General features: G+C 37.9%; 1 protein-coding gene across 1 annotated transcript; it reads right to left on the bottom strand.

The window, feature by feature from the left end:
• Window positions 1-24,192: 24,192 nt before the first annotated feature.
• Window positions 24,193-60,766, bottom strand: LOC110375158 (band 4.1-like protein 4). Its single transcript, XM_021333172.3, is given in 22 exon segments — window positions 24,193-25,931; window positions 26,340-26,521; window positions 27,284-27,463; window positions 27,465-27,573; window positions 27,767-28,003; window positions 28,075-28,218; window positions 28,296-28,478; window positions 28,562-28,647; window positions 28,752-28,827; window positions 28,906-29,055; window positions 29,525-29,722; window positions 29,872-29,950; window positions 30,097-30,197; window positions 30,399-30,553; window positions 31,765-31,917; window positions 31,997-32,084; window positions 32,712-32,832; window positions 41,130-41,227; window positions 43,525-43,646; window positions 44,433-44,537; window positions 49,353-49,486; window positions 60,409-60,766. Coding segments are annotated over 21 exon segments (2,670 nt in total). The 5' UTR covers window positions 49,440-49,486; window positions 60,409-60,766; the 3' UTR covers window positions 24,193-25,915.
• Between the last annotated feature and the right edge of the window lie 11,323 nt (window positions 60,767-72,089).

Raw genomic sequence — 72,089 nt, 5'->3', positions numbered from 1 at the left:
CGGTGAGACTGGCGGGAAATCAATGAGGTCCATTCTGAAACCACTGTTGACTTTCTCTAATTGAAATCAAACTGCAATGGACTAATGAATTGAAACAGAATTTAATTTACATATCCCCGTGTATTCTACCAATGTAATTAAATGTATTTTGTTTGTATTGTGGTGTGGTCTGGTCACGGTAGATTAGAAGAATTGAAATAATACGTCCATTTAGTTTGAAGGTCCGGTTTATTGTGTAAAAAGACAATATAAAGACAATTACAAGTTAGTATTGCTGAAGAAGCATTTTAAATAAGGCTGTTTACATACCTGGATGGTTACACACTACATCATCCCCGTTAGTTGAAAAAAAAAAAAATTATTACAAGATTTTTTTTTATGAGCATTTACTATGATCATTATTATATTTAAAATAATAGACTACTATGGTTCCTTATACAATTTTGTCCTATTCTTATGAACTATTACATTTTTTCCATTAATATTAATTTTAACATTAGGTGCAAGATCTTCAACTACAATATATGGGCCAGTGTACAAAGTATCCAATTTATTTCCTATCTCATTTTCCAACAATAGTGCATCACCTGATTTGTAAACAATGGGATTACTTGACTTATCATAATTTAGTTTTCTACGTTCTTTACTTACAATTAAATTATTTTTTGCATCTTTTTGAGCTTTCTGTAATCTGTACTTAAATTCTGACACATAATTTTCAAAATTATACAGTGGTTCTAGTGGTTCATTACATAAATTATTAGGTAATCTACATACTTGTCCAAACACTAACTCAAAAGGTGTATATTTAGTCTCTGAATGTACAGTAGTGTTATATGAAAAACACCAATACTGTAACCATGAACTCCAACTTGAAGGATGATTATCTGTTTGGATTCGTAAATAGGCTCCTAACACTTTATGTGCATTTTCTAATGATCCAATACTTTGATGGTGGTAAGAAGTCGCGATTGTTTGTTTTATATTTAAAATTTTGCATAATTCTGACATAACCTTAGAAACAAACTCTGTACCCCTATCACTTGCAATTTCTTTTGGAATTCCGTATCGTAAAATAAAGTTTTCGACGAATGCTTTAGCAACTTCTGTTGTTGTTTTAGTTTTTAAAGGATATGCTTCAACATATTTACTGAGCTCGCACTGTAATGTTAGAATATAATTGTAGCCTAAATCATCTTTATCTAATGGACCTACAATGTCTAAGAAAATTTTCTCAAAAGATGATGATGCTGTGGATGTAATTTGTAATGGCTCCCTATGAATTTTTGTGTATTTTTGCTTTTGACACTTGCTGCATTTTTCTACATAACATCTAACATCTTTTTCTAACGATGGCCAATAATAATATTTTTTAATCTTACTTATCATTCTCCGAACTCCTATATGACCACTACTAGGTAATAAATGAAAATCATTCATTATTACTTTTTTATCGTCATCATCATATATTCTTTGGACGTCCTTTATAACACATATTCGAGGAAACTCACTCGATTTATTTTTAGCAACATATTTGGCTATACTTTCAATGAGCTCTTTATTTTTACGCGTTTTCATAATTATTAATTCTTCAATATTTATTGTTTTGCAAAATAACGCCAACTCTTTCAATAAATCGTCTCGCGAGTTTACTGATAAAGAAGATGAGCTTGCAAATACATTATTTTTTCTTTTACAATATACGAAAGTCCTATTCCTTGAAAAATATAACGTATCGTCATTTTTTAGTAATGTAAGTAATCTGCGCAGGTTTCTTTCCGGTAAAATAATTAATTCTACGTCCGTATCACATTTCTTAAGTACTTCGGCAACTTTAGGCTGATCAGACCTAATGTCATCCGAAGTCCCAGTACTAGGTGTCAAATCAGTTGATTGTTGATTTTTTCTCAATTGCGCTCTAGTCATCACATTTATTATTTTGTTATTCATTTGTTTTAAATCGTCTGATGTCAAAATAACTCTAGATAGCGCGTCGGCAACTACATTTTCTTTTCCTCTGACATATTCAACTTTAAAGTCGTACTCCTCCAGTAAAAGACGAAATTTTGTTAAACGACTAGATGGATTTGACATGTTAAAAAGATAAAGCAAAGGCCTGTGGTCAGTTCTTATTACAAATTTTTTTCCATATAAATATGGCCTAAAATATTTTATTGACCAAACTATTGCCAGAAGTTCCTTTTCAATTGTTGCATAATTTAACTCTGCTTTATTTAAACTCCTACTAGCATACGCTACGGGTTTTCCGTTAGAATTACTTAGCACACTGCCAATAGCAAAACCGGAACTATCTGTTTGTAAAATAAATTCATTTTCTTTAAAAAAATTTGGATAATCTAAAACAGGTGGACTAGATAGTGATTTTTTAAGAGTTTCAAAGGCATTCTGACATTCTGTAGTCCATTCAAACTGAACCTTCTTTCTACATAATTTGTTTAGTGGCACAACAATAGCTGCAAAGTTTCGAATAAATTTCCTGTAATAGTTGCTAAATGCAACAAAACGCTTGACGTCATCCGCACATGTTGGTGTCGGATAACTTTCAATTACTCGGATCTTTTCAGGGTCAGGCAAAATACCTGAGGATGATATTACATGGCCTAAGTAAAGGACTTGTCGCTTTAGAAACTCACATTTAGAGGGATTTAGTTTTAGTTTAACTTTACGTAATCTTTCAAAAACAGACATAAGATTTTTATTATGTTCCACCAAATTGCGACCAAAAATAATTAAATCGTCTAAATAGACAATACATTTTTCGTAATTTAAACCCGACATAGCAACTGTCATTAATCTACTAAAGGCAGATGGACTAATTTTGAGCCCCATCGGTAACCTACACATTTGATAGTGCCCTTTATCTGTCGTGAACGCCGTATATTTTCTAGATTCTTTTGAAAGATTACACTGATAATAACTACGATTTAAATCACAATGGCTAAAGTACATAGCACCAGATAGAGACTCTAATATATCTGTTATGTTTGGGAGAGGAAATTTGTCGTCCTGTATTCTCTCATTTAGCTGTCTGTAGTCTACCACTACTCTCCATTGACATTTACCGCTCCTATCTAACTTTTTAGGAACTAGTAACAGGGGGCTAGACCATTCACTGCAAGTTTTTTCTATAATGCCTTCTCTTAACATATCATCGATCTGTCTATTAAGTTCTTCTTTCTGCATAAATGGAATTCTATACTGTTTCTTATACGCAGGCGTAGCATGTTCTTTTAAATGAATAGACTGCTCGTAAACGTCCGTAACACTTAATTTGTCACCTGGTAAATGAAATATGTCCGAATATTTGGCACAGATTTGCTCGATCGACAGCTGTTCTTCCTTGTTCAAGTATGAACCTACATTAAGTAATGAAAATAAGGTCTTTATCCTCTCTACATTAACATTCGGGCTTTCGTAATTACAAAAACTATAGTTTTCTAACCTATCAACTTCAAACTTATCCAAACATAGAGATACTTCCTTATCAGTGGTATTTAAAAGTCTTACAGGAATCCTACCATTTTTCGGCCTGGCTACCACACTAGCCAAAAATATACCCTGTCTAATCTCCTTCGGATAAATGACACATTCATAATTAATACTCGTAGGTATGAACTTAATGACTTCACACCTCGGTCCGATAACGAAATTATAATTATAAAAATGTAAAGGCAATGAGACTCTACTCTCTGCGACTTTGAGAGATAAAGTATTTGAGTCATAATCTATTATTCCACAATACCGTTTAATAAAATCTTGACCTAATATGCCTATCGACTTACATGGTAAATTCCTAAATACGTAGAACTTATGTTTAAAAATAATATTTCTGAACTCTAGAGTTAAATAAACAAATCCTATGGACTTTAAACTTCCACCAATACCATGGATATTTAAATCGCATTTATGCAACTCTAGCTGAGCTAAATCTAAAATATCATAATTAACACACGATAAAGAGGCCCCTGTATCTACTAAAAATTCTAATTCTATGTTATTTAAACTTAAGTTTACCCAATTAATGCTATCACAAGTAAAAACTTGATTAGGAACGAAAAAATGCTCCCAAATTTTGGTCCGCAGAAAGATCATTACGACTATTTTCTGAAGTCGGTAAATCATGTCGTTCATTTGTTGTAAAATGATTTAGATTTCTATTATTAGAATAGTTTGCGTAATTGCCACGATTCCCACGAACATACCTGGAACCGTAACTTGACGCTCCTCGTCGATATACCTGAGCACCGCGGCTGCCTCGCCACGTGTTCCTTGATGCAGCAAAATTTTGATGCGCACTATGTGGCTGTCTACCTCGAAAATATCTTAATGAGTTTCGACCACGAAATCCACGATGACCAAAATTATTAGTGCGAGTAGACCGACGGTTATACGACATGACGGTCTGACGCTCGGCAGTTAAGCTAGTTTCATCTTCGGCCACCCTAATAGCTTCCTTTAAGGAGGTCAAATTCCGTGCTGAAATAATTGTTCCTAACTTTTGACTTCTTAACCCTTCGGAAAAACACCTAATAGCGTTCTTTTCATTAAGAGGACGCAATACCTCATACGCTTTATCATCGCCATTTGCCTGAGAAATGGTCAATTCTACAAACAACTTCTCTATCTCTTGAGCAAACTCTGTAACTGACTTTTCACCTTGCCTAGCCTTTTGTAGTCTAGACTGTAAAGCAGTATCTGACTTGCGAGTAAGTAAATGTTTACGCATATCTTCTAATAGCAACTCAACAGAACTATAAGAAGTAGCTAAACGCATTCTTGCTCCATTAGTTAACCGACTCTTTAAAACAAAATTGATTAAAATCGACTTATCACCATCAATAAGCATTGAATCATACAATTCAATCGCAGAAATTAAGTCATTAGTCACCTCTTCATCACCAGTCATTTTAGGCAATAGGCTTACAGCCGTCTTTAAATTAAACTTTTCACCTTGCACCGACATTTTGGCAGATTTATCTTGACTCTGACTACCGCTCGAAATAGATTCCATCTCAAATTTCAAAATTTTGTCATAGCATTTGTTTATACAAGAACATAAAAATAATAATTCTTTAGACGCCTCTTTTAGTCCCCAGGCCGGCGAACAAATTTTTTTTTGATACATATACATTTAAGACTTTGTGAGTGCTTTCCTTACGATTAGTCCGACAAACTTTTCGAATGCGCAAATTTTGGTGCCGCTGCGTTTTTTAATGCTTGACTCCTGAAATTGTCGATATGACGTCACTATGGCTCTTCGTACATACACGTTTCATTTTTTGAGATACGTTTAATAAAGTTAACTAGAGAATGGTGGTCAACTTATCCGATAAAGATCGTGCTGCGTTTGGAGTGTCCACCATCCTGAAAATGTCGGTATGACGTCACTACGACTCTTCGTACATACACGTTTCATTTTTTGAGGTTTGTTTAATAAAGTTAACTAGAAAATTGTGGTCAACTTGTCCGATAAAGATCATGCTGCGTTTGGAGTGTCCACCATCAGAAACATGTCGATATGACGTCACCGTGTCTCCCCATACATACATGTTGGACAAATACAACAATGATAGATAATACTATTCTTATTGCAAATATCGACTTGACCGACAAATGTAGTGAGTCAAATAGTCAGTTCGACAAGAAAATGAGAAAAAAATATTACAATTGGAAGAAGTTTATTATTTTTGTCAATTTCTGACTTAAATATTCACGTGCATTATTTAAGTACATTAAATTGGCATACTACTTACCAATTTTAATTTCTATTTTAGAAAAAGTAGCCTGACTAAGACGTATTGTTGATAGTTTATATTATGTTAAAGAATAATATCCCACATCTATTAATGGACTATATATCAATCAAAAGGTCTTTTTAAGTGCAACATTTTGTCTCAACATACCACTTATCAATTCTTAGTTTTTTAGAAGATATAACCCAAATAAGGCGTATTATCGATAGGTTTTACTATGTTAGGGAATAATGTCCCACCTCTAGGTATGAACCATATGTCAATCGAAAGATCTTTTTAAGCGCTATATTCCGTCTTAACATACCACTTACCGATTCTTAGTATTTTGGAAGACATAACTGACCTAAGGCATATTATTGATACTTTACATTGTGTTAAGGAATAACATCTCACTTGAAGTTATGAGCCATATTTCAATCAAAAGATCTTTTTAAGCGCAAGGTTGTATTAGCATAACTCCGAAAATTGTTAGTACTTTAAAAGCTAGAGCTTTTCTAAGAATATATTATCGGTAGGTTCTGTCAAGCTAATCCATTACTTCTTTAGTAACAAATTATATATTATTTGAAAAACCTTTCTAAATGAAACATTTCGTGTTAACATACTTCCGACAAATTGTTAGTAGTTTAGAAGCTAGAGCTTATTTAAAAATATAATTATTGATAGATGTTTTCAATTAAATAAATCCCATCTCTAGTAATGAGTTATACATCATTCAAAAGACGTTTTTAAATGCAACATTTCATATTAAAAAAACTTCGGCGAATTGTTAGTATTTCAGAAGCTAGAGCTTATATAAGACTATTTTATCGATAGGTGTTTTCAAGTTAATAAATCCCTCCTGTAGTAATGATACATATATCATTCGAAACGACTTTCTAAATGCAACATTTACTATTAACATACTTCACACCAATTGTCAGTACTTTATACCAAATCTTAAAATATATCTATATTTGCCGGACGGTGGACACTCCATATGCAGCATGATCTTTGTCGGACAAGCTTACCACAATTTTCTAGTTAACTTTATTAAACAAATCTCAAAAAATGAAACAGGTATGTACGAAGAGTCGTAGTGACGTCATACCGACATTTTCAGGATGGTGGACACTCCAAACGCAGCATGATCTTTATCGGACAAGTTGACCACAATTTTCTAGTTAACTTTATTAAACAAACCTCAAAAAATGAAACGTGTATGTACGAAGAGTCGTAGTGACGTCATACCGACATTTTCAGGATGGTGGTCACTCCAAACGCAGCACGATCTTTATCGGACAAGTTGACCACCATTCTCTAGTTAACTTTATTAAACGTATCTCAAAAAATGAAACGTGTATGTACGAAGAGCCATAGTGACGTCATATCGACAATTTCAGGAGTCAAGCATTAAAAAACGCAGCGGCACCAAAATTTGCGCATTCGAAAAGTTTGTCGGACTCATCGTAAGGAAGGCACTCAGAAAGTCTTAAATGTATATGTATCAAAAAAAAATTTGTTCGCCGGCCTGGGGACTATTTAGGTAAAATACTCAAAATATTTTTAAACGACACATACAAGTTCTTAGCTTCTAAAATCTTATTCTCAAAATTACTACCTACTCTTCTTGAAGGACCTAACTTAGAAATATAATCCGTACAATGTTTTAATTGCTTATAAATATCTGATAATTTTAACTCTATACTCATAATCTAATTCAATAAGTAAGTGTTAAGTGGCTCAACACTACACAAAAACAAAAAATATTAAGTACTAGGTAAAATCACTAACTAAAATAAAAGAAATTAAGACGCGCGTACTAATTACGACTTACTTGTTGGTCACTCTTACACCTTGGTTTCTGGGTCCTCATGCTCCCTGATTTCCCTGCGACGTCGGTAGCTGACACGCGCGAGAACTCGTTCCAAAGCGTCACTCCTCAGCTGTTTCTGCATCCAGTTGGTGTGGCATCGTTTGTACAGGCAGAAGAATCCAATCAACACCGCCAGCAGCATACAGGCGCAGATTATGGACAGAAGGATATTGTTCGTCTGGAGATGTTCCGCCGTCGCTTTTGCGTGGTTACTTCCGGCTGCAGACTGTGCAATGACCACTTGTTCCTTGCTTTGAGTTGTGCCCATGATGTTGGTTCGTTCTTGGTTGGTGTTCCTCGTTGATATTCCAAAAATCGCAAGAATCTTGATGGATGCCAATGCAATATCCAAAATCAATCAATATCCCGACGTTTTGAAGATTGAGAAATATTATAGAGGTAGAAAGTCCATGTAGGTAGATACAGAGTAGCTAGTATGGCAGGGTCGCCATGTGGTGTGGTCTGGTCACGGTAGATTAGAAGAATTGAAATAATACGTCCATTTAGTTTGAAGGTCCGGTTTATTGTGTAAAAAGACAATATAAAGACAATTACAAGTTAGTATTGCTGAAGAAGCATTTTAAATAAGGCTGTTTACATACCTGGATGGTTACACACTACAGTATAGCACATTCTATTTAACATATAATTACATTGTTTTCGCCGTTTTGTGATAAACATCAGCATAGTTAGCGGCTCAGTTCGAAAGTTCTTTATTATTACTTTTATGAGTCTATCTGAGCGCAAATCGCCAATAACGAGTAAAGTTAATAGATATTGTAACATTACATTAATATACGATATCATCACCATCACAGTGATGCGATAAATTCCGCCCTCTATCAGACAAATTGACCAACTTTGAATATAAACTCTCTCGCTGAAACTTTACTCGGATATTTAATTGATGATGTTTAAGGAACTAATAAAATAACATTTTCACTTGACGACTTGTAATGTCATTTTTGAGCATTTTTATCAGGTAACTTTGTAAATAAAGGCATAATTAACGTAAATAAATGTAATAGCTATAAATAAAAATAGAATAAAGGCAACACTCAAATGCAAAGGACATACGGGCACAAACGATTCTGAATTCCAATATTTTCAGTAATTTTAATAATAGACTTACCTGGTATTTTGCAGTTATTTCATAAACCTTTTACATATCAATATTAATAAACTTGTTTTATGGCCAACTCTCAATTTCCAGTAAAAAATAAAAATGATTGGTTTTTCAGTAGAATAATATGTGAGAACTCGGAATTTAATTTTCAACAACCAAATTAAGTATTTCATAATAAAAACCGTCAGAAATGTTTGGTGAAAATACCGGAAAGTAATTTATGAGTTTCAGCATGTGGCTGGGGCTAGTAGACGTGGGTGTATTATGTGTTGTGTTGTAGATATGGATTTATCGCAGGCGTGCGGTATGTAAAGTGAAAGCGGGCACGGCCACAATGCGCGGGGTGTATCGCCGTAGCGGGCACGCGCTCGAGGCAGGGCGCGCGCCAGACTCAGACGGGGCAATTACCACAATTTGCAATTAATTACAGCGCGGGAGTGACCGCCACCGGCCCCCATTGCTCGCCTACCTTGTTTATCCGAACACTACAAAGCAGCTAAATGTTATTAAATTCTATCAAGAATTTCTCATTGTGTCACAAAAATGGAAGCCTCAAGTTTATTTTTAAGATTCGTAGAAACTGAGAGTTCGCAATATAAATTCTTGGGATTCGTACATGCTTCTATTTTGTGGTTGCTAAGTGTTCAAGCAAAGCGCTGGGTGTTGATTTGTAAGCTGTTGTTATTATATGAAGATTCTTGACATTTCATACAAATAAATACTCGCGTACTCAATCATCATACTCATCTGCCTAGCCTTTTCTTAACTAAGTTGGAAGATCCTATAAAAGATATCACGAGTGTAGTTGGCATTTGTAAAATTGACACTTATTTTAGTTTACATATCAGCCAGATTCATGAATAGTTAGTTAACTTGAACAAAAGAATGAATAGATATACAAATATAACATAGCTTTAATTGAAAAAAACACAAAATTGTATAATAGAAATTATCTGTAATTTGAACAAAAAGGCTCAAAGGTTACTTTGTAAAGTTGACAGCCCTAGGCTACTGAAATTCGTATTCGGTTCAAAATTTTCCCTTTTGTAAGGTAAATCTGGAGTTGTTTGTCGTAACAAAAAAATCTTACGTTAGTTACCTTCGTTCGGTCTCAAAACAATATTTGCGTGACCTTTTATTTCATCTGGCAGCGCGCCTAAGTTTATATAAGAGTCGATCTGGTTATTTTTCTAATATATTATGATCTAGGTACTACATATTTAAGAGTCAGGCATAGTTTATTGTATAAATTAAAGGTTAATGTCGTTTAAAAAAAAGTGTGTTTAACTTAATTGATACGTTTAAGTTAACATTTATGAAACCTTTATTCCTAGATATCTATGTGATTGCTGAACGTATTCTATCAGTTCTTATTCCTCGTAGGTGTCGGAGGATAATGTGACTCTTAAGGTCACATCGAGGGCGCCTAATGCTGGTGCCACTAGCACAACTCGAGGCAATGTATCTAGTGTCTCCGAAACCAGTTAACGTGACTCGCCAAGTTATTCGACCGGGAAAGTCATTAGCAATTCAAATACCTAACCACCGCATGGCTACCCCGCCAGAGGAGGGGATCCTCTTTCACATGACCGCTTTTGTAAATTATTTATTACTGTTTGGCCAGTTCCAAAAACCGCTTTGTTTCATGGACTAATACGAACTTCGTAAATGGAAATAACTCTCTTAATATTTGGCTCAGTTCCGTGGTATAACGTTGTTCTATTTACGCTAGTTTACAGAACTCCTTTTGCGTGGCGTTTGCTCTGTTGGCGAGTTCTACTTTAAATAAAGGAACCAATCTTGAGCAAAAGCTTATTGTGCTTCTTTATTAAATGATGATGTACCGTGATGTACCGCGATGTGCCGTGTGCTTATTTATACTATTACTTTCATGATAGAGTTTAAAATTTTCCGGCTAAGCAGAAGTCGTATATGGTGTGTAATAAAAGCTCGGCACTCTGAAGTCCCAACAAATCTTATTCCATATTCGCATACAACAACACTTTTTACCTTCTTCTCTGTAATCTTAGTCAAAGTCAGCTTATTACAATATAAATTAGATTACCAACGTATACTTTTATAAATATAGTATTCCGTTTGCAAGAGAATATGCTAATTTAAATTTGCTAATTACAACACTTCCATTTCTTAGGGTCCGGGCGGTTGATGCAAATCTCCCGGGCTTCACTTATAACGCTTTTTAAGTATGTTACTGAGGCAAGTGGGCTTTTATGTTTTTGCTTTAATTTAAATTATAAATCCCTGCCGTGATGTTTGGTTTGTCGTTTACTGTTTAAATTCACATCTCCTTACTGACCTAAAATGCTGTATGATGTTATGAAGGATGCAGTGGGTATGTACTTCTAACTGTGCTCTAAAATATAAAGGGAGAATATAAAAGAGACCATGTACAAGTAGCTATTAAATACAACTAATTAATAGTCTAAAAATTAATCCTTAGTATCAACTACATAAGAGTATGTAAGTCTATTATATCACAGACATATCGTAGCTTTGAAAGAACGCAAAGAATTTCAATCATAACGCCAGAGGTTCTCCGAGACAAAGTGCAGCAGACTTTGTTACACCCGTACCTTCCGACACACACTAGACGCGGCCTTACTTTGAGACAGTGTAAACTACAAATATTACATACAACAGTTTCAAAGAAGAGTAAAGTTAATCGATTTATTTGAGCTACTTTAGGGTATGCCGTGTAGCGACGGCTTAAGAATACATATGTCGCTACCCCTTCTTCCAGTGGGTGTCGTAGAAGTCGACTAATGGAGACAATTGCACCGAACACCAGTGCGAGAGAAGGAAAACTCGAAAAAAACCCTCTATCAACCCGTCTGGCCAGCGTGATAGCAGTAGGCTAAATACCTCCATGAGCAGCACAAAAAAGCCACGGCCCCTAGTTCCCGGCAGTCCCGCTATTCCCGGTCACGGTGGCGACCGTGGTTACGGCGGGGCAGGGGGTGCGAAGAATCTCCGGGTTACGGGAGGCCACCAAACAAAACTGACTCTGGCGACGTACAACGGCCGCACGCTACGGCTTGACTCGCATCTGGCGCAACTCGAGGTGGAACTTGGGAAGATTAGGTGGCACATATTAGGGTTATGTGAAGTTCGAAGAGAGGGGGAGGACACCATAACCCTCGAATCAGGTCACCTAATGTACTTCCGAGAGGGAGACCAACAATCCCAAGGTGGCGTTGGGTTTCTGGTTAATAAGTCCCTAGCTGATAACGTTGTGGAGGTGTCTAGTGTGTCGAACAGGGTAGCGTACCTTATCATAAAGCTCACCGACAGGTATAGCCTCAAGGTAGTGCAAGTGTACGCACCGACCTCGACACATTCAGACGATGAAGTGGAGGATATGTTTGATGATATATCAAGGGCCCTCCACTTCACTACAAAGACCCATTACACCGTTGTCATGGGGGACTTTAACGCTAAAGTGGGAGTACAGACTTGCGGCGAATCGGCAGTAGGATCCCATGGATTTGGAAGCAGGAATCATAGGGGGCAAATGCTCGTCAACTTCCTCGAACGCGAGGGGCTCTTTTGATGAACTCCTTTTCAAAAGCAGCCCCAAAGGAAGTGGACGTGGCAAAGCCCCGACACTATGACTAAAAATGAGATTGACTTCATCATGACGAACAAGAAGCACATATTCAGAGACGTCTCCGTGATCAATAGGTTTAATACCGGTAGCGATCACCGACTTGTCCGAGGCTCTCTGAATATCAACTTCAAGGCCGAACGTTTCCGTCTGATGAAGGCCAGGCTCCGACCAACACTGCTCCAAACCATGACAGGATCCGAAACGTTCCAGTAAAATTTGGAGAACCGATTTGCCGCCGTGGAAACCACAACAGACGTTAACCAGAACCACGAATATGTGGTTCGGATCCTCAGGAGGAAGGTTCGAGATTCTGTAACATGCAGCGTAAGGGCAAGAAATCAAAGCTTTCGGAAGAGACATTAGGGCTTATGAAGAAACGACGTGAAAACCCGCCTGTCACTTCGTCAGCTAAGCGGGCTCTAAACCAAGAGATCAACAAGCACGTACGACGCGACCTCCGGTACTCCAATACTCTTGCCATTGAAAGAGCAATTGAGCTGAATCGGGGGTCAAAGGTGTTCGTACAATCTCTTGGAAGAAGCCACTTGACGAAGCTGACCACAACAAGTGGAGAAGTCGTTTCTTCGGTGCCGGCAGTCCTTTCGGAAGTGGAAAATTTCTATGGCCGGTTATACGCATCGCATGCATCTCGACCTGATCCCGGAAATGAGGATTCTAGAGCCACATTAACACGCCATTTCACCGAAGACCTGCCAGAAGTCAGCAGTGGCGAAATCGAGATCGCTCTGAGACAGCTCAAAAATGGAAAAGCCCCTGGCGAGGATGGCATTACAACAGAGCTTTTAAAAGCAGGAGGTAAGCCCGTACTGGGGGAGCTCCAGAAGCTTTTTAATGCCGTCCTGTTTGAAGGAGAACTCCAGAGGCGTGGAGTAGGAGTGTTGTCGTCCTGTTCTTCAAAGGGAGACAAAACCCAGTTGAAGAACTATCGACCCATTTCCCTCCTAAGCCACGTCTATAAGCTGTTCTCAAGAGTGATCACGAACCGACTTGCGCGAAGACTCGACGAATTCCAACCACCGGAGCAGGCTGGGGAGCGGATACGGCACCATAGACCACATCCACACAGTGCGGCAGATTATACAGAAGACCGAAGAGTATAATCAGCCCCTGTGTCTAGCATTTGTGGACTATGAGAAGGCCTTTGACTCGGTTGAAATCTGGTCTGTTCTGGAGTCCCTGCAGCGTTGTCAAGTAGATTGGCGATACATCCAAGTGATGAGATGTCTCTACGAAGCCGCTACAATGTCCGTCCAAGTACAGAATCAGCAAACAAGGCCCATACCGTTGCATCGAGGAGTGAGACAAGGGGATGTTATTTCCCCGAAACTGTTCACTAATGCAATGGAGGATATGTTCAAGACGCTGAACTGGAAAGGACGCGGCATCAACATCAATGGCGAACACATCTCTCACTTGAGATTTGCTGACGATATCGTCATGGCGGAAACGCTGCAGGACCTACAACAGATGCTTAACGACCTGGCTGAATCTTCTCTACGCATCGGCCTACGGATGAACTTGGACAAAACCAAGGTCATGTTCAATGAACATGTTCTACCGGAACCGATTGCGATACACGGCGCCGTTCTCGAAGTTGTTCGGAAATATGTATACCTCGGGCAGACATTGCAGTTAGGTAGAAACAACTTTGAGGACGAGGTGAATAGGAGAATTCAGTTGGGTTGGGCTGCATTTGGGAAGCTACGTCGAGTCCTAACATCGTCGATTCCACAGTGCCTAAAGACAAAAGTCTTCAATCAGTGCGTCCTATCTGTCATGACTTACGGAGCCGAAACGTGGACACTGACGGTACGGCTGGTCCACAAGTTTAAAGTCGCTCAGCGGGCTATGGAAAGAGCTATGCTCGGCGTTTCTCTGAGGGATCGCATCAGAAATGAGGTAATCCGTCAGAGAACCAAGGTCATCGACATAGCCTACCGAATCAGCAAGCTGAAGTGGCAGTGGGCTGGCCATATTAGCCGAAGAACCGATAACCGTTGGGGTAAACGAGTTCTAGAGTGGAGACCACGCCTCGGCAAACGTAGTGTAGGACGTCCTCAGGCACGGTGGAGTGATGACTTGCGCAAGACGGCTGGCAGGAGCTGGATGCGAGAAGCCGAAAATCGATCTCAGTGGCGTGCACTTGGAGAGGCCTATGTCCAGCAGTGGACTGCGATAGGCTGATGATGATGATGATGACTTTAGGGTACAAACATACAATAAAATCCTCTTGTTAATGTTAGTTTAGATGACTATTACAATAAAGTTCCTGGAAGCTCTATTTGCACTCGACCGTGCTCTATGTCAGGTTGTAACCTTTGACAAAACCATACCTTAGTTGTTGTAAAATTTGACCCAATTTCAGTACCGACTGATTCCATGTTGATTATGCGAGATCGAACCTTCTATATTTACCTAATGGCGCACCCTAATAACAGAAGATTTCAACTTAATAAACAGAAAGGAAAAGTTTCAATATCTTTGAAAGCGCATAATATCGTAACGTCCCAAGTTTTCCGCCTTTTTATATTTGGAGAGAGGAAAGGTATGTATGAGACTAAACAACGGCAATACCGAGAGAATATTACCTATAGAATTTTTAATATTTGCGGAACTCTATACGTAAGACTTTTGCCATACTTAATGCTCTACTTCGACTTTCAATGAAATTTTATGATCCCTCCATGGAGCACAGGATATGTAGACTGGTTTGCACAACTTTCTGAAATTTTCTTTCTTTATATTATAACTTTCATAAGAAATATGTCTATAGAAAAAAGTATTTATAATCTTCTGTTTATGTATTTCTGATATTACAGAGATATATACTTCTGAGGTTGTTTATTACTGTAATTTACAACCTCTTAAAAACTTTACACCAAATTTTGAAGAGGAACCTTCATTATAAGTTTTAAAGATATCGCTTCGTGCTTTTCCCTAAGGAAACAAATCAATGTTATGTATCCGTCGACGTTATGATACATCACAAATATCGAATTACAATGGCTGGAAATGGACGTAAATCCCGACACTGGTAATTACATGTTTGATATCACTTTTGGGAAGTATTCGCACGTGGATACGGAACGGTGAGCAGAATATATTAGCACCTACAGACGGATCGCCTTCAGACGGATGTCTATCCGTCACACCATGATTAATTTACCTGAGAATCTAATCCAATCCCAGCCTTAAACTAGACACGAGGAGCGCGGCTATGAATTAATTGTTATCACATATACGTACGTATCGTCTCGAGATTCTCACATACATACCTGAGTACTCAACACTCAGACTCGCTGTTATATTAATTTGTATCAACTAAGTCGGCGCGTAAATATAAAGCCGTGCCACTATTGAAGTGAAGGGCGCGTTGACGATATAATTGGAGATCCGTATAAGGGCATTAATAACAAAACAGATAACTATTAGAGGCGGGGGTTCCGGACCCCTGCCACTCGTTATGTAGGAAACAAGGAAATTGTAATAAAGTTACAGGATACGCCCGTTGCCCGGTAATATTGTTAAGGAAAATCGTTACAGGTTGTGATTGAGACTCGTAGCGGAGCGTGTGACAAGTCCGCCATGTCACAAACCAATCTGATTATGTTGCTACTACAAATAGTTGCTGTTAGTTACCTACGCCAGCGAATAAAGTTTTATAGTTATAGAGGTCAGTGGCCGGCTGGAACCGAATGGCTCATATAAAATTGAAGACCGATAGCTAATTAATGTGGCTCAGCCGTTTACCGCCCATCGCTGAAATTGAGTCTTCCAGTAGACGAATAGGAAAGAATTGTACTTCCATTCTTTCTTTTTTAATTCGCTCTTTCTATTGAACTCCACTTATATTATTACGAATTAAAATGGGATCTGTAAAAGGACTCAGTCGTTGTTTCAATTTTGAGTAAAATAATATGTATTTATGACTTTTTATAAAATCATAGCAAACTCGTCATTTTTCAATATATAATGTTACTTTGAATGAAAAAATAATAGCAGTTGAGGTAAAGATGAGTTATACGTATACAGGCAAACCTAAGTTTCTTATTCTAAGAGCTGGTCTTATCACTGGAGTAAGTTGTGACCGTTTTAGAGACATTCGTAGAAATTATTTTACTGAGGGAATTGCGTAGTTGGCACAGACAAAAGGAAAGGAAGGGTATTGTTTGTCGCAGAGCTTATTCGGACTCTCGGGAATTTTATTTTTTGGACATGTACCTAATATCAAATATGGTTATTCTTTTTATTACAGTTTTTGTTGGCTGTTACAATATTTTCTTTTGTAGGCTAAGCTTTTTCATACAATAGATTAGGTTTATTGGATTAGCTAAACTAAACTCTTTCATTTATAAAACATATTTATAAATATTTGTATTCACAACTTACAGTGTGGCGAAAATATACAAAATTGAAAATAAATATTTTAGGTTGCAAACATTTATGATTATTATGTACAAACTATTCGGATGAATCCATTCGCTGATGAATTTCTAACTAAAAGCGAACTGAAATGTTTTGTGAATAGACAACGAATAACCTGTAACAACATGAGTTAGGAAAGCTACAAATACTGGATACGGCATAAAACGTACAACATTAATCCCGCAGTAATCCCTTACCGCTGGTATTGCAGTTATGGAGCGACTAGTTTCGCGTTACAGTGCGTGTTCGTTGCCACAAAGCTAAATCAAACGTCATTGCCACTGAAGCCCTTAATCACCCTACAAGCCTTTGATAAACCGAGCTCGTTGCTGAAGTGAACGCGATTGAACCTTACCTACATTAACGTTATTTCACTAAATGGAAAATTTCTATCAAATATACCGCAACAATTTGAACTATATAAAATACATATTGGAACCAACGTTCCATACATGTACCATATTGGCATTCGTTCAGTATTAATGTGAAAACCATTTCTAGGAACTGCCTGTAATTATGTCTTTCCATATTGAATTTGCGCTGAACTTATATTTGTACATGTTTGAATTATAATGATTTATTGGAAGTCTGATTGAACTACATATTTTATAATGCTGTTGATATCACCGTTTCCTTCAGTAGTCGAGAAAAATACGAGTTGTAATACATATTTCTTAGAATTTACGGTCAGGTTGGCAACATTACTTTTTATCTAGTATCTACTTTTCTGTGATTCAGTCACTGAGAACATTAATATAATTACAATAAAATATTAAAGACGTTTTAAAAGTTCATTTTTGTTGATTTCTATTACAAAATAAAGCAACTGTTTAGGTAGATTTGTTAAACCGCGCTAAATGCAACGATCAGATCAACATTCACTCCAACGGCTTCATTCAGTCTAATCCGTTTCGTGTTGCCATTTACTGTATACAAATTACAATACCTATCTAATTGATGTACACTTATTTAAAGGATTTTTTACGTTTAAAGCGCCTATGACAAACCCAACAGCCCAATGTTTAAAGCCTGTTAACTCTTACAAATTGTTAAGATATGTATTGTAGTCTGACTGTTACTAAAACCCGTGATGAACTTATATCAAGGTTTTACTCATGCAATAAAGAAATACATCCGCGGTTCAACTGTTTCCTAATAACACTGTGATTGTTTTCATACTTCAGGTTTTTTTTTTCTGTAAGTCATTATTATAAAATAAAAATATTCTACGTACCTATATTTCGTATCAAACGTACTCTTTCAAAGGGCTTTGAATGTTTAATTTGTTTTATTTACTTAGGTAACTCGTTACCTAATAATAATCGAGATTAATGTTTTAAGTAAATAAACTGAAATATGTAATGGTCGTTACGTGGCCTCACAAAAAATACAATTTTGCTTTCAGCTACGGCTCGCAGCTCCACAAGAATTTAATTAACTTTGAGCGGCCAGTTTCAACGTTTGTGAAAAGAAAATATTAATTGAATTTAATTTTAGTAGCGATCGAGTTGTCGATTTAGAGATAAGAAATTCGTTTAGTGGAATTTGTCAGTTTTCATTCGAACGTATCAACGTAGTTAGGTACATATGCTCTAATGAAGACATAAAACTCTTAGGTACACATTTATATGTGTGTATGCTGCTCATTTAATTGTTCAGAAGCAGTTAAGTTTCGTAGAAGCTCATAAATGTACGCATAACGACTGTTTCGAAGTTGATCCTCGATTATAAAGTTTCAATTGTGCAGCTTATTTGCGTGTAGTATTCGACATAATTTGCTGGCGTCGTCTAGCAGGCTCTGATGCCGACGATTGGAACAAGAGCTGTTCAGTCTGCCAACTTTGTCTTCATCTAAGTACTTGCGCAAGTACATGCCTATCATGGTATAGGGACAGACTGTAATGACCACTGTTCAAGTTGTATCACAACTTACTGATAAACGTTTTGATTACACATTAACCGATACCAATTCTTTTTGATCACTGTCCGTACATTCATTTCAGCTTTCATGTGTAAACGCATACCTATATGCGAATGCCTGAACTTTTGAATGTACAAAATAAAATTTAAACAAAATGTTCAGAATTCGTGATTCGTTTTTATTGAGCCGGTAGCCTGGTGCAGACACGTTGTATTGGTTTGTGTCATGTATTGCGCTTTATAAAGGCCTCCGCAGCTATCACATATTATGATCGGATCGCAAATATTTTCAGCTGTATAGCAAGATAGCCTGCATGAAGTCAAGGGGAGTCATTTATTGTTAAATTAATTTTGACGGGAAACATATTTTCTAAGGGGAAGCAGGAGCGCGCGCTAATTGGATTAAAATTTTAGCACTTCTTGCGGCTCGCGTTATTGATTTTTGATGAACTTCTTCACAAATAATCGCAGAGACGCTCTCGGTGTTAGGCTGATAAATATTAAGGTAAATGTATAGTACAACATACTTAAACGCGTATATACAAAGTAGGTACAAATTAATTTTAGATTGTAACTGGAATGTAGTTCGGTCTTGTGTGTATCAGTTACTTTACTGAAAATCAGACAACGTGAACCTATAAATAGCCCCTTTAAATTCATGCAGTCTCATATTTCATTACCTAAGTATAATTTGTTACTCCATTAACATTTCAGTAATGTTAGTACCATCGGGACGCGCCTACAGCAGTAGCTCAAATCACAACAAATGTTGATCAAGCACAACAATTCTAAACAAATTAAAAAAAACACATTGCAAAGGCAGGACACACTAATAAAATAACACACATAACGTTTGTCATGGACTCAATGGGACTCCGTTGAGTACTGCGTTACGTTTCATTGGACATTTTCAATGGCTATTGTTAACAGCCGTGATTGGACAAGTTTGTTCTGCGATGTTTGACCGCAGTTTGTATGTTTCAAGCTTTATTGATTGTCGCAGACCTGCTGGGCTGTATCAACAATGTTACTTTATAGTGTACTTATACTAAGTCGCTTTTCGGAAGCATTATACCTTTTTATGTAATTTATTGCACTCACAACATAATACGCTTTGCATCCATATTTTGGAAAGATGACAATATAATTGGAAACATCTTTTTATACTTAAGGTTTTTCAAATAGGCCATCTGAAAAAGTACGTTAGAGTTTATTTCACAAAAGAAGTTGGTGGCTTTAAGTTTCAGGATCATTAAGTAACTTTTTAGTTTGACTTTTTCAATACAAATCTTACTATACTTTTCTAGCGACTTTGTCCTGTTTAAGATGCGCGACATTTTTCAAAAACGTCCGCGAAAATCCGGGTTAGTCGTTGTTATTGTAGCTCGGAGTAAGCCACGTCTTTTGTTCCGATATGGGTGTCGTAATTTATGTCAAGAGGAAAGCTAGTAGCATCCCCGGTGCCTGTACTATAGAACATGTTGTTTTACGAGACAGGCTGACCCAGTTATTTAGGATACTAGAACCATCAATCTGCTTTACCTAGAATACTCGGTTTAATAAAACTACGTATGTTCAATTGAAAATGTTGGACACACTGCTTCACATTTCGTTCCCATTAAAATATACTTTTGAAAACTGAATTTTATATTAATACAACTCATGTTTTACAAATAAATTCCGATACTTTTAAATGAATGCAAAGTACAATTGGTAATATCGTTTATCGGTAGGTGTAGCCGTTCCCATAGCTACGTACGGCAATGCCCGTAATGGAGAATTGCTACAAAGTATTTCTAGGAACAACCTGAGTTAGAACTAAAAATAATAGATACTGATAAAGATACGATCAATAAAAATACCTGAAGATTTTTAATAGAGTAAAATTAACTGCCATTTTTAATATTTGCCTACATCTAAAAAGCATCTACTTTGTAACTTTTATTTTCCAAAAGTTACTAACACTACACAACATTGTTCCTATCAAGTTACTGGAATTGTTCCATAAAGTCAACAAAATACCTGAAAAGTATTTACAGAATTAAGGATTACAATGTTGAAACGGTTTGCGCGATACCCGAGCACCTATTACAAAGCCGTAAATGCCACAACAAGAACGTGCCTGAAATATGGAAGGCGTCGTAACAGTTTATTGTCACATGAACGTTCTCCCAGATTGTATTATTATACCGACAAATCAAGTTGTCAGGACATATAGCAGGGCCGGTGTTGTGGGGAGGAATGCTCTCGTATCCGCCGTCTGCTCTATTTGCACACGTTTTGAATGTCATTGTCACGGTGCTAATTGCCGGCGACTGCACGCTCGCGCCGCGGCCTCACCCACACCTCCCGCATCTACATACATTTACAATACCTCTCTATTTTCCCCTGAATATGCAATTTCGGCTTTTCATGCTACACCACCAGCTGTTCTCATTAAAACTTTAATGAGGTATAAGATAATATTTATTCGTATCTCGGCGAGATTATTGCAGTAATATTACAACGCGGGAGGAGGTGCCCCTCGGGCGAGGGGATATGAGTATGATATTTTAAAGTCTGTTTATTTCGTTCATGAGGAGCGAGAATGATCGTGAAAGAGAAGGCCGCACGCAGTGGGTTCGGGGAGAGCGCGCCCTCGTCGTCGCCGCCGCAGCTTCGAATTAATTTTTCCAGGCAGTTGAGTTCGAATGCGCTTCCGGCTTGAGTTGCTTCAACTCGAAAGCAAACTTTTCGTGTTTACATTACTTTAAATTCTTTTACCTCTTAGCTTTGCTAGCAATACTTTACATAGTATCATTCGTCGTATATTTATTTCATGTTTCACAGAGAAAAGTTCCTCGTTTTACTTCAGAATAAAATACTCCAAAGGCACACGTATTTTTCTTTCGTTCTAAAAAGTTTTTAATATACTTACCTACCGGGTTTTACGCCGGCGTAGACCTCGCAAACGTCTGCTGGAGCGGTAGATAATAAATGTGTCTAGTTGACCTTTAGCCAAACAAAATACTGTTAAGTTTCCAGAGTAACTGGTACTTACTTAAATAAATTGCGAGGAGATTTAGCATAGTCGGAGTTCCTAAATCACTTTTGAGTCAGAAAACTTAATTTTATTCAGCGAGGATGCCTTTTAAGAACTGCTGAATACATATTTTACTTTGTGAAAAAATGAAAACGTAACGAATTCCATTTAAAATTAAAAGATACTTAAATGCCGACAAAGGTGCTCAGGAATCGGCTATTAATCCGTTAAGTTCGACGAACGGATTGAAATACGTGCAAGGTAAATTTCATCCAGGTTTCAATATTGGCTGACTATATTGCCTTCAGCGGAGGAAACGCCATTGCAAATATGATTTAGCGACGAGCCGTATCAAAGGCTAATTGTTAAATCCTACAATGTGACGAGTTTTAAACCGTAATACCATACAAATACGTGCCTATAGGTGGTGGTACCCACCTCTATTCACGTATGAACTATATAAACATAATTTAATTAGCTTTTCCATTGTGCTGGAGTGTATTGACACGGTTCCCATTACTAAACCTTTTATGATACCACAGTAAATCTCACACACATAACCGTACGATGAATACAGTTCAATACTACTTGCGAGTCGATTTCAATTGTGTGTTTACTTCATGTTTTTGAAATTAAAGTATATCTTCTATATATAGATTATAATTAAAAGTGGTTTGTTTTATTCAGATCTAATGAACAATACTCTTGTTATGTAGCAGTTAATTTACGGGAAATGCACGTGTGATCTGTTCAACAAATCCACAAAGGTTTCCACGAACTGTGTGCGCTACAAACGGAATATTAAAACCGAATTCAAGTTTGTCTAAATGCAGTTACATAAACTGCATGTTGTGTCAATGGGTGCCCAATCCACCTACGTGACGTTACGTAGAAATAAAACAAATAACAGTGTGCGAGCTTATTTCGAAATCCTGCAATGCTTTGAATACGGTAAGCCCGGTCTGAACTTAATATATGGCGACAAGCACTCAGCGTGATTAGACGGTACCTCTGCTATAACGTATTTATGTGAGCACATTATACGAAAACAATCACGTCTCTATTTACACCGTGACCTGGAATTTGGAGAAAGATATTGCGTATTCCTTCAGGACTATTCACACTGTATGGTTGGACCTTAGAAACTTTTACAGTAATTATTTCCTTCGTTTCCAGTGTTAATGAAAAATGTGTACATGCAAGTAATTATAATTTTGTTAAAATGTGTTGCTATTAAATGAATTGAAATATTCTCAATAATGGCGTCAGTGTTGATATGTCCACTGCGCTCGAACATCACACCGGTGACAACTTTCATTGTGATCTACAACAATACGGTTAGCCCGTACAGGTGGAAACTTTCTGACCAAGGTTCTTATCATATCGACACGTTAAAGAAAGAAAGCAATGTCTTAACTTAGTTGTCCATAAGCGGACACTTTGTATGAATAAGGTAACTCTATCAGTTCGCTCTCTGATTTTCCGCCTTCCAATTAACTAGTAATCATACACGCCCCGGGAACCCTTTCATTACTGGTAATGAGTTTTCACCCTTCGCCGAATAGTGGACATCGGAGCTTTGATAGACTGCGCCACCTTATTTTGTCTTTTGCTTTCATGAACGCAAATTGGGCTCGAGTGACGCGTCCGCTCAATTAGCCGGATTTTAGATGCGGGGATCGCACTCAATGTGTTGGACGATATTTAATTTTACTCGTCGACGGAACAGGAGGGACGTTGATAAAAGTTGTCGTAGTTTTGTTTCCGAACTAGGGGCAGAAACACAAAAAGGCTTGACTTTTTACGGTCGAAATGTGACTTTTGGCAATGGATTGACTAAGATAGATTTGTTGGATGTGCGAATAACGATCGGTTTCTTTAAGTTAAAACTTTATAATGTCATGCCAGTGAATAATATATGTAGTCGTCAAGTTTTCCAGGAAAAATCACTCGCGCTTCGCGCTCGTTATTTTTTAACCTGAAAAACTTGACTCCTTCATTTGTTTGCAACGAACCTATCGGAAAATACCCGATAATTTTGAAGCTCTTGTGGTATTATAAGTGATTAATTCACCTACATCAGTTTTCAACAAGATTATAAAAATATGCAGGTTGTATTTTATCGAGTGGATGACATATATTTAGGTTACCAAAACACTACTCTGGTAACGGTACCAAGTCATCCTCATTAGTGTTAATAGCGGTCGGACGCAGCCGATATCTGAGACAGAACGGCTTAATTAATGCCAGAGCCAGACTCTTTGTCAGATAATCGATAAATCATTTGTGATGCTGTATGGCGCTCATTAATAATAAGTAGATTAATAAACGGCCTTTATGACATCGCTTTATAGAATTATGAAAACAAATTTATGATCGAGGTATCGAATCGAGAGGTTTCAGAAAAAAAAAACACGCAAATTGATATAGATCGTTTAATGTGAACAATCGAAACGATTTTGAAAAAATACATACAAACTGTTATAATCGGTTACAAAACTTGTGTGAGTAGCATTACAGTCGCAATCTTATCAGTCTTGACATTACACAATTTGACCGACTAATCGCATCGTTACGGAATATCATTTACAAAGAGTTCAGATTTGCTGCAGTTACCGAATGTGTGGGGTTGGCTGCAGATAGCTAGTCACTACAACAGTTTATGGAAAACTGAGCATATCGATGCGTAAATTGCAATTTATTTACATCTTAACATTCTAATGTTATTTACAACGGAGGTTGCCGTGGGGCGACGCTTGGCAGTGGCAGTCAGCGATAAAGGCTCATCCAGCCTATCCAAAACGGTTTAGCTTATTTTTATCGCATAAATATTATGTTTATGGAGCGCGTAAAGCTATGGATTGTAGGACTATTCTATGGGTATGGTCCTTCCGACCCTTCCCCCTACACTCACATACTCGTTCTGAAGTGCACCCGATAGCAGTTGCTCAGTAATGTATGCTCAACATGCGACATTAGCAAAAAGCAAAGGTTCCTGTCATAACCGCAAAATGTTCCAATTTTACATGAACTATTCTGAAAGTTTTCAGAAATTAATATATATTTTAGAACTGCGCTTCGCTTCTACTACGAGATAGGTGATAAAATAACAGCCAGTTTAAAGTTCAGATTTACGAAGTGGTTATTACAGTTTGGACCTTTGAATTTATGTTTGTCGTCTGATATTCTTGTATATTAATACACAGGTAGTTTACCGGCTACAGCTAAATTACTTTGAATTTATTAACACTAAGCTACATAACAACTGTACAAGATTTTGTGTACGTAGATTTACTTACATTAATGAGAATGGTAAAATATTTTAATTAATACCCGTCGTAAGTGATTGAATAAATAAATATCCAATATATTAATTTTGAAATGTTGGTAATTTTTATTACAATGATACTTTTATCAAAGTGGAGGCATAGAGAGGTATATACACTCACACATACATATTTCATGCGAAATGGTAAACACCCATAAAATATGATAATAAACACACAGATATAAATTAACTTTTCGTAACTGATTTTTCTTCACAAAATCTTTGGCACGATACACTTTTGTTGTTATATGTATGTTTACATCGAAATATTTAATAGACTCAAATTTTTGACAGCTTTATTTACAAAAATATATTTACAATAAACATAAAATATGAAATAAAATAACCAAAAACAATAATAGATTCATAATTCTTAATGAATATAGCGTTATCATTAATACTATCAGTAACTACGTAAATCGGAAAAAATAAGTTTTCCATTAAAATGAGACTATTTGAATATACAGTAAGAATATTTTCTTGAGGCCAAAATATTGGTTATAACTTATTACATTATTATAAAAAGTTTTATAAAAATACTGTAGAACTATAAGCCTAAGGGTATTGGTTTTTCAAAAACCTCATTCTACTATAATAACATCAACATATAAATGTAACTCAGTCAAATAATAAACGAATATTACTGTGAGTATTTATCAAACATAATAAGTAGAAACGTAGCAGTATAACAATAAAACAATTGAACTATGATTGTATCGGTTCAGAGTTCGGTGCTCATCTCGGCGGCCGGGGCCGGCTTGTTGCCGCTAGGCGAGACGGCGCTCGCAGCACCAGATGTTGCTTCATTTGCCGAACTCAGTTGCTCTGCAGCCTGGGTTTATATACAACATGACTTTAATTTGTGAAGAGTTTCTCACCTGGTTTTTATTCATAAACTTTCAGTTTTTCAATATTTTTTTTCAATTAATATAAGACATGATGTATTTTCAGTCACAAGAACAAACGGTTATCAAGATTTTAATCACAACAAGGTGCAACACAAGAGTAACACAAATGAAAACATGTAGGTAATCTGTTGGAATAAACACAAAACATTGACGGTTAGACCAGGGTTAGTTAAGGGTTAGTGTAATCACCGCTAGGTCACCGCTAATCCGTCACCAGCATGCACATACAAAACAGAACAAACAGGATCTGAACAAACCAAGGGGTGCGTGCAGCTACTCATTCCGCTAGGTGTTGCGACACAAACGTGTTGTCCGGTGCGTGGCTTACTTACTGCGTGCTTTCTATGAGAGGTTTAAGGATAATGTCGAGGGTGTTGTCGTGTCGGTGCGCGAGGCGCGAGTGCGTGCGCGCCACGTTGGCGTTGTGGTCGCGCGACTCGCGCGTCGGCCGCGCGTACCGCCGCGCCAGCGACCCGCTCTCGCCCACCAATATGTTGTTGTTGCTAGCATGTCTCTGCATCCCAATAATCATACACGCTAGACAAACTACCTGTGCACACCCTACAGCTTTATACATGGATTAAACAGTCAATATATATGCATATGCCTAAAAGAAGACTTATTTATATAATAAAGTTCCCGAATGAAAGGCGCGCACACAGTGCTAAAGTTGTGCCGTTTGAACACCGTGCGCCGATTAGGCACGCGTACTCCTGGTTGATATCAAACAAGGAAGAACTGTAGCACTCTGCTTAATTATAAGCCCCTTAAGCAAGTAGGTCTTGAAAATGTTTTTGAAATACATAGGTATAAGAAAATATACAAGTAGAGCTACATAATATTTTCAAAAGATCGTCAGTGAAATTAGACTACCTTACGCATGTCACTTCTATGCTAAGCTTATGTTGATACCTATGAACTAAAATATTTAAGTTTCCATGATAAGAGTTTTTCACAGTTCTGCATGTTTTAAAATAAGTATGTTCAAATTACAGCAGCCTGTACACTGTTAGCTTTTCAGCGACCCAGAAACAGGAGCTGCAGATTATTCCAACGGCCCTTGTGATTTATTTAATTCCGCTTCTTTTTTGCTTCCAAGCATTTTACTACTTTTTATTGTGTAGAAAAGCGGGGAGGGAATATGAAATTGGTGCGTTTATGAATAAAACTAGACTGCAAAACAGAGGTTTTTTTGAAAACTATGCTCAATTACATGTTTGAAACAAGGGCCATCGGTGAGCGGAAGACATGTTAGAGAAGCAAAGCGCCCACTCACGAAGAGAGAAAAGCCACCGTCAGCCGCTTGAGGGTAGCGCGGCGCGAGGTCGCGGGGGCGGCGCGCCGTGGCCGAGTCGCTCGCCACCGACAGCAGCGAGCGCTGCGAGCCCGACACCGAGGCGCGCGCGCGGCCCGGCGCCGCCGGCGGCCGCCGCGTCACGGCGCCCGCGCCGCCCGCCGCCCGCGCCCCGCGCCTCCCGCATGCCCGCCTCGCCCGCCGCCCACTGCCTACTCACAGGCGCCGTCCTCGACGAGCTCCCGGCCCCGCACTTGGCACTGTCGCTGGACCTGCACCCGACAGACATGGGCCTTACATCAGTTTCCACTCGCCTGCTGAACACAAAGTTATACAAAACGGTCACAGGAGACGTTATTTCTTATTTTCCATCGATAACCTCGGCGGATCTGCACTAAGGTATTCAGATAGTTGGTAGTTAGACTATCAGTCAGCTCAAGGAATATAATTGATGTGCATAATCACCTCTCCGAAGAGTATGCATAGTCCTGATCGGCGCCGAGCCCCGAGTCCGTGTGCTCGTGCGAGACGCGGGCGCTGCCGATCAGTTCGCCACTCGAGCTGTTGCTGTTGCTGTTAGTCACCGGGCTGTAGGGGTTGTTGTTGTTCGAGATTGGGGTCACGTTGCCTTTGTAACCATTATTTGTCAAGAAATCATCGCCAGCCCGCCCGACGGGTTCATCGTAGCTCGGATAAACACGTCTGCAAAAACCCATAACGTAAATCATCCATATTCGGGCAATAAATCACAGTTTATGGTTTGCAGGGCGTACCTTCCATGCTTCTCGTGACCGGTCCGATGCGTGCTAAGTGTGCTAGAGCTGGACCGTAGGGATCCTTGGTTGTGGTTATCGTGTGTGTTTTTGCCGTGGGATGAGGAACTTTTATCTCGCCTCGCTAACGATCCGTGTTCAGCTCTTGAAATTAATAAACGTAAATTAGAAACAACATAACAGGTTAAAGTTACTCCCGTAATGAGATAAGTTTTTCTTACTGTCTATGCTTTGATGACGTTCGGAGCTTGGTCTGCCGAGCATGGCTGGTCTGCACCACGGTATAAGGGATTTCCTTGAGTTGCTCCTCTGTCATGCCAGTGGTGTCGACTAATGAGAATTCCAGGTGCTGCTTTAACTCACTTGGCAGCCATTTCTTATCGTTTGGAGATCCCGACCGTGATCTAAGAATGAGTTATGATGATTAATATTGATTGAGAATGATAAGGGCGTAATAAATAATTAGCTGAAAATAATATAATTATACCGATGCTTCCGATGTCTACGGTGTCTGTGGGATGATCGATGCGTCCCAGTTTCTGGCTCCATTTGTGAACGACGAACGTTTGCGACCTACAATGCAATTTCGCTTTGGTAAGATAAAAATAATTATGAGAAAAAAAGCGAACATTCACTCTTTTCTCTCATGATAATTTTTATCTTTTCATAAAACTTACTTGGACTCCGCTTCCTACGGTACTTTGTCGTAAAACTTCCTTCCACTGTGACTCAGAATCAACCAGTTCATATTCTCTGCAAAATCGATGTCACGGTTAATGTTAATCTTATTTATGCTGTGGGAAACTGTAGGTGTAACTGAATGCTACTGACTTGGTATCTGGTTGTGAGTCATCCTTCTCTGAGCCCGACTCGTGCTTGTGTCGGGAGCGGTGACGTCGGTGGCGGCGGCCGGACCGGCCTGATCCTCGCGACAGTTCGCTTTCCGCGTCCGATTGCTGTCTTCGTGAACGATGCTTATGTCTAGCAGAATATTAATATTTTAAAGTTATGTTGCGATCTATCCCTTAAAAATACATTATAATTTCGGCTAATGTTATACCTACTAATCTAAAAAGGTATCTTTTCCAAAGCATGTATCAAAAAACTTTAGACAGCGAACACTGACGTAAAAAAATAGACACTGACAAAAGTTACCGCGTGAAAATAATGGATTTTGAATTTTAGTTGGAAAGTTGAAGAGTAGCCACCATTATTCACCGCAAAAGAACTTTTGAAGCGGTAACAAATTCGTAAGAAAGCAACGTCTCGTACGTGCTCGGTGCAAGATAGGCACTGTTTGAAGGTAACACATTGGTTCAACAACTTTCCAAAGTTATTATGACATTAATTCAGAAATATGGTGTTTAAAGAGTTTAGAGAATTTTTGCATGTCTTTGTCAAGAAGATGCATTTTTCAAATTAGGCTGTATTTGTGCAAGTTGAAACTGACTTGCGATTGGAACGGGAATCATTGGAGCTTTGAGAGTCGACCGATGCAGATCGATGTCGTGGTGCCGGCGGAGGTCTGGTGGCCGTGGGTGATGCTGAGTACAGGCCACGACGGATCGGTGCTGACCGAGTCGACCGCGGCGAACCTCCTACCGCTTGGCCTTCGCAATTACCCATGACTTCGCCACTGATTCTAAGCCTAAGAAAATATAAACAATTACAGAAAACAAACTCTCCCAGTCATAAAAAAAATCTTCTATAAAATAAGCTAAATAAAATGTCGACGAGTAGGCCCGATGTTGACGACACATTCATAATTGATTTAGTAAAGTTAACTAATGAACTTACGAGTTTGGTCGATGTACTGAGGTAGGTTGTTTGATTTCTGGGGGACAGTCTTTTATTCTCAAGTCTTCTAGTTTCGGAACTGAAATAAAGTTTATATGTTATTTCCAACCAAAATAAATTCCTTCTGAAGATGTATGTAAGATGTCATGCTACTAAAAGGCATGTGTAAATCAATGTTGTGGAAGTAAATATTTATTTATGAGTTTAAAATTATCATATCAATACCGTCATTTAGTGATGCGTGCGAAGCATGTGGCGGGCGGGCGATGCGTCGTGACGGGGTGCGTGTGAACGTGGGCGGGGGCCTGGGCCTTGATCCTCGACCACTGTACAAATATATACGAAGTCAGATTATGAACATTTATTTGTCAAAATTATTTATTTTATGAAATTGTCGAGTTGTCTGAATTTAAGATATTTAATCCTTCGGTCGTATTTTCGCCTCCTTCCAAGTTTGTCGGTGCTCGTCAAATATTGTAATCCTCTTAATATTTGCTTTGTTAGCAGTTTAGTTATGGTCCGCTCACCTCGTTCTGAGGCGGGTTCCTAACGCGAAGATGTCGGCTGAGGCCGGTGACGTCTGCTGCATTCGGAAGAAGGTGTGGTGATCGGAGCAGCATCGCCACAAGTGTCGGCACGCTGACCGCGTCGGAGACTCGAAGCCGTACGTTGACGTATCATTCTATATTCAAAATACCATTTCAAGAAGTCATTATGATGTTGTATTAGGTGTACAATTGGTTATAAAGTAATAAGAGATGGATTGAGACCCTGGATGGATGGATTTTTGGCCAAAAAAATTCTAGACCTTCTGAAAATCATTTTTTAACCTCAGAACAGAAGACTTTTTTCTATCCTTACCCTTGTTTAAGATAAGCCAGATTATGTCTAGATTCTGTTTTACACGCGGCCGTAAAGTTCAAATCTTATCGCGTTCCTTCATGTAAAAGATTTCTTTTGAGATTATGTGAAACACGAATCTGTGATGTTAAAAAAATCTTAATAGATACGTAATATCCAACGAAATTGGATGTTAGAGTATTGATCGGCTAATACCTTTAACTAACCGTTCAAGCGTTGGTAATATAAACATCTGCAAAGTTTGACGGAGGTAGCTTTTATTATAAAAGTTGTTTCATTTCGGTTGATACCAGAGAAATCAAGTAGGTAGGATACTATAAAGTTTAATGGATGCCGTTATTATTGTGAATATACCTGACCAGGAAAACGGGACATCCGGGTTTCGAATATTGAGTAAGTAGGTGCCGTGTTTCCATTAAGAACCAAATGGTATCACATAGTTAACATTAACCGTCATATCTTACTAAGACCCAAAGCTTACAGGTATTGTTTGTATTGTCTATTTCCACAGATAAGATTCCTTAATAATCTATTGTGTGTCTGTTCTTTGTACAATACTCGTAGTAGTTTCTATTAGTTACATTCTTGACCATAAATAGGCTGCAATTAGCTTGATTAATGTGGTTTGATACTTTAGCAAAGAAACACAAAGTTTTATAGAGATATCGTTAATCTACATAGCATAAACCATCGTCTTAAGGACTTAGCAAAAGAAAAGTCGGGTAGCGGCTGGTCGGCGCGGTCGGCGGCGGCGGCGGGCGGCGCGAGGCTTGGCGCGTTATCGCCGCGCCCACAGCGCTGTAAATACTCCGCTCAGTTCTACGCGACTTATCTGTAATTGCCTGCCTACGAATGTCTTTCAAGGAAGCGACGGAAGGTGGACTCTATCTTGCAGCACTATTCAAAGTGCGCCCGTTATCACTCTCCGCGATCCGAAACGAGAAATGGGTCAAGTGGAGCGCCCGATTTTAATGTTTACTTATTCGTCTAACTCCACATTCTTTTTTATTTTATGTAACAAGTTGTTCTTACGTTTTTGTCTGCTACACGGAGCATGAAGTACCGTCCCTTGTAATAAAGTTTGGAGACGCGCGGCCAATAATAGTTCGCAACTGTGTGTTTTCCCCGTAACAGTAAAAGACCGCTTGGCGCCAGCCCGAGGAAATATTCTACGCTGTCTTCACCCTGCCACAAAAAATGGATCATTGTTTATCTACATGTATAGGTATATATAATTTTCAACAAGTTAAACATATTCATTTACCAAAACTGGATGTAGATCCACACCATACATATCGAGCCATTTAACTTTATCTAAATAGCTCAATTCTGCTTGGGCCGGCGATATTCCCCTGTAAAAAGAACTGTTATTAAATATTTCTTTGAAATAAAACTGAGTTAAAAGTCAATTAAACTGTTATCCTTAATTAATAGGAGGCATTAAGGACAAAAGGCCACAAAAGGCTAAGCAACAATGAATAATCGGGGCGGGTGGCGCCGGTGTCGCCGCCCTAAGCCACGGCTCACTTGCTGTTAAGTAGGTAGGTACACATAATTTGCATGTAATTGCGGCTTTGTGACGCCAGCGGCCACAGACTGCATCTTTGCGCAGTTAAAAATTCATTCAATTAGGCGAGAAAGGCGACGAAGTTTAATTTCCGGGCGGGCGGCGACGCTTTCGGCGTGAAACTGCGCCTCTGAAATCTTAATTTTTAGCAACTTGCCTTCTTCTTGGTTAATTAAGACAATAGTACGTTATAACAGGAAGGACTTTCTCGCGTCGCGTTGGGCGGATAAGTTCTTAATTAATATGATGTCTATTTTCGGAGACGATGGAAATATAAATTAATTGAGTAAATAAAAATGGTGCGCTCACCCATATTTATTTAACAGGAAATCAGTTATAATTATGTATACTGTAGAGTTAGATAGACTTATAACGTGTTGTTGTGTATTATGTAGTAGTGGTATAGACTTACGTGAGCGTGCGGTGTATCTCAGCGGCGCGCGCCTCGAGCTCGGGGCTCTGGTGCGCCAGCAGGCGGAACTCGGACACGTAGCCGAGCCCGTGGCGCCTCGGGTCGTAGTCACCCAGCTCCGCTGCACAAATCCTACCAATAACTACTATGCACACAATGCACATTACTCACATCACTTTATTACACGCCTACGGCAACTAGCACAGCTATAAACTCTATAAAATAACGCACGACAAACATTGTCACGGCAGACTCATTTAGCTGACAGGATACTTCAAACAGTAGGTGGAAATAAACCGAGAGAGCGGCGCTATTCCATTTTTAGAACAAACATGTCGTTTATGCTCTGCATTTGACCAAAATATCATGAACAAATTCGTTATACGCGGTTGTATTGCCATTACAAGAGTCGGCCGTTCTTTTACAATCGCAATTAACGCTGTTAGGCGGGGGTTTGTGTCCTAACCAAATATAAGACGCAAGGTAAACACAATAAATGTATCTCATCGCGTTGATTACAAAATTGAGGTTAGCTGGGTATAACGTCGCATTAGGGATACGTGTTACATTTGATAACCCACACAGATATTTAAACTTTCTTTTGGGTAGGGACGCGACAATATCTCCAAGTGGCACATAAAAGAAAATACTGGTCCATTCTGCGTAGTTTACTAGACACGTTATTCAGGGTGAGAAAGAAATATCCACATACGGAGCGGGTTCAGAAAAACTATGACTAGTGAACGAGGCTGACAGTCATTTCCCGTCGTATATCTTTTTTTTTGTACTCGGAAATCGCAACATCTGGTACGCTGGCGAGTGTACACACATAGATGTTCGGACCTTTCATACGGTACGTAGCCGAAAATCGATCTCAGTGGCGTGCACTTGGAGAGGCCTATGTCCAGCAGTGGACTGCGATAGGCTGATGATGATGATGATGATACGGTACGTTCACGGTTGTCTGAAGAATAAAATGCTGTCATTGATAAAATATCACTTACTTTGATTTTGATAGCATCATTTGAACGGTGTGTGTTTGTTAGGGGCGGACTCGGTCTATGTACCTATTTATATGGGATTTCTGCTTCGACCCTGTATCTTTTATTAATGTTCGAAGAAATACTTATCATTACCAGAAGAATTTACATCTGAAACGTGTTTTTAAATTATGTAATGTTTTGTAGTAAAAAATATAAGTATAAAGCTTTGCAATGTTAAAAGCAAAAAATAAATAATGATGTGTGTGTTAAATGATACGTGTATTTCAATAATTTCCCGGAAAGTACGTTTTAGTCTCACCCAACATAACTTTGACTATACTTATATACAGACGGGCTCTACATATTTAATTACCGTGGACCAAGTGCTACAACCACCTGTGAATGAATAATATCCTAGTGACTGACGTTTCTCGACGGTGAAGATAGATGTGCTTGTAATTTCCCACGATTAAAGGGAACCCTTCACACAACTGCAAACATCTCCCTGACATTGCTAATTTGAACTTCAAGTCCACCTTTGAAGTTAATTTCAAATATGATCTTGCTTCTAGAAACAGCGAAACAATACAGTGTTATTTATTATCATTTAGCCTGCTGAACTTTATCCATTACGAAGACGCTTCCATCTGTTGAAAGGAGGGCTCCTTTTATTTTTATTTAAGTACATATATTTATGCTTGTCGTTTAATTTCCGAGCAAGTAGCTAGGGGCGGCCATAAATCTGATTATTTTTAAACTCAGTCGCTTCGGTCTATTTTATGGATGCTTAGAAAAGTCGGGATACAAAGAGAATTACATATAACATACCTATATCTTTGAATGTTTAAATGGTCCTGGCGTTTGTATTCTAATTAATGAATGTTATTAGAGTGTTTGTTTTCTAGTAAAGTAACAACTGCAAATATTTTTTTAAGTAACATTAATATCTGTTTATAGCAAACAACGAATGTGATAGCCAGTCTGATAAGTATATTTTGGATATTTGTAAGGCAGTTATAGTTCAATAGCATAACTTTTTAATACTGATTTAAAATTGCAAACTATTCCTCTTCCTCACATACGCTGACTTTGCTTTGTTGTAGTGAAAACAAGCGTATTGTTGTGTTAAACTTCTATATGACACAGGCTCACTGATGCAGACTGATTTATGACAATAAATACACCCGCAGCTCCACCTGTCATACGTCACGTTTTATTATTCGGTGAAGTTCAAAGAATTTCATTGGCAATGGTTTCCATCAGATATCCAATCGGTATAAGTCAGTGCAGGAATCTGTTTTATGTTGGTAAGTGTGAGTGATGTGTGAAGAGACCATCTATCATTTGGCAAAGCGGCGAGCCGCCCACACGTCGCGGACGATAAATGAATGGTACTCGCCACAGCCGAGTTTAGCTTACACACTACAAAACTATTGTACTAACCACATTTCCATGATCACATAATAATAAAAACTCATTAAGAACCAAAAAAATTAAGAGAATGAATATTCATGTGCCTTTTTATAGTCTGTTAATGATCTTTTTATAACTTCACGAATTTATAGTTATGTAACTGTATTTAATATTTGATATCTTACATACAATAAGATAATTTGCATGGTTATACTCAAAAGCTTAATTACTTATTAAGTTTCAAGTGTGCAAACAAAAGAGGTATACAATGATTGAACATCGTCCATCTTCCGAAATTAATGTACCTATGTAGTTTTCACGTTTTATGATTTATTCAAAGAGTATCTGTAAGCTTGGCTTTCGATCGTTGCTAGACACTCAGAAAGCCATAAAAGCTTACATTATGAAAACAGTTATACTATGAAAACAGGTCTCGTTCTCACTTCTCACGCTGATTTACACTTAATTAAGCATAGAACAAAACAGATGTTTGCCATTTAACATTTTGCTGAAGCAATTTCTAATTAAACTTGTGAATATTTTTTACTTTGAACACATGTGTTAATGTACAGCTATGACGACGTACAAAGCTTATAGTTATGAAGTCAGAGGGAAAAAAAGTTATGGGAAAGTGTACGTAATTTTGATAAGTAAATTATTCTTGCGTCGGCTGATGGTTTCACGTCATTTCCACTGAAGTAACATTATGTAGATAGTTTAAAGCCTGAAATTAATTTACAGTAGGTACACAAGGAGCGTACGTTGTTTAAATGATATTCAGTATTATAATGGTGCAGTGTGGCTACGTCTCAGTCTGCGGCGCGGGCGCCTCTGCCATTGTCCATCTACTTGATTAATGCGAGCGCGTTACACGACTCCGTTAACTTGTTGCGAAGGACAGATTGTTTCGCTTCATTCGTCTCTCCCAAACCGACACTTCCGACTAGACAAAATAAGAATACAATCTCCCTTGATTAATAGCATTTTAGTCTTGTAGCTCAAACGCTACTAAAGTTATTCTTTCTTAAAGAAAATTAACTCGGTGTTCAACTTTGCGAATTTTATCTTCCTCCAAGACATAATTACGACATATTTCCTTAGTTTATTTTTCTCAGCAAAGAGAAATGTTATAATAACGATCAGAAAAGTTTACATAACATGTTGGAAGATTCACACCCAGTCACTAACGCTGAAACTTGTTATTTTGTATTCTGGCTTGCAGTTCTCAGTTCAGCGTGCGAAATATTTTAATCATGTTTAGTGCTGTAATAGAGTTTCTGCGTTAACATCTGAACAAATATGATGCGATTTTGATACCACGTGCAATGTTCTGTTTATAAAAAAACCCGTAATGTTCCAGTGATGACGCAGGTCCTCATTCCGAATAATAATATGTATTTATCTGAAGAACGCTCTCAGAGCACGTAACAATACTTTATTCTTTCATATATACTTTTTTCTTTCGTCTGAAGAATCAAGTACATAATATAAAGAGAGATGATTTCACGTGTGCAATTTATTACGAGGCATATAATAGGCATACCTGTAACATAACGACGGTAATAGGAGTGGATCATTTGGGTGTAAAGGGGCGGAAAAACGCAAATATTTTACGTTCCTGCTTTATGAATGTATGAACGAGCGTTTAGAATGTTACTCATATACGTTTCGGTATGTTAAGAAAGCAATTATTGAAGCTTCGATGTAAAAATGTCGTCTTCTTAGAAATCAATATACAGTATCCAAGTAGGTACAACAAATAAAAATGTTCATACACGAGAATAGTTCATGATATCTGATTCTATTTCCTACGTATAGTGCCTACGGATGCTGTTTAATTAAACAAAAATAATTATACTTAATTAATTTTACAAACAAGCAATTCCGCCCGCGGCAATCAGGAATCGTATGCTCAACAAAGGCACACCCAACTTGGCAATAATTAAGAAAGCGTAATTGAATTTATTTTACAGTAGTCTTCAGGGGCCATTCAAAATAATTTACCGGTACAACGGGCGATTACAAAGTTCGGTAACACGCAAAAATGTTGTTCGGAGCGTTGAGAACGGTTATAACTCCGGTATGTGCCCCCTGAGGTCGGACAAGGGTCGCTGATGCGGGCAGATTAGATGCAAACGATGCTGCGCGCTGATGGCTCATTTACCTTCTGAATAACGCATCGATATTAAACCTTCGCCGCCCCTACTTACTGCGCTAGATTGCCCCACCAACATAAATGGCACTTTGATGCTTCTTTTTGTTTGATCGTAGAATACAAAACGCTCTAAGTAGTATTAAGAATTCACGTCTTGTATAAGATCTTTTCCAGATCTCTTAACGTCTGAACTTGCCAAATTGTTAATTAATATTATTTGTATCATACCATAAGAACAATGTGTAAATATAGCAATCTTTGCTTTGAAGTTACAGCTACAAGATGATTGGAATACCTCCCACGGAATACCTCCGTATTGTTATGTTTATTAACACATCTCATGTTTTAATAAAATATTATTCAGGAATAACGAGATCGTAAGAAAATGGCAATAAAATTAATTACGTTACAAAGTCAATTATAAATATTGAAGCGAATATCAAACTGGGGGAGCAATTAATTACGTGAATCTTCAAAGGTAAGGTCGAGCCGAGACGTAATTATCTTCTAATGTTTATAAAAATTTGGATTGCCTAAATTAGGTAGTATGTTATAACAGACGTCTACACATGTTGTTGAAAGAGTAAATAGTCTCTGTATTTTTCCTTAAGCACGTAGGTATAAAGATAGATTTTATGGAGTCGTTTAGAATTCGCCGTTAAAACTTGTCGCTTAAAACATTTCTATAATCCTCGGACTTATCGGGAGGGTGCAGTCTATTAGCCGGAGCCTGAAGTAGCGAAGCGGAATGCCTGATAAATTTTACTGCGTTTGCGGTAAGATAGCTCCTCGTCCCGCCACTGCAGAATCTCAGAAGAATGGCACTAGCTATTACTGGCTACGGAATTTAGTTCGACTGAATAGTATTCCGAGTACCGCTGAGCCAATGGACTGAAATATATAAAGAAGATAGATTAAACAAACGCTTCGCAGTCTCTTAGTTCAAGAATGTATCTTTTAACTAAATACACAGGATAAATCTTATTTTACGTCATCACTCCTCATTTGGTATTCAATTCAAATTCAGCAACTTGCGAAGGAGTTCAAAAATGACTATGACACATTATAAAAGCAGGCCATCTTACATACTCATCTTGCATTCTGGGCCACACGTAAAATTCACAATTTTTAAGTACCTAAATCCTGAACGTGTTTACTTAAACTAAAAGTTAAGTATAAAAATAATCTTTTACCAGGATATAATAATTTTATAAACTGTGAAACCATAAGCTTTAGTTACACGTGTATTGCCAAAACTTTTGGGGTTTCATACATTTCTATTTTTCGTTGACTGATATGATATTTTCGTACATTTGGAGTATGACATTTTTGTTATTGCGATACATTTTGTTTCATTGTCGGCAGTTTGTATGTAAGTGTTCATGCGTTGAGTTCAGTCGACTATCATTCGGCCCCTCTGGCGATGAGTCAACGTCCCCACATGATCGCACACGTTATTATTCCCTTGCGTGTACTAAACAATTTTATACTGCGATTACTAGTTGAACTAAGTGTGGCTACACATACATTACCTTTTGGAAGCGTTTCAAAATGTCTTGATTGATGTATCTATCTTAGAAATGCCTGAATGTTTCCTATGTACCTATCGAGTAAATTTTTTTATGAAATGCTATCGAGTTCTCTTTTGTGTTAGAATTAATTGAAATAAACCATTTTCGATAACATTCTGTGGCAAACATATAATAAATACCTAAAAAATATTTGTTGCGGTTTGTGCCCAACTATTTCACTAGATCACGTTACTCGAAGTTAACCTTAAATAAAAAAATCGTTTTCCGAGAATCTATGTTCACAATCAGGTTAATAAAATAGGTTTGTTATTGCGTGAAATACAAAACGTGTGTGATGTGGGAAAGCGAAGCGACCACGACTGCACACATTACTATACCAATATAGGTATGTAAGAACCTATGTGGATATGTTCTGGGTGTCTAGATAGGTGAGTGATAAATTTTACAGCCTATAAATATCCTGCCCTGTACATAAGCTTTTGAATGATTGTAGGGGAAACATGACTATAAAACTTTTACATTTGAAACCTAGACAGGAGTAATATTTTAAATTTTGTCTTTCAGTTTGTTACGCTTTTGCTGCGTCAATTTTCTAAGGTGTAATATGTCATAAAATTGTTCGAAAGTAAGGAACGGACATTTTCTTCAGGATGTGAGTGAAACTACTTGTATAGCTCAATGAAATTAATAATTACGTTTGAGCGGATGGTGAACGGACTTGTAGTTGCAATGTGCAGTTATATGTAATTGCTATTGCTATGATATTGCTTCAGGCAGGCTATGACAGGGTTGAAACAACCTTTATACCATGGTTTAATGCCAATAAATCAAAGAAATAGTCAAAGAACCAAGTCGTATTTATTATTAGTTTGACATAGAAACAATACACAATCTACTATATCGATTTGCTATTTATAACCGAGAAGATTTTATCAAACATATTAATTATTAATAAGCGTAGGTTACATGATACGAACATAACTAAAAGAATATCGGATTACAGTGCAATCAACCGAAAAGTTCAGCATGATCATTATGACTGTTTCATAAAATTGCCATTTAAACTGAAATTGAGCCGAGTCTCGCAAATGGCTTCATCTGCAGTCGATAATAATATGACCGGGATACGGATATTATCAGATCCCGGTTACGATGGATATTGTGATTATTCCGGGGTTTGATCACAGAAGTATTGGTAAACGGTGACGGTAAACGTAGAAGGGGAGGCTTTAGTCAAATAACGAGTGAATAACATCCTTGATACTTGCTTAAGAATAAGTAGTTCCTTTGTGGAGGGATTTTTATACACCAATTCACCCCTTCGTAGTTTGGTTATAGTGCATAGGTATTAGGTATAACTACTCAAAGACAATGAGTCCTCCTTTCGCACGCTCTGTTATATAGAGATTATACTATAAAACATACGGTGACGAATACAGATGCATTAAACAGACAGATGTCCCCAGGTAAATCGTAGTGTAGAGTGTGACGTAAGCAACACGTCACTTGTTATACCTAAGCTAGCAAATCCTAGGCTAGTTACACAATAAGCCGGGCGGGTTAGTGGCCCCGCAGACACTTTGTAACCGGAGCACGGGTCGCACTTGCGGATTTTACTGCCACTAGCCGCACCACAGCGAGAAACTCTAATTTGTCGCCGATGTAAACAGCGAATATACTCCGAAAGTGCCATCGGATTAAGTCCACGCCGCATTTCGCTATTGCTCTCAGCCAGAGTTTGAAGTCGTTTTCTTTAATGTACCGACTTGTTTATTTCTTATCGACAGTAGTTTGAACGGATTTTATGCTGAGTTTTAATAAATGTTTACTGGTAGTAAGTGGTTTGGATTAAATGGTTTCTACGTTCTAGTGGATTTTGGATTCAATCGCAGTTAGTAATAATTTAATAAAACATTGCAGAGCATAACAACATGGGTTCAGCTAATAAACATTTCAAGCTCCTGTATGTACAAAATTACTTCATATTTATTTTATCTATTAACTCTTGTAGCATGATGTAAATGGAGATGGGACGGGGACACAGGTGGATACTTAAAATCCGACCTTTCAACAAACCCTTGTTTGTCTCTTTTCTCACCCAAGGGAAAAATTGTACTCCAAATAAATGCTTCCTTTTAAGACTTGTCTCTTGTAATTACATTTTATGAGCGAATGATTATGTTATGTAATGGACTTATATATTTTTTGTCGGGTTCTAGAAAAAAATACTAATTATAGTGCTTCTCATTTTCCATGACACATGTCACGATTAAAATGATAGCTATGTATGTAGTGACATTGAACCATATAAGCTAAGTTATTAAGTATGACTCACATTGCAGTACATATGCGGCGAGCTCCGCGGCGAGGTCGAAGTTGACGGGCAGGCGCCCGCGCACCACGTCTTGCTTCAGTTGCAAGAACAACTGGTACCTGATACAATAATACACATATTAAATTACATGATACATACCCTTGTTAAATTTTCCCTAAACACGAAATCTCTATTCACCCATTTCATTTTTCTGTAACTGGCTGATGGAACTCGTCAAACGCGTTGCGAAAAGATTGCCCTTAAGGGGAAATTAAATATTAAAAGACCATCAAGGCAAAGGTTTTCAAAGAATTTACGAGTATTAAACTGCGGCCCTTACCTAAAGGAAGACGGTTCCCCGTGTTGTACTGATATAGACGCGTAACGCGCACCGGCGCCGGGGGTGCAGCGTCGACACCGTAATAACGAAATTTTAATAAAACATCCCCGTACCCACCCAGCATTCGCAGCGAATAAAATAAAGAATAAATGAAAACTCCTCAAAATTCCACTTAACTGACTTCAATTGTAGCCTTTGTTGTAAAGTTTAAAGGAAATACGAGTAGGCGAAACTTTCCTTGTGGTTTCAAAAGATATTTTAGGCAAAATTTAAATTGTAGCCCTATAGAAAAAATTAGCGAACTCTTGTTTTAGTGAATGGTGAATATTACTCGGAGGGGCCTATTTTATAAAAGGTGTCCAATTAAAACTGTCCATGAAATGAAATTCCTGTGTTGATGTTTCACCATTGACAGTAGAGCGAGTAGCGCGCACTGCACCGCCTGGCCCCATTCATTTCATCAGTGCGACGTCAGTTTACGAGTGCACCGCGTTTATTGCGAGAGCGCTACACCTTCTTTTGTGCTCTTACTACACTTCACTCTCTTTTATGATTATAAAAATTTAATAGTTTAAAGTAGAGCATAAGTAATTCAATTCTATGCACTTAAAAGTAGATGCGAATTTTTAAGGCTTATGTTTTAACGGCAATGTGTTCAGTTATGTTACTCTTACCACAATAGCGTACATGACCGAGCCATGTTGTTATTATTACGGTTAACATCATTAGTTAGTTGGGTCCCACCCACGACACAAATGTACTTATTTACCACCATAAAACTCTTACTGTCCTTGCAACGTTACACTAATTATGTCCCTCTATCTCTCCGCTTTATCTTGTTATATGTGGGAATAATGGGCCACTCTCGTAGCTCTATGTTCTTAATAATGTATAAACTTTTTTATACGGGGTCACAGAGACAAAAACACTACAAAATGAGGTACTTATATACGAAGCACACCAGTGAGCACAGCCATGTTATTTGTAAAGCATTTGTCTATAAATAAGTCCGTGTCGTCATTTACGTCTTATGCTTCATTGAATATTAAAAAGGATATATCTGTGTCATTTTATAGCTAGCGTGGTGGTGACAGAAAGCGTCGGTGGACAAAAATGTGTGGCTTAGTGGCGTGGTGCCGAGGCGCGGTGTCGACACTGAATCGCTGACACGAACGCACGTTAAGAACACAGATGTGTTTTATTATCACTTCCTATTTCATCCCTCGCGCTCGTGTATTAATGTGCTATAATATGAATGATGTTGTGAAAGCGTTACTTACATTAGTGCCTACGTGTCGGGACACGTGCGAGTTATACACACACCGCACTCAACGCTTTGATGGAAAACCACATTAATAAATATCGCTCTGTATAATTTGTTAATGTTCAACCATTAATTTGATTTTCACATGCAGTTAGCGGTTTTGCTGGAACTCATTATAATAACAGATTTTGTTTGTAAAGCAACATATGTGAAGTTACATAAGCTTATGTTTATGACAGTTCGTCTGATTTGGATGCAGGTGAACAGTTTCCTAAATCATAAATGTTCTTATTAAAACTTGAACATGTGAGTTTCAGAAACAGCGGAAGGCTGATAATAAAATCCATGTTATTGACGAAGTATTAACAAGCTTTATAAAGTTTTAAATGAGGTAGCATTCGACTTATAATGATATACGAGTATTTCAAAACATGTATAATTATGGTAGTCAGTAAAACATGTTTTGTTGATATTCTCTCGAGATACTGTCAACATATTTATTGAGCAGCTAATTTATTAATTAGTAGAGACTAACAAATCACTTCGGCAAATAAGAACCTAAAGCAATAAACGCAGGAAGCTAATACATAGAAATGATTTTAATATTAAATGTAATAAAACAATTTTGAAATGTATTTTCCATTAAACATATTGCTAACATTGAAACAAAATTTCGCTATTCATGCAATAATGTGCTCGTGCATGTTGCCTATATTGACAAACAATGACCTGACCGCGATTGTTTTGCGCTGAAGCCAACAACGTTGTTGCCGGCTGTTCAACAATAGATGAGTCACACATTCCGTACTCACCGGGTGATCTCTTCCAGAAGTTTGCATGGGTCTGCTGCGTAGAATTTCACTCCGAAGTAGAAAGTGTGAGGGTCGGAACCGCGCAGTTGTCGGCGCAGACGCTTGCCCGCATCCAGCCAGTGCTGCACAAACGTAACATATAAATCATACTTATACGCATCTTATGGGTAATGGATTTCCTCAATGATGTAGTGAAAGATGTATTATGGAATGTATTGGAGTTTCTTATCTGTTATACCGGCTGTAAATAAAGTGTAGGAAGTCATTTACTGTAATATGGACAGTGTTATTTCCTAAACTTTGATTTGTGTCTGTGGTATACAACAGCTATTTCTAAAATAATAGAATACCTTCTAGTTTCTTATCGGCCAAAAAATAATATCACACTGGTTGAATATCTTTTTCATATATTTTAAAATACATTTTATAACTTTAAACCCGTCTCACACGTTTCAAATCCGGACGCAAATACAAGCAAAAATACCTCGCAGATGGGATATAATCTCGTAATCCAATTTTGCTACGTCATCTTAGCAAAATGGCTATGCTTTGAACAGCCATAAGTTTTTAAAACCGAACCTACCTTTGTTTGTTGTTGTTTGAGAACATTTTTCTAAGTAATATTCTATCAAAGAGCTTTTAAAGCTTATTTGTTTCCCGGAAGGTATCCGCATAAATAATGATATGGGTACATATTTCAATGGCTCTTTGTTAGTGGGAACATATATTTATTTTCTTAGATATAGGATTCGATCCTATCCACAGATTCACCCGGTGATACTTCCATGATCTGACTTCCAACACATGTCAATTTTGTTAAATGTATGCGTTACACATATTTAGGTACTTTTTCATTTATTTTATTTGTAAGAGGAATAATGTATTAGTATGTAATAAGGATTACGTACCGTTTGGTTATCTTGATCGACATAGCGCAAGCCGAAATAAGCCGTCTCCAGAAGGTCGAGGTGACGAAACACCACGTCTAGCAGAGCTTGCCCAGTATTGTTATCCTGAAATAAGTACACATGTAAGTTTTCTTAATTTAACCATTACTTATCTTGTAAATATTATTATTGTAGTTACGAAAAATTTTAACGGACGGTTGACCTATGTTCCAGAATATTTTGAAAACGAATTTTCTTACACATTACACCATATAATTTTACAACTATGTCTGTTTGTTAGGTTTAGGTACGTACTCAAGTCACTAAAGTAATGTCTTTGAGAATTTCTCAGTAAGAAACACTGTCCTATTCCCCTAACCCGAAAGTTTACGTCAAACCGAACAATAAGTAGTTTGTTTTGTTTTGAGATCGGTAATATTATATAAGTAGCCATAATAGGTATCTGATCACAAACCGCCGGAAACTAACCTAGTAGAAAATCGTTTGAGCTCGATCAATACAAACCACAACTCGGAGGGTAACCACAAAACTATATTCTGTTTTTATAAGTTCTACAGTCGTACTTGTAAACACAGCTTAAAGAAACTTCGGAATTGAAGTCAATTATTATAATACTTGTTGGACCCACGTCCTAGGAGAACCACTTCCCGCAACTAAGTAGAAAGTCCTTTCTCAGGCTCAGACTATGTGTACCAAAAAAGTGACTAAAGAAATAAGTCTAATTATTCTTGAATTCTATGCGAAGCGTCTTGTGGGTTTGCGAAAGCAGCTGTAGAATGTGTTTTATTTATTTTGAGCATAATCTCTTATCAACTAAAAAAATAACAAGTTTTATCCAAACATTAGCCTTGATGACTATATAATATATTCAAATATTAATTGTTAACGGCAGCTTCATATCGTATTTCAACTACTTTCTCTAATATCTGTCTGATCAATAAATCACCGTCGCATTTCAAATTCAATATTCTCGTTCCGTGCTTAAGGAATCTTAATCAACAGTTATATCTAGGTTTATACCAAGCACCTATAAACTATGCCACATTAATTTAATTAGAAACATTTTTTTAAGGTCAAGACCAATAGTTTCATGCAGAATACCCATTTGAATTTGGCATAATAGCGTAGTTACCTGAATTTATTAGCCAGCCTAATTTAATTTGGCGAAAATAAGCTCTCATTATTCGTTCATCGGCAGAGGAATGCCTTTTAAGAAATTCTTGCCTTCTTGCAATTTAATTTTGCTTAGCTTAGAGGATACTTTATTTTAAAAGCAACTTTTATCAAACTCAAGAACTGCGTTATTTTTAAAGGAGTATTTTTATCTATCCAATTTAGCAGTGAACCAGTCGATCTCAATAATTGTTCCACAAATGAGTAATTTGCAATGTAAATGAATCAATCGATGCAGCGGATATGCATAGCTTCTAAGAAACCAGATAGCAATCGACCGGTAGTATAAAGGCGTACTGTTAGAAATCAAATGCTATCACGAGCAATAATGCAGTCGCACTATCTCTGTTTAGCATTTCTTGATGCTCAGGTTTGAACAATTAGGCTAATGCGCACGCGATGGGCTTGGGCCGGTAACACCGGTAGTCGGGTTCTGCGTCCTGCTAACATAATGAACAGGTTCGTGAGGAAGGCTCTCACGCGCACCGTCTCGCTGAGATTGCGTGCGCGCATCGCTTCGCGTGACGTCGTAAACACACCCCAAGGTGCTAGTTTACATTTTTCCCAAACAACTCAACATGTAAAAGTCATTTAAATTGCTTTCTCAGTTTGATTTTTGGAGCTTTTTTTTAATAATTTCGGGAAATATTCCCAGCAGTGGGATATTGCGTGAATTGGCTGCTCATGAGGTACCTATTCTGAAGTCTGAGATTTTGTTTATGTCATTATTGGTCAAAAGAATGTTAAGCTTTCAGTAAGTTATAAAAACAATACAAATGTTTTTTTTAATTAACTTTAAAGTATCTATACACTTAGTAACACAGTAAATTTAATGCATCCGAACGCTACATATTCGCTATTGTCTAGTCGCTAACAAACAAACATGTGATTTGACTATTTACTGTGTACATACAGCGTTCATCTAACAATGACGATGTGAATAATGATTGTTCCGTGCGTAATAATATTCAATCAACATTAGTTAAAATTATTTTCACGTAAATAAACACAAGACCAATATCGAATATTCAAAACATAAGCTCATATAAAAGGTACCCATCGCAGCTTTTAAGTAGATTCATTAAAAGTTAAAAACATTCACAAACATTTCAAAAACACCTACTTAAGTACGATTAAAATAATGACTCAAAATCCAACTGGCAAAATAAGTCGCAATTAAGAGAGCTACGTGCGTTTGAACCAACATATCACTATAAGTGTACATTTGGCTACAGGATCCTCCGCCGGCTTGTGGGAAAATTGCGAAACAGTTCGTTGGGCTGAATAATAAATGATTTAATAACAGAGCGCGTTTGCTCCCAGCGTACGTGAAGCTCGAAAAATAACAAACGATTTGAAAATCTGGCAGCACTGTGTGGATGTAGTGAGCGACGTGCACGCGATGCCGCCGCGGGCCTCGGCGGGCCTCAACGCTGGCCCACCAAGCCATATACTTCAATTTACTTTTCACTTCGTTTTAATAAACCTGCGTAGTCGCACTGTTTTTGTTTTGGCCGACTATAAATAGTTTTTAATGACCATCGCTTTACCGAATTCTGGTATATGTCTGATACCTTCTGGTAACAGAGCTAGCTAAACATATTTTGGTCAATATGTCAACTTATTAGAAAACTTTGATGCATTATTCTCGGCTTATTTTGTCATGTTTTCGTTATGCAAATTGGTTGGTTGACTTGCAAAAAAGAAAGTCGTTGAAGTCTTTTCTTCGATCATTTATATCTGGATTAATAATATTCAAGAGAGTTTCTAATGGAACGGTAATTATTTAATATGTCTAAATCCAACATACTACCTACTTTCTTACTAAATATTTGATGATATGGCAATGATCGAACTGACTGCCATCAGTTATACGAAACCAAAACAGGCAGAAAATACGTTAATGAACACGCGTGCGACGAATGGACAGGTAATTGTTTGGTCCATTGTGCAGCTGATTGCGAAGGGACACGGCAATGAAGACGTCATCAATAAAGCAGAACTAGGAACGAGGTGCATCAGCGCAGTAGACCGTGAAATGCCGTCGAGTCAATTTGCCGGCGCGACAATACACGTCGAAGCCCGCACCACTTGCCGCCGACACTAGGCCCGCTTCATAAATTGCTGTGCAATTCCTTGCCTTCCCCTTTACTATCTGAGCCAAATAAAACGCCCGCCTCGCTCGCCATTCAATTGTCTTGACAAAAGAAAAGCTTGTTGCTTTTAGCAATGTAACACTCAATATTCTTTACGCGACAAAAAGTAAGCAGCAGCTCAGGCTTTAAAGTATATTATCATTTTCCACCAAGACTTCTTCGGCTATATGCATAGAAATAAAAAATATAGTATTCCCACACGCATAGCGGAAGAACAGTTTTGTTCCATAAATATTTCTCAAGTGGAAAACACATTCATAAAATTGCGGTTTATTTCAGGTTTCAAATGTAACGTTGCGATGAGATCATCCAATCGACTCGTTTACCTGTAATTTTCTATAATAAACTTAAGTATGAGTCTAACCAATTATGGGCTACGGACGGATGCTTCGACATTTCAAGCTGGAAAAGATAACTCTCGTTTGGTCGTCGAATCTCAATGACTGGTCAGTTCCGAACCAGTGAAATGGTTGGATTTATGAGTTCAATACAATTCACTAGAATAAAATCTTTTTGTGTCGGAAATCCAATCTCAACCATTGCTGCCATAAATCTGGATATTATTTTCATCTCTTGCAAGAAAAAGTCCTCACTAGATCCGTTAGGAGACAAATGTTCCTTTGTAGATAGGGAAAACTTAGGGAAGGACGGTGATTTATCTAAAATATCCATACAATTTAGCGAGAAACGTCGAACTCTTGTCGGTTCCACTTTACCCAAATTGGATGATTTTAGCCCAATATATCTTGAGAATTTGTTTGACGAACAAGTTAGGGTCTTCATACAGAATGAACAAAAGCATTTGTGGTATAAATTCCTCGGTTGTTTACGGTTACGATGGAGACTTATATGAGTATTATCTCAAAATGAGAGGGTTTAGCGACAGCCTTCATATTGTGCGCTTCCAACTTTAACAGATGAGTTTTCAAGTAAACCATTTTAGGTAATTCTGGGGAGGTATATCGGAATTAGAGATAGGTTAATCGAGGTTGGTTTCAGACTGTTTCAGATAGTAATAGTGATGAAGGTAAACATTAGAGACACGTTGATAGGGCCAGAAGCAGGCGTGGTCGGGTCCTCGCTCGCGAGCCACTCTCACATTCACCACGCGGCGACAATGCGAGTCAAATAGAATTTAATATTCATAGAGCCGACGTACGATTCAGTGAATTCATCGCCCGCACCTTGGACCCGAGCTTCGCATATAAAAGACCTTCCTTGAGCCCCTGGGTGTACTTCAAATAATTCGTCTCGGAATAGCTGCATTTCACGAGTGCGGGTTGAGAAATGGAGAAAAATCCACGCGTTGTTTCATGTATAAGGGAAAATTGAAAAATACTATCGGCGCCCGTTGGGACCCGGAGTATCGGAGCCCGTCGCGGTTATGGTGAGACTAAAACCTCCCTCGTCTCTTTCCGCTATAAGCATCTTATTATCACTTGGGATGGAAACAAAAACATTGTGGACTGTGGTAAACAAGGCTCCGAGTATTAATGGTAAATATTGTTCGTATAAACAAAACAACGATTCTCTCAATGTCTTTTTTGTTTCCCACTTATGTTATATTTATAGTTGGGAGTTGTTGTGGTACCTGTATCTCGTGCAGCAGCTCTCTCTCGTCGAGCAGCACCACGCGACAGGCGAGCGTGCGCGGCGCGGGGCACAGGCAGTCCATCATGCCGGCGCCGCTGCCGCGCCCGGCCCGGCAAGGCCGCTACGCGACTTCTGCAACCAATGACGGGACTTTACATACTATAATTAACATTACCGTAGATCGTGATGCTGCTGTAAACTAAACATATGCCTATAATAATCATAATCATAATACAAACATATTTCTATTCAACAAAAGAAAAGTAAATGTTACTTAAAACCTATAAAATGATTTTCCAATCCGAATACATGATATTGTACAAACTACAAGCATTGTTTCTCCAACGATACGCAGGTAGGCCACAAATTCTAACACAAGAGGTAGAGTAACCTCGGTATTCTATCCACAAAGCCAGAAGTTGTTTGAAGTCAATTAAGGAGTTATTTGCAGTCAGACTCAATAGTAAAATCACCAAAGGGTTGGTCGAAACCAAATATATCCTCGTTAAAAGTTAGTCTGGTGTGGGGAGAGCGCGCACCCGCTTCTGTGTTTTAACAATTTTATTTTAATTAGTAGCAGCGCCCTCCCTAATAGGCGGATTTGATTCGACTGGATTTTTAACGTACACAAAAGAAAAAATCAGTTTTCGGGTATACACTGTGTATAGGAGGATTTTACCTACGTTCATTAGCTGCCAACTGTTGGGAAGCAAATTAGGGAGTTTCAGCACTGTCAGAGCTATTGCATTTTGCCTTTATTATATCTCCGTATTCGAGCGTGAGTAATTAACTTCATTAAACACTGTTGTATTCATATTTAGAGTTATGTGTAATCGTGATTGAATTTCATAAAGTTTAATGAGTACAAGTTGTAGTGTATTGTTATGAACATAACATAAGCCTAACTCAGTAAACAAAGCTGTACGAATTGAAATAACTTGTGGTTTTTCCTACTTTTGTTAAATAAAATTCAGGTTGCCGCAGGATAAATTCTCGGTTCTCGCGTTGCGCTCTTTCCAAGTCGGTCAAGTGCGCTTGGACCCGCTCGATGGCTTTTCATTTTCATTGTTTTTCAATGCCGTAGTAACTTTCCCGGGAACATCGTAAATTAAGTACCCAATCTCTTAGCGGCCGTGATTGTAGACCCATTGAATTAAACGGTGAAAGTATTTCTGTTGGCTATAAAGGTTGAAATATGTCAGTTTAATGTAATTAATTTGGCAAAACAATTAAACCCTGAAATTATTTATTCTTGCGTAGGTCAGTTATGTGGCGGTACGTTGATTTTTTAAACATCCTGCATTTTGAGTAGATTGTAATGAATTGAAAATAGAAGTGGATTAATGGAATGTCTTGAATTAAGTAGGTACTTATGTTTATTGTTTAGACCTCTTCAATGTACTCAAGATGTAGTGAGAAAGGAAAATATACCTAGTGAGTTATGTTGCAAAAGTTAATTCACTCTAACGCTTGTAAGTTACGAAGAAACTAGTAACAACTAGAAGAAAGAGGGACCAAGAATTGTGGAAACAAACAACAGACACGGCAATACGAGCCATTAATCCGAACGATCCCGACAGAGATTAGTGCTCCCGCTATTGACCCCACACCCCGCGCCACGTCCCCGCACGTACAAAACATTTTCCCGCCATTGTCTGACTGAGCAGGAAGTAAAAAGAGGAGTCGCGATTGACATCGTGGCTGCGCGCGGCGACCCGGCACCCGGTGTGCACCCCGCTCTATCGCGGTTGCACTCGATATTTGCGATTTTTCCTTTGTTTTCTTGAGAAGATACACACGAGATACTCCGATAGAATCGACGAACGCTAGATATCTAAATAACACGAGTCCCCGGCAATGTTCTCGCGCCGCGGTAATGTCTCCACAGTCTACACAATAATCACGTTCTCACGTATAATATTTCCCATGTGCATCGCGGTAACGAGATTTAACAGTTCTTTACAAAGACTCTTCGTGTACACTTTTTAACATTTACAGTAAAACACGCGGTCTGTTTAGAAGTATGCCTTGTTGTTACGCATAACAAGCGATTTATAAGAAACAGAATTTATAAGGCAGAGACAAAGGATTTATGAGACAAAGGAAGAGAGAATTTATTTATTCTAAGAAATTCCTCCCGGCGTTATGTTTTCTATTTTTTAGAACGATTTTATTTCTGTAATTCCTGTGATTACGGAAATAAATATAATCTAAAGGACTTCAAAGGGCGCGTTTTTTGTAAGTATCACGTAGCTTTTCATTCCGCGGAGAGGACAAACGACAGGCGAGGCAATTATGAAGTCGTTAGTGGCACTGCGGGTTTATGTAATGCTAGTATTTAAATCCTTTTGAGTTGTAAAGTAAGGCTGTTATCGTAACTGAACGTTAGGTTAACATGGTCTTCGTTGGCTGGTGTTTATGCCTAGTTTTGTTTAAATGGTAAATCTGAATAACACTGTAAGTGTGTGGTAGAGAATATGTGAGTATCGAAATGTTTCTTAGTTATTGGTGATATAAACAGCGTGTGTGCGAGCGGACGGCGTCGCATGCCGACACGCACTCGCCGCGCGCATACTGATGGCGACGCGTGACGCGGCTGACGCCTGCTGCCCGACACTATCTCAACTGCTTTATAATAGTAAATACTCGTTATCTATTCCACACTTCTAATTGTACAGGCCCTTATGTGTACGTACAAGCAGGTTTAATTACATGCGCTTAAAAGGGCACCACATGGACTTTGATTGTCAGAACTTATGTTATTGTCTGCGCGTACCTTTATATGACTTTATGGCCTAAACAAAATGACTCAGTATTGATAATGAAGGCAAACAAATGAAATAATAGTGTCAATTAATTAATAACCCATTAGATGAGTATGAAACCACTAGCTCAGAAAGTTTCCCAAACCTGGGAGATTTACAGGAATAATGTTATTAAAATTAGAAGCCAAGTTAGCATTGAATTTGTATATATTTTAAAGTGTAAGTAGCTGATTATTTAATTTAGGAATATGTACCGTTCTATGGTAAATCTTCTATCTATGAAGTATACTAAGAGATAAGTGACAGTTCTGAAATGATCGAAGAAGTAAAATATTTTCGTCTGGTATCTGAGTGCATGTTTGCGTCAAACAACTGCTTTCACCGATGACAAGCCATTAATTTTCGACATTTGTGAAATAATCACATGCCTGAGAAATCTATGCTTGCGTAAGTACATATAAACACAGTGCACGTGATAGAAAACTAGATATCAAAGAGTAAAAAGTAGGGTAAGGGGTTTAATATAAATATGCAACTCATGCTGTTATAAAGATTTACTTTACCTTTCTACTTAGATACGTATATATCTATCATGAACGTCTCCATTATTAAAGCAACCTTTTTGGAAGTAAGTATTTAAATATGAAAAAGGTACTTTGTACGCCCTTTATAAGGTTAAAAAGAGCTGTTAAACCCAACAGACTTATGCGAGTATAGAACGGCTTATTATATTCCTGGTGACTAATAACTTAAAAGTCGACAAATGTTGGCAACAAATAAAATAACTTGGCAGCGATTAAATATTTTCGCGACTATTATAATATGTAAGGTTCAAAATTAAGGGTGTTATAAAAACTAAAAACTAGCAGCTGCGTTTGGGTAGCAAATAAACTATACCAGTCAATTGAAATATTAGGTGAGGAGCTATTTATAATGACTTGGCGACTAATAATGTTAGTTGGGTGGCAAAAATAATATGTTACCAACTATTTCGTGCCGACTAAAAACCCAGTTTCAGGCTTCGCTTTGTGGATAGCGCTAAATATTAAAAGGAGTACAATAAAAAGGAATAAGAGTTAATTATTAATATTGTGTATCATAATTTCATGAAAACGGCGGAAGGTGCGGTGGTATTATCTCACTTGGCGCACTATGAAGATGGTAGAATTTAATTTGGATTCATTTTATTTAGCATATTGCCATTTATAACCTTCAATTAAAAAAACATTGTATAAAAATTTAAGTTAGTGACGAAAACGAATCGCTGCAAAACCGACTCCACGTAGTCTTATCTGCCCTACCCCTAGAGTGCAATTCAAAACCGCGTAGGCGCGGAGGGGCGAGGCGGCCTGCGAGCTGAGGCGCAGGTAGTTTTAACGCTCGCCGCCGCAGATGAGGCTGGCCGGGCTTGCCGGCCAGCAAGCCGAAGCTGCGGTGGTGAGCGTGAAAACCATCTGCGACGATAAGCTCGCATGGGACCGCCGGAGCCCCGCAGCGCCGGAGCCGTGACAGAAGTCATGCTTGCTGCATGTTGCATGCTTACTTCCATGCTATTCATCCATAATTTTGAAAATAACAGCCGCAAAAATTTTTTCTTCATGCCATTTTAGACTTTATTTAAAGCTATTAAAAAGTCGCACAATATATTTATAATAGGAGCTAGTTTATATTTATTCTTCATCCAAACAATTTTAAATAGAACCTGATTTGTATTATTTATGAATGCCTATTTTCTATTTTATTGTCATCATTAAGTTTTCGCTTAGATATTAATTCAGTTACCAAAAGAAAAACTTGATGCTAGTTTAAATTAAAACGGACCTCATAACTGATATATTAATATGCTACCTTTTACTTATTATGATACTCCTTTTTAGCTGCCAACCCATTATAAATGGTACCCACTCTATTATTTTTTAAAACCTATATTCGTTTTACTTAGTCGCCGCGTTAAATACATGCCGTATAGAACTGACGTTTTAATTCCTCAAGCAGGTACCTATAATATTGCATTAAACATCCTTAAAATCGTCAAATGCGAGATAACTACAAGTAACTTTGTTCTTCATAGCGACCTTATGTGCACGTAACGACATTGAAATGAGCACAAACATGGTACATTAATGTAAAATAGCCGAATAGACGGTAATACACCGGTATCAATCAGTACTAAACAGGTACCAGTAGTTCGTTTGACTAACGGAACGTGAATATTTCGTCCGGATTCGCTGCATGAATGAGTGGCTTTGTACCAACTGCTACTAAATGACGCCGAAACTACCTACGTTTTATGAATTTCAATGGAATGCGTTTGTAGAGTGCCTAGGTATTGAATGAGGACCTCTCAAAATTACATCGCTGTTCATCGGCGAGGTTTCAAAATAATTGAAACGATCGGATTTTACACAATTTTTTTATTCCGATACAAAATTAAATTCTCGTTTCACGTTTACGCTTTATTTTGTAACGAAATATCTTGTACGTATTGAACGGTTGTAGGAAACGTGGAAAACAAATTACTTCTACATCATTATTTTCTCAAATTACACAATTCAGAGGGCTCATGCCTATTCCTATTAAGTCAAATGACCCAGCTCGAATTTTATACGGCAATAACTCGCACGCATTACTCGCGAGTTGCATGTACCGCTCGCGTCTGATATTCAAGCGTTAGAGAATAAATTGATCAGAGGCCGTATCTCGGCGGACGGACGTCGTAAACTTTGTACAACACCGGCCGCACTTTTCGCGCTTCGGTGCGATAAACCTACACACGCAAAATTACATCGATAAGGCAAGTTATCGTGAGATTTTCTTCAGAGCGCGCTGCAGTTTGACTCTAGCCGTTCAGGGAAATAAGGAAGTCATTTTCAGAGATTTACTTCATGTTTCTTCTTTATATTGTTAATATTGTGGGTTGTACAGAACTTCACAAAAGCCCATTATACACCCACTCAGTATTATTCAATAGTCAGTTCTGAATATAAAATGTAATGCATTAAGCACTATATCCTTGAAATAAACTTAACAGATGACTTGGATCCGAGTAGTTAGCTGGAAAGAAGCCAAAAACAGGGTTGCGAATAGCGTATAAGTAGGGACTTATACAAACACATAGACCTAGGACATGTGTGAGTACACTTTGCTTAGGTAAACCTATCCAATAAAATGTTAACAACATTCTCGCGGTACGAAATAATCATGCAGACCTCCAAACGGTTGGATTGGCGCTTAACATTATTCAAGCCTGACTCATAGCGTAATACGTTCCAAGTACTCCCAGACTCTTCAACGAAAGGTTTTTTCTTTCTGTTGAAAATTAGTAGGTACATTTATTATTATGAGTAATTTCTGGAGTCTCAAATTAAGGCAGGTAGCCCGCGGCGCTCGCAGCAACAATCAGTGGAGCGGCTCAGAGCATCCCATATGAAGGCTCACCTCGGTTTGCCCGGCTCCGCCCACAGTTTAACATTTTTCGACTCGCCTGGGAATTAATACTAGTTCGTTGCATTGTTTATTATAGACCACTCTAATTATACTGTCATTATTATTTTCGACTTAAGCCGAAGAGCGATGTTGTGGTTTTATTTTGTTCGTCCGTGATTACCATTAAAGGGTCAACGTCTTTAAATTGTTTTGTACGAAATTATCTGGATACTATATAGGCTGTCGATACAAAAACGAATAAAGCTTGCATGTGAAACGTTGTTAGCGGAGCTCTATACAAAAGCTCTGTTGGAAATATTGGACGGGATGTATTTTGAAATTCATTTACCTACTTATTGCTTTGTTTGCATTGACATTTGTAACCACACAAGGCAAAAAAGGTATATTTTTGAACAATAGGTCTATTAGGTAAATAACCTCTTATCGTGTAACAAACAAACAACTTCATCCATAACGCTTGGTATAAAAATAAATAAAAATGCATGAAAACAAAACATTTGGCCTGTTTACTTTGTTTTTCGCAAGTGACGTCGAGCGGGTACATTAGCATTAAACACATATAAAATTCGCACGCTCATAACTGCGCGCCTCAATCCGCAAGCTCGGAAACCGTATGAACGAGGAAATTGTGAGATCGTTATTTTTTGTGACGTAATAATAGAAGCGTTAATTAAAAAGCTGCAGTTATCACATAAGGATTCTTAAAGCATTGCCTGCTCTCTGCCCGGGAGAAGCGCTCACTGCAATTTTAATAAATAAAAACTCCTTTGAAGAATTATTATGAGCGTGTTGCAATTTCTTTTAAGACTGTAAGGAATCGAGAAAATTATCTGATCTCCTTACTTCTGAATGTTAAGTAAGTATGTTATAAATCAACACTTTACTTAGTCCCTTTACCCCCAGCTTCACGGCTTTACTGTATTTGCTGCACCGGTAAATATTTATAACAGATTTAAACTGTGCTTTAGCGCCAGCAAAGAGCTTTTGGCAGCAGAAAGATTCGTAAATATGAGAGATGATAGGTACCGCTAAAGTATAATATTAACGGCCCTCGTGGCCTCACCTGTCTCATAAAGTTACGTTATGTTACACCTTATCACTTACTTCTTCGTACACTCACGCTATACACATTTGAGCTTGTTAAAGTTGTTCTATATGGAAGGTAAGTTTGAATGTTTACGCCTACAAACGTTTATTTGATTGCCTTCGCCTATTTCTTGGATCGATCTAGGCTGTAGTTAAAAGCAATCGCCAATAATCGGTTAGTTAAAGATTTATTGCATGCCTGTGGTATGTGGGTATACATTGAGCGCAAGTAAAGTAGTATGCCTTGTAGAGGTTGCTGGTTGTTTGGGTAGTCGGCAAAGTTTGAACTCATAACTCACATAGGCGGCACATAAGAAGGAAGTTGAAACAAGCTCGCGATTAACATACTCAGTGCGTTTCAACGTAGCGCGGCGCTTCTCCACCTTGTATGAGTGAGCAACTAACGAAGAACCCCTCTAAAACTTTGTTTTACGTTCGCACCGCACTCGCTTTGTGAATTAAAAGCGGTGCTCCTTTCGCACTAAAACGCCCCTTAATGAAACGCGATCGTCGCAAATTCGTCTAAATTTCCGCAACAATGAGTACGCCAGGCGTCGTTTCGCAGACTGCGCGTTACTCATCCGCCCGCATAACGAGAGGTTAAATTAAATAACAACGAAACTTTGAGAATCCCTGGAGTCGAGTGCTGTAGCGATGGAGCTATATTATTAGTTCGATTCCTATTGGAAGTTCCCGACCGCAAACAGCTCGTGACGGGTTCCACTGTACGGAACCAACTTACCTACTGCTGCGCACCAGTTTGCTAAACATTAAAACTACTAAGCACTTGTGAACTCTGGCGCGGACTTAACATTTAATTCTGGTTTTTATTTGTGTCAATGAACTGCACCGGAGAAAAGAGTCAAGTGTGAGTAGCACTTCCGTTAGGTACCAGTACTCCATATCTGATCAGTTTTAAATATACAATATCTTCCCACCCTGCTAACAAACAAGAAGGAACTTTTTATTTTGGACGAGTTTGTTTTTTAGAGTTTTTTATGTATCGAAAAACTATTACTTTCACTTTCATAAGTTTTTATTTGATACTCAACAGAATGATTTGGCCTCCCCCAACCCCATGAACAAAATCCAACTTTTTCACTTTACGTTTATTTCGAGCCGCTCCGGTGGTGTTGTTGTTTTACCAACAACCAACAGTACCCCTATTATACAGATTTAATACCGAATTTAAAGCCTTCGTGTTTTAATAAATAAGGCATGTTTTAGTATTTTCATTTTATGCTTGCAAAAAGAAAGATGGATATTTTGCAATCTATCAATAGATCCAAAGTGTTAGGTACGAATACAGATTACCATAACGCACCTAAATTACTTTAATTCTGGCGCCGCTTATTGGAACGGGAACGCTTTGACAGACACGATTCAATCTAGTAATCGGAAATGGGCATTGTTGCAACAAAGGTCCCATTGTCCTCCGGCAGATCGTCCCCCGCGCCCGCGCCGCCACTCGCCTCATGCTCGCGAATATTCATGCCGCAGCCAATACAGCCCCGCGCATACAGATTCCAAAATGTCCCTCACAATAAATAGAACCTATTCGAATCTACTACACGTGGCCGTATTCATATTGAGTTGTAAACGACTCTTCGGAACTGCGGGAGTTTCAAGAAAAAACATAAAACGTAATTGTGGTGGTAATCTACTTTCCATACCTTGCGAGGCTTTGGCGCTATATCTAAACAATTACTTTTTATTCCAAATGCAAAGACAATTAGAATATTGGGACTAAAAACACAAAAACGATAGCTATATTGCCTATTCAAATTCTATACAAGAATCCCAGTAGGTAGGTACTTACAAGGAAAATTCTCTAGTCATTTGATATCTATTCAAATTATTTCGATTATTTTTCTCGTCACCATGCTGGTACATGTAGACGAGTAGAATCGGTAGTCTACTGAAGTCGGTTGGTGAGATATTTGGTACCCTTAAGAGAAACTTAAAGACTGCTAACTTAAATCCTACTCATTTTTAAAGAAGCAATTTTTGCTTTGACTTGATATTATTATCTCAAATACTACACATAATATGAATCCTTAACACTTTGATTCAATATACGTGAGTATTCAGTACCATTTCCTTGAAAATACATAAAAGTGGAGGATTCACCAGGAGGTACTTGCGTAGTGTTGTCGCAAAACTGCCAATATAAGACGTTTTTCTCGGAAAGCAAGTTTCAGGGAAACTCTAAAATATTGCTCTCAAAGGAACTCTTAGAAATTACATTATTCAGGCACTTTTATATTTGCATGAAATCACTCTATTCTGTTTATTATCTTGTTTATCTGAAGGCACTCATAGATACATGGCGGGGTTAGTAGGTCCTTTCGAGTAACAAGAACAATTTGTAATCTTGAGATATCTTAACAACCAGAGGACAAAAGAGTAGTATAAGTCGAGGGGTCGATTTTCGATGGTTTTGAAGTGGGTGGTCCGTTGAGTGGACCGTGATTTACAAATCTCTGGCGAGGACAAGAACCCTCTTGACCCTCTCGTAAGGTGCCCGAATGGCTCCCGAATACCGACTTGCGTACTATAAATTATACGACGAAATTCAATTATTAAACACCTAGATAGTGCACATTATGTTTCAGTTAATCTATGTTATTGCATTTAATATACTACCTATATATACCAAGTATTAATTGAAAATTCGCCACAACTCATCTCTATCTGGTAATGGCAGTGTTATTAAGTTAGCAATCCAATAATCGGCAATTTAATAGTTGTAGTGCCTAATGATAATGGCAATAGGATATCGTAAAATTTTCGATGTGGTTTTTATCTCAACGATATTTCTAATGAATAAAATTACTGATATGGGAGTATCACATACATATTAATAAAACGGCACACAAAGACATGATTCAAAGCGAAAGCTATAAATGAGATCGACCTCGTTATCACTGACAGGCAAAGATAGAGAGAAAGAAAGATGGTATCCCCCAAGAGACCATCTTCAACCAAAGATACCAATATGTTACATTGGGACCCAAATGTAACATTTGTTACCCCCAAGTTTACTAAATTAGGGTGTCTCACAAAAAATAGTGTTAGGCAATATACCATTAGGATCTGCAAAAACAAAGTTATGTGCTTTATCAACGACTACTTTTTGCATGACTATATTGTAATATTTTACATCTTCAGTAGAAAAAAGGAAGGTCCACCTTGAGCACCTGCAGAGCTTACATCGTTGTGATGGGTCTTTGGAGCCCTAACGCTGAGTTACCTCTGGTTTGTAATGTACAAACTTTGTCGTAAATAAGCCCCAAAAGTACATGAGGCTACTGTATAATCAGTTCCGCTACGAAACAAAATGAGATTATTGCCAAGGTGAGGTAAGTGCGGCCAGCGATGGATGCACGGCGCCGTCGACCGAGGCACCGGCGGCGGCCATTCAACTCAACCGTGGCCTCGCGCTGTGCCGGCCTTCATGGAAAACACTGCCGCTCAACAATTGTCCAGCACCACGTTATCCATTCATAATACCAATCGCCCAAACAATGCGTGTGATACACTAAATCTAATACCCGTTAAATTCGATAATTAACTCAAAACGAAAGAGAATGGTCACGCATCATAAAGTTATTAACCAAGTGAAATTCTAAGAATGAACTTGACATGCTACCATCCATACAAACCACACTGTTGACGCTGATACACCACCTGCACGTACACATTGTACGTACAAGATAAACATAACGAAAACAAAGTTGAAAAAAAAGTGCTTACTTGTAACTAAGTCCAAAGTTGTCCAGTAGACGGTTCAGGCTGAACAGTAACATACAGAGTTGTAGAACATCGTAAGTTAAAAAGCAAGACAATTTTTGCACTTAAATCGTACTTGACGACATGACTGACAGAGCCGGTATTCTCCGAACACTTCACGACACTTTTATTAAGTTCACATTTTACAATGTTGTAACATAAACTCGTCTTAAACTTATCAGTTAATGAAGTTTACACCAAACTGGGGTCACAAGTGTAATATACAAAAGGGATGATATCGCGAGCGCAACTTGGTGGTTGTGTGCGGCAGCGTGCCACCTGCCACTGTTAGCGAACACGAATCTACTGCCGCCGGCCACTGCCTGCCGGTCCCGCGTTCACAACTCCAGCTCACCATGACACTACCGGTTTGCATTCCCGCTCTATCATTTACATTTTAGCACATACACTGATGCGTATACAGTAGCTCTCTGACTCACAGTCCATACCTAACAGGCAATGGATTACGTATACCGAAATTGTCGATCCCAGATCTGTTGGCAATGGCTTGAGCTTTGCGTGGGAGGGAAAAGCTCGCTCGGATCGCTTCCTACGGAGCTATTTCGTTTAAGTAAAACGCAGCGCCCTCTATGTGAGTTAAACAGAAAAACGACAGCGCCATCTACTTGATGCATAGGGTAACATCAACTAAGTATAGTGTGCTTATGTCTCTTGAAAATGTCGTATGAAACTTGAAAGCCTCACCTACGATAGGTATTAGTTTTGATCAGAGAGGTGGCACTGCTATAGGCAACGCTAAAGTTAAACTGAATTCATGATGATAGTGATTTTAATAATAATGAACAAATCTATTAATATATTTAATTCTTAATTCACACAACCTTTCTGATTGCAAAAAAATGACATAATAATATGACATTTGAATGGGACGTTCTAATGTCAAGTGACAAGGCAAATCCATGAAAAATAAATAAGTTTTTATAAATAAGTTTTTTTTATTAATTAGTTTATAATTCTAGGCTGTTTTCATATAATAATGCAAAAATAATAGTATTATTTTATAACTAATATTTTATTTAAATAGGAAAATAATATATTTATTATAAAATCTCATTAATATGTTTCTATTTACTCCTAAGTACGACACTAATTTAAGTTTGTAATAAAAATATAGCCTAAAAGCTATCACAAAATGTATAATTTAATAATTTTTTAATCAAAATATAATATTTCAGATAATTTGATTATTAAAGATTATTTAATAAAAAAACATCGCTATGTGATATCATTAAATTTAAAATAAAAGGATCGTTTAAGGTAAAAAACTTGACCGTGTTATTTTATTTGTATTGTAGTTATTGTATTATAATAATTATAGGCATGATCTAAATCCCATTATGCATTTTCTTTTTTGTAATTTAACATGGAGGAAGATGTCCAGGACAGAGCGAAGTGGAAGAAGAAGATACGGAAAGCGGACCCCGTCACAAGACGAGATAAACGCTAAGATGAAAAAAAACATAACGAATGATGTTAAATCTGCGAAGTTCGACAGATTTCAGGTACGTACGTATTTATAAAAAAATAAAAGAAAAACTTTTAGTGTTATTTCATGATAAAAAAATAGGTAAAGAATAGCCCTTGCTGAATTCAGACATACCTACCCATTTTCTTTTGAAGACGGATTCTCAAAAATGTTCCTGTATCTATGCCTATTCGCAAGAGCATGTCATCAAAATTAGATGTTTTTAAGAGAAGTATGTATGTATATGATATATGTATCTTCAAATAGCAACAGTTTTTAACGACCTCCATCAATGATCTTTAACTTCAAAAGATAATAACATAAACATAACCTCTGCATTGGCAACCTTATGACCACAATACCAGTCATGTTTCAACGGTCTCATATCGTTTATGTAAACGAATGACTCATTTGAACGATTCAATAATTTAATATTCTATCAACGGTAAACATTTCTGACTCACTCAACTTGTTATTAGTGAACGTGATAGTATTCTATGGCTACTAAGACCTATGTATTTGCTAAATATCCTATGACTCCTATCTTTGTATTAATATTAATGAATGCTTTGTTAGAATTTCTCTGAGTAAACCTTTACATTATTTTGCTTTGCGCTCCACACGCAGAAGATCCCTGAAGAGTTCTGCTTCTTATAATGATTTGATCATACGCGAATACAATTATTAACTCCTGTTTGATGCACACAAAATAAGAAAAAACGGATGTCATAATTAATCAACGATAAATAATCATAAAGAATATTTCATAGATTTTTCATGACTGATCAACATAATGACAATTTATTTACTTTGTGTGGCTTCTGCTTAAATACTTTGTAATAACACAGGATTTTTGACCATAGTTAAATAAAATCACTATCACTAGTAGTATCTATGTAAAATGTTACAGATTTTTCATAGGAACTAAGGAAGCATAAAAGCTTCCCCCGATGCGCGTTTAGTTCACGCCTCAGCGGGTAGCGTTTACACGATAGCTGCAGGGTTGAATTATTTGCTTCCTGACTCCCCTAAGGCCGACGCTAAGGTTAGCTTGCACTACAGTGTGCAGTTATCCTTAAACTATTACACTCGGAGCATCATCACTTGGTAAACTCTGAAGATACAATTTAATATTCATGAAATAAATTATGTATATTCGAATATTTTTCCCTAATAAAAAGAACCTCCCATTTCTTTAATAGAATGAACTTTTAAGTGGGATTTATGAGAATAATTATATAAGCACAAAATTGACACCCGAACCACAGTTAATTTTTGTCATTCTAATCGAGTTAACATTCCATTCTTTGACTTTGCATTGTAAATCAATTGATGTTGAAATTGCTTGCAAAATTCCAGTTTAAAATAAAAGAGTAGAGATAACAAAATGGTAACAATTGGATTTCGCGATACGGGTTTACGTATCGAAATAGTGTTTTAGTTGGTAAGTAAGTAGGTATTGCTAAATGTGCAGTTTTAAGGCTTGAATCAATCATTCTAAATTCGCAATATAATTTATAAGAAAATAAATTGAAGAAACCTAGAAAGTGCAATGTGCATCATCTAGCTAGAAGACATGTATGTTTTCCTGATGTTAGTACCTACCTAATTGTATTGAGACTGCATGGAATTGCAAAGAATCCTACAGATTGAGTACGAATTTTAGCAGATTTTAAATTAACACCACTCATGCAAACTCCCATCTCGGTTGTAAATGTAAAAAGTCAGGCCATTTCAATTCAACAAAGAAAATTGGTACCAGTATTCACGTCACTTTGGGCAATTTGCGTAACATAGCGTACATGTAACATAAGGGCGAAAGTATGTATTAGAACAATGAATAGGCTATATCCTTTATGGTCCAGAAACTGCGTCCGGCCTAGATGTGCGCGGTCGTGTCCAAGCCGTAGTGAAAGTACGCCATTGTTATGGTGACATACGTACCCGAGCCTTGTAAGTGCAATATGCTGTAATTGCGGCATTGCCAGCTTAAACGACCGCTAATGTTCTTGTTCTGTGTTTCTTAGCTCTTTGTATCTAAAACGACTTAATGATGACGATAATAAAGCTAATGCTTTAGTAGTTGCCGCTCTGTTGCAAAATGCAGGCTACGTTATTTGTAGAAGTTCTAAGATTTTTTTTCAGTTGGTGGTTAAATTTTGATCGTTGAACTCATTATATAATTATAATACATATGATGTAATAGAGCAATTTTTCAGCAAGTCATATGGAGGCAGACAGATGTGAATTAATAAGTCTCAGTCAAAATGATACGTATGATTATGTTTAACAAATCATTTCCAAGGTTATTTAAACAGCTAACAAATAAGCGACTACCAGTAATGGCACATGTTTGGCACTTAGCGTGCCCACGACACAAGACACCTTGGTGTAAGACGTGACCGGCGAGGTACCTACTAACTATTATTGTCCTCACCTTATTAGAATATATTAAAGCGTTTAGTGTGTGGGCTTCCCTAATATATAGATTTAGAATGTTGAGCACGCCATAGTTTAATACAAAAACACCATCAAATCCGAAATATTCGAAGGAGCTTCCGAGATTATTTTAAAACTTAGGTGTGATTATTTCCTTAAAGTATTTTATGTGGCAACGTTTAAATCATAATCAACTGTGATATGCATTTATGTCAGTGACCAGCTAACAGCAATTAATTTTCTTCCCATTAAATTTCCTTTTTAATGTAGGTGAACATAGATAGTCCCGCGCTTGACCACAATTTCACCTGCTGTTACATTCTTAATGATGCGTCCAACCAGACGTCTTGGGTAACATACACAATTAGCTTAGTTCTTAGCACTGCATGAACCACTACAATCCCGGTCGCACATTACCCAGATATAACCAATAACGCTTGTGTCGATTTCTGTGTCAAGTAATTGTACATTTATCGGCGTAAGTATAATTTCAACAAGTAACGGTAGTATGACAGTTTACAATAGTCTCCGGGTGATAGTAGGCCCGTTCGAGTGGAACACCAGTCGGTTCCCATGATGAAACCGTATACGGCTGTCGAGAGACGCGACTTGTCTTCACATGAGAACTTAATAAGATAAGTACGTACTTATCAATATTTTCCTAAAGAGGATCGTGATAAAATCTATACAAAAACTCCTTAGAACAAAATTCCTGTGAACTTTGTCTTTGTTTTTGTTACCCCAAAAGGACAACGGCTTACCATGAACTCGTCATTAGCGGGCCTTGTAACTTTATTGGATACTCCTAAATGTTACTAGAAACACTTTTAGACCTAAGGAACTTTAGTACAAACTTGGTTAATTTTTAAATCATTTCTATGTAAATAACCGCGATAAATTAAATATTATTAATTATCTTCATTTCCATGCCGTAGAACCAGAATGATATGTTTCGTTTCCTATTGACCTGTTTTTTACTTTCCGCCGGCCATGTCGACCATCTTGTACTACATATACTCATTTACTAAAGCGTTTAGTTTTTGTGCATTTTAAAGTACAAATGTCAAGGTGGAATACTCGTTACTCGCGAAAAAACAGCAAGCCTATAAGTACTTCAAATTATAATATCAATTCACGAACTGGCCGATTGTTTTTGTAAAATCTACTTGTTAATATTGTGTGAGTTAAAGGTGTAATAGATCAGTTAGCTATCCCTGATTTCAGAAGTTTCTTCAGTCAGCTAAAACTCTCTGGAAATGAAAGCATATTTTTTCATTAACTCTAAAATTGAACTGAAAAATATCCAACAGATTTTCTTTAACACAATACATATAATGGATATTATTATAAACTGATCAAGATTTGTTTCGTAGATGTCCAATATGACACGGTTGATTAAAATGAAAAATTATCATTACAATTGCTTTGTTCCGTTCTCACCTTGAAGTAATGAACGACTTTAATTTTGTTAACATGAAGAATGTACGTATTCGACAAACACCTGCTGTACATACAATTTTCGTTTATCGAATTTTCACAGTCGAAGTCCAGTAACAAGAAATTAACATTCTACACTTCAATAATTAATAATTTTACGTTCATAATAAGTGTAACATTTGCCGACAAAATGTAGTGAATGTCTGCAACTAACTACCGGAGTATGTACCGTTTGTTTTAATAATTTTCTACATGTTTCTCACGGAAGTGCTGACTTCTCAGTAATTGAGTTGTTGCCTTCTTCACACGATTCAGTCAGCGTAACGTTGAACCTTCCAGCGGTAATGGAAAACTCTAGTTTACAGCTAGACAAAGCGATGTCATTTTAAACGATGTTACGGCCTACTAACTATGAGCTTAACTGCTTAGTACATGCGACATTTAAAGCAGACTATCTTAAACTTCCAAACATATTTCAAATATTATTTTCTTGTAGGTTTTAAGTTTAAACATTTACCAAGTATATTAGTATAATTAATTTACTACGTGATTTGATTCCATGATTTTGCAAGCAGCGACGCAATGAAAACAAAACACAAACGTTTTTTTGCACTTGAGGAGCTTTTGACACGTCAATCTTAGATTTAGCTACTTGATGCTTATATGGCAAAAACAATATCCTATCTAATTTTAGTACGTTTTTAACGTTTAACAGTCAAGGCGACCCGGATCAAAGCTATGATATCATCCCAGATTTAGTGTAGTGATTACACAGCTCACTTAAAACAGCCGTGAGACTTCGTCTTTCCCGCGCATAAATCTTATTGATAAATTCACATTGTGTTTTTAATTTGGAGCAATTATCATTATTTTTAATGTTCATGTTAATTGAGGTTAGCAAACGGCGTTATGCTGCGTGATATAACAAATACATGGTTATTACTGTAATTAGTTTGCGTAACCTAAAAGCTTTCATTTCAAAATCACGTTTGTTTTGGTTTACGAGCTTTTCTCTTGAAAATCATTGAATGTGATCAGTTTCCATTTGTTGTTTTTTCTCTACATGAGTTGATTTTGCCAAAATATTTTGAAGGATCGTCATAAATATGAATAAGAACGTGGTAAAGTTGTTTTGCTTGTTTATCGTAGATTTTCACATCCCCCCCTATTTTGCAGAGACAGTGGCTCTATCTAATTTGAATAAATATTACGTTATTCTTGCAGCAGAAGCAGCTATTGCCCTTTCCTTTGTTACTTTACCACTTTGTGTTTCTGCTTTTCAATGCGTAGTTTAAAGTGTATCATACATTTGTGTTTTATACGGATAAAAGAAAACTAATAATATATTGGCGAAAGTGGCAATCTACTATTAATAAGATACTTTCTTTCCACCTAATAAACAAAACAAACGAAGATAACCAATGGCAACAGAAAATCTATCTGCGTACATGACATGTGACAACTAATAACTGCATGCATAGGTACTGTTATCCATGTCATCACGTCCCCATTCATTCGGCTAGCCCATTATTCTGTATACTAGCTTTTGCCCGCGACTTCGTTCGCGTGGAATAGTGACTTCCGGCAGATTTTTGGTTTTACCCACATAGTTCCCGCTCCCGCAGGATTTTTGGGATAAAAACTATCCTATGTCCTTTCTCGAGTTCCAAACTATGTCTGTACCAAATTTCATCCAAATCGGTTCAGTAGTTTAGGCGTGACGGAAAGACAGATAGACAGAGTTATTATCGCAGTTTTAGCATGGGTAGTTTTGCCCGCGACTTCGTCCGTAAATTTACTTTGAGCAGAAAGTTTTTAACCCACTGCAAAATTAAAATTAAAATTATTATTTAAATTCTATTATTTTAGGCTTTACAGATTATGAATGTTTCTTACACCAAGACATTTCTGTATACCACGTTTTTAGTTTTGGCATCCTTTGCAAAAATGAAAAGGTTTTGTGGTTTTGACACTCTTGAGCACGCAACATAGAGTTGCCCATGGGAGAAACAGTCTTTTTCAAGATGTACCCCCGCAACTTTTAGCGTTTGCCCTTGGGCTTTATTTATGGTCATTGCAAACGCAGTTTTCAGCGGAAACTGAACTCTTTTGAATTGAAATGGCAAATCAGTTGGAATGATGGGAATGCGGGGAATAATTACAGTTTCGCCTTTTGCCATTCCAGTCATAATAACGGCTTTAATTACATTCCGTCCTAAATAGGTTATTTGTAACCGTGTGCCGTTACATAGCCTTGGTGGATCAAGGTTTCTCATAAGCATCACAGGAACACCAACTTTCAGCCTCAACTTGTGAGAAGGCACTCCTGATAACTCTAAGGAGTTGAGAAACTCTGTTGGGTAACATGTCACTTGCTCGGTATCCACGACGTTATCTACTGATAGATACTCGATGACATCTCCCTCTATGTCAGACATAATTTGGTCATTTATCCGGCCTACTATTTCATTTGTTGGCGCCAATATTGCCCTTTCGCATAACCATTCCCGATTTTCGATATTGGCGCATAGATCCGGATAGACACTATTTTTTAAATTGTATGTGCTATCCACAATTTGGCATAATTCGCTGCTCAGCGTGATCATACTCGGAGTCGGTAGGCATACGATCCTCGCCGATCTTCAGAAGAGCAGCAGCATACTGCCCGGCTTGACAGTCATTATGGAGTAATACTCGCATATTCGTCGACAGTGAAACCTTTTTCACATGTGTCCACAGCACAGATGCTTTTAAACAGGCATTGATTTCATCTGCCGGTGTGCCCCTTGCTATAACCGGCAGGGTCTGCCGGAAGTCACCAGCCAATAGAACTACCATTCCTCCCATAATACCTTGACTGTTTTTAATGTCTTTCATCGTGCGATGAAGTGCTTCGATTGCTCTTTTATGGGCCATCGTACATTCATCCCAAACCAGCAGTTTACATTGTTGTAACATTCTTCCACGCTCACTACTTTTACTTATGTTACAAACTGGCATTTCCTCATGAGCTAAATTTAGTGGCAATTTCAGAACTGAGTGGGCCGTTCGTCCTCCACTAAGCAGCGTAGCAGCTATTCCGGATGAAGCTACTGCCACAGCAACTCCTTTATCTTTCCGGATTTCAGCTAATAATAAGTTTAGAAGAAAGGTTTTGCCGGTACCTCCTGGAGCATCCAAAAAGAACAAACCACCTTCGCCACTGGCAACTTTGTTGATTATTGTGTCAAAGACTAATCTTTGTTCTGGATTTAAAAGTGGAAGGGCCTCTGTAATTTGTTGCTGTAACAAAACTGGATCATAATTTAGCTCTCGCATTAAATCATTACTGACTTCCCAATTCTTTGAGGTCTGCTCATACCAAAATCGGACAAATATTTACCAGTGATAGTTATCACTTGGTCCTCAACCTTGGTCAGAGCGTCATTGTAAATTACCTCATTGTACGAAATATTTGAGTCCCCTTCTTGAAATCTACGCAAAATGTCATCCGCCATATCATTTTTATATTTTTCCCACAGATATTCAGGGTTTGAGAGTCCACACGTTGCTATTAATATAGCAAAAAGCTCTCTCACCTGTGGCGCAGATTTGCACTGTGCGGCCTCTTCTAAAGTTAGATCCCAATGATTATCGTTCTCTAATAGTCCTCTTGCCTCACATGCCTCTCTAAATGTCGAGAATTCTTGATCATTAAGCTTTTTGAGATCTGCAAAAGAAGTTGGCCCCCGCACTTGGTGTAACAGTATTCTCAGACAAAAACACTCCATATTGGTAACGTGAACCGTGTAAACTCGGCCTAAGGCATCTCCAGATTTGACACCAGGCCAATTCTGGACCGGAACTCCTTGGATTCGTCGTTTCCATTCCCTCCTTGTAGCGTTCCAAGTGTAATATCTTGGTACATCAACATAGAGGAGCGTCCTTGCAAATTCCCGAAGAGATGGCTCGGGAGCGTCGGCTCTTAGATGCTGGGCGTCATGCAACTCAAAGAGCTGCTGAGACAGAAGAGGTGGCTCGGGAGCGCCGGTTCTTAGACATCGAACGTCACGCTGCTCGAAGAGCTGCTGAGACTGAGGAGGTGAGACAGGAGAGACGGCTCTTAGACGCCAGGCGTCATGCAACTCAAAGAGCTTCCGAAACTGTTGATCAAACTCGAGTACGTCGGCTTTTGGATGCTGAGCGTCATACGTCTCTGATTGCTGCAGAGTCACATGAAGAATCTCAAAGACGACGTGTTCTATTAGCTGCACGGCAAGCACAAAGACGAAATATATTTACACGTAATACGTGGGAGGTATTTCATGATGCTGCTTTGATTATGACCCTTTAATTGATTACATGAACCATCGATTAGTGCTCTTAGGACGGATGGCTAAAAAGTGCACATATTGTATGGCACTAAAATGGAAAGAAGAAACTCCGGGTATGTGCTGTTCTGGAGGTAAAGTTTCACTTCCATCACTTGGTGTTCCAGAGGAACCCCTGAAAACATTACTTTTATGCGATAGTAATGAGTCACGACTCTTTTTGAACAGTATAAGGAAATATAATAGCTGTTTCCAAATGACATCATTTGGAGTAGATCATGAGGTTGTTATGCCTGGATTTTCCAGTACATTTAAAATACAAGGTCAAGTTTACCATAGGGTTGGGTCTTTACTGCCTACAAACGATCAGCCTAAATTTTGCAAATTTATTTTATGGGAGACGAAAATAATGAAGTTAACCGCAGATGCCAAAATATTAATGGAGTTGAAAGGGATACTGTCTTAAAAATCCAGAGAATGTTGCACGAGCATAACAACCTCATTAATACTTTCAAAACAGCATTAGAAAGAATGCCGGGAGAAGAATACAAGTTGATTATGCACCCTGACCGTACACCAACTGGGGAACATGAAAGACGGTACAATGCACCGCTTATTAATGAAGTAGCAGCTGTAGTCACAGGCGAACAGTTTGCTTCCCGTGACATTATTTTGCATGCCCGTAATGACATTTTAAGTAGGGTACCAGATACACACAAATTTTACGACGCATTGCAATATCCGTTGATATTCAGCAAGGGGCAAGAAGGGTACCACTTTCAAATACCCCAAGTCAGTCCTGTAACAGGTTTGCCTGTAAACAACAAAAAAGTCTCATGCATGGATTTTTATGCCTACCATATCATGGTTCGAGAAAATGATTTTAATATAATATCACGATGTAGACAACTGGCCAATCAGTTTTATGTTGATATGTATGTAAAAGTTGAAAGCGAACGATTACGATATATATCATTAAACCAAAACAAATTGAGAGCGGAGAACTATGTCCATCTTCAAGATGCTGTGGCAAATGATGGTAATGTTAACCCTAACGATTTAGGTAAATTGGTAATTTTGCCATCATCTTTTGTAAATAGCCCCAGATATTTACACGCTTATACACAGGATGCATTCGCTTACGTACGAACATATGGTCGCCCCGATTTGTTCGTAACTTTACATGCAACCCAAGCTGGCCTGAAATAGTTGAAGAGTTGCTGCCGGGACAGAGGGCAATCGATAGACATGATATTGTTGCAAGGGTTTTTCGATTAAAAGTTAAAAAGCTTATGGAAGTTGTCAATAAAGGAAATGTATTCGGTGAAGTACTATGCTTCATGTACTCGATAGAGTGGCAAAAACGCGGGCTTCCTCACGTGCATATTTTAATCTGGCTGAAGGACAAGCTGAGACCCGATCGAATAGATAATGTTATTAGAGCGGAAATACCGGATCCAAGTAGTGACCAGGCACTTCATGAAATTATTATTAAAAATATGATTCATGGTCCTTGCGGTCCTGACAATCCTCAAAGCCCCTGCATGAAAAATGGAAAATGCTCTAAAAAATATCCTCGCACGCTTATTAAAGAAACTGTCCATAATGACAATGGATATCCGCTATATCGAAGAAGAGCACCAGGCGATGGGGGACAAACCGCGTCTGTAAAAGTTCGAAATGTTTATGTTACTATTGATAATAGTTGGGTAGTCCCTTTTTCGCCCGTATTGTCAAAAATGTTTAACGCCCATATAAACGTAGAGGCTTGCAGCTCAGTTCGCGCTATCAAATATATATGTAAACTAGCTTTTGCCCGCGACTTCGTTCGCGTGGAATAGTGACTTCCGGCAGATTTTTGGTTTTACCCACATAGTTCCCGCTCCCGCAGGATTTTTGGGATAAAAACTATCCTATGTCCTTTCTCGAGTTCCAAACTATGTCTGTACCAAATTTCATCCAAATCGGTTCAG

Source organism: Helicoverpa armigera, chromosome 3, assembly GCF_030705265.1.
Source record: "Helicoverpa armigera isolate CAAS_96S chromosome 3, ASM3070526v1, whole genome shotgun sequence".
Lineage (NCBI taxonomy): Eukaryota > Metazoa > Arthropoda > Insecta > Lepidoptera > Noctuidae > Helicoverpa > Helicoverpa armigera.
This window is presented reverse-complemented; position numbering and strand designations above follow the sequence as displayed.